This window comes from Gossypium hirsutum, chromosome A04 (genome assembly GCF_007990345.1).
Source record: "Gossypium hirsutum isolate 1008001.06 chromosome A04, Gossypium_hirsutum_v2.1, whole genome shotgun sequence".
NCBI lineage: Eukaryota > Viridiplantae > Streptophyta > Magnoliopsida > Malvales > Malvaceae > Gossypium > Gossypium hirsutum.
The window spans coordinates 24,498,179-24,570,267 of NC_053427.1; the positions used below are offsets into that span (position 1 = coordinate 24,498,179).

Consider the following 72,089-nt stretch of genomic DNA (forward strand, 5'->3'; position numbering starts at 1 on the left):
AGGTAATATGACGGTTACAGAATATGAAAGAGAGTTTGTTCGATTAAGTAAGTATGCCAGAGAGTATGTTCCTACAGAGGCCAAGATGTGCCGACGATTTGAAGACGGGCTTAACGAAGATATCAAGGTATTTGTTGGAATTCTTGAATTAAAAGAAATGGTAGTATTGGTTGATCGAGCTTGTGAGGCCGAAGAATTACTTAAAGAAAAGAAAAAGGTAGAGGCTGAGACTAGAAATTGGAAGAAAAGACCGATGAGCGGTTCATTTTCACAGCAACCTGGAAAGTCAAGGAATATGAATCCTCGTTCCCAAGCTTCAGCTGGGCAATCATATGGGAATTATAGGAAGCAAAATGTGGGTCCTAAATCCCAGACTACTTCGGCAGCCAGTGTAGGGAACTCGAGATTTGTTAAACCTGAGTGCCAGCGGTGTGGTAGAAATCATTTTGGTCCGTGTAGAGCAAATGAATGTTTTCGATGTGGTTCTCCGGATCATTTTATTAGAGACTGCCCAAAGAGAGCTGAAAAAGAAAAATTTCAGAATACAAAAACAAGTGGGGCGGATTCGAGAGGAAGATATCCAAGAAAAGCTGGGAGCGAAGCAAGCAGTAAGAATGAAGCCAGGGATGCACCAGTTAGACCTGAAGGAAGGGCTCCGGCTAGAACTTATGCTATTAAAGCATGTGAAGATGCTTCCTCACCTGATGTGATTACCGGTACATTTTCCCTCTATAATGTTAATGTTTTTGCTTTGATTGATCCCGGTTCTACTCATTCATATGTATGCATGAAACTGGTGTCTAGTATGAATATACCTATTGAGAACACAGAATTTATGATTAGAGTGTCGAACCCGTTAGGCAAATGCGTGATAGTTGATAAAGTAAGCAAGAAATGCCCTTTAATGATTCGGGGTCATTACTTTCTGGCCGACTTGATGTTGTTACCGTTTGATGAATTTGATGTTATTTTGGGTATGGATTGGTTGATATTGCATGATGCTAAAATAAATTGCAAAGAAAATGTTATAGAATTAAAGTGTGAAAATGGTGAAACTCTGCGGGTTGAATCAGATAAATCAGAGGCATTGCCTAGTGTGATTTCTTCAATGTCGGCTCAAAGATATCTGAGAAAGGGTTATGAAGCTTATTTGGCGTATGTAATTAATACAAAAGAAGTTGAAAAGAAAGTTGATTCAGTGTCGGTTGTGTGTGAATTTGCAGACGTATTTCCAGAAGAATTACCGGGTTTGCCTCCAATCAGGGAAGTAGAATTTGGTATTGATTTGATACCGGGAACAGCTCCGATTTCGATTGCTCCGTATAGAATGGCACCAGCAAAGTTGAAGGAATTAAAGTCGCAGTTGCAAGAGTTGACTAATAAAGGTTTTGTGAGACCGAGTTTTTCACCTTGGGGTGCTCCCGTGTTATTTGTGAAAAAGAATGATGGTTCTATGAGGTTGTGTGTTGATTATCGGTAGTTAAACAAGGTGACAATCAAAAACAGGTATCCGTTGCCAAGAATTGATGATTTGTTTGATCAGCTAAAAGGAGGGACATGGTTTTCAAAGATTGACTTGAGATCTGGGTATTACCAACTGCGGGTAAAGGAGTCGGATGTGCCTAAAACTGCTTTTAGAACAAGGTACGGTCATTATGAATTTTTAGTTATGCCATTCGGGTTAACAAATGCTCCTGCTGTGTTTATGGATTTAATGAATCGCATATTTCGGCCATACTTGGACAAATTTGTTGTGGTGTTTATAGATGATATTTTAATTTATTCAAAAGATGAGACAGAGCATGCTGAGCATTTGAGGATAGTTATGCAAACTTTGAGAAATAAGCAGCTGTATGCTAAGTTTAGTAAAAGTGAATTTTGGCTCCGGGAAGTTGGATTTTTGGGTCATATTGTTTCAGGTGATGGTATACGGGTTGATCCTAGTAAAATTTCAGCCATTGTTGATTGGAAACCACCGAAAAATGTAACTAAAGTGAGAAGTTTCTTGGGGCTAGTTGGGTATTATCGGCGGTTTGTAAATGGATTTTCTATAATTGCTGCTCCTATGACTAGACTACTCCGAAAGGATGTTAAATTTGAATGGACGGAAGAATGTCAACAGAGTTTTGAAGAATTGAAAAAGTTATTAACTGAAGCACCAGTGTTGGTACAACCCGAATTAGGTAAAGAATTTGTGGTGTATAGTGATGCTTCTCTAAATGGTTTGGGGTGTGTGCTCATGCAAGAAGGAAAAGTGGTGGCATATGCTTCGAGGCAGTTAAAACCTCATGAGAGGAATTATCCTACTCACGATTTGGAATTGGCTGCGGTGGTGTTTGCTTTGAAAATTTGGCGACATTATTTGTATGGTGAAAAATGTCGGGTATATACCGACCACAAAAGTCTTAAGTACTTGATGTCACAAAAAAGACTTGAATTTGAGACAACGAAGGTGGTTGGAGTTGTTGAAAGATTACGAGCTTGTTATTGATTATCATCTGGGAAAAGCGAATGTGGTTGCTGATGCTTTGAGCAGAAAGTTGTTGTTTGCTTTGAGAGTTATGAGCACTCAGTTGAACGTGTCAGATGATAGCTCGATTCTAGCAGAGTTAAGAGCAAAACCAATGTTTTTACAAGAGATTTCTGAAACTCAGAAAGATGATCAAGATTTGCAAGCCAAGAGAAAACAGTGTGAAGTAGATACAGAGTCAGATTTCAAAATTGGTTCTGATGGGTGCTTAATGTTTAAAGATCGGATTTGTGTACGGAAGAATGAGGAATTGATTCAAAAGATCCTACAGGAAGCACATAGTGGATATTTCTCGATTCATCCGGGTAGCACGAAAATGTATAATGACTTGAAGAAAATGTATTGGTGGAATGGAATGAAAAGAGATATATCAGAGTTTGTGTCCAAATGATTAATTTGTCAACAAGTGAAAGCTGAACACCAAGTGCCTTCGGGATTACTTCAGCCTATTATGGTTCCTGAATGGAAATGGGATCGGATTACTATGGATTTTGTTTCAGGATTGCCATTGACTCCAGGAAAGAAAGATGCCATCTGGGTAATAGTTGACAGATTAACTAAGTCGGCTCATTTTATCCCGGTACGTACGGATTATTCTCTTAACAAGTTGGCTGAACTGTATATTAGAGAAATTGTTAGATTACACGGAATATCATTGTCGATTATTTCAGATAGAGATACAAGGTTTACCTCGCGGTTTTGGCAAAAGTTGCAAGACGCGTTAGGTACAAAGTTAAATTTCAGTACTACCTTTCATCCACAAACTGATGGACAATCAGAGAGAGTAATTCAGATGCTTGAAGACATGCTCAGATGTTGTGTATTGGAATTTCAAGGAAGTTGGGAAAGATATTTGCCGTTGGTAGAATTTGCTTACAACAATAGTTATCAGACGAGCTTGAAAATGGCACCTTATGAAGCATTATATGGTCGTAAGTGTCGAACGCCATTGTATTGGACTGAACTCAAGAAAAATCAGATTTATAGAGTTGATCTAATAAAAGAAACTGAAGAAAAAGTGAAGATAATTCGAGATTGTTTGAAAGCTGCTTCAGATAGACAGAAATCTTATGCAGACCTAAAGCGAAAGGAAATTGAATTTCAAGTTGGTGATAAAGTATTTTTAAAGGTGACTCCGTGGAAGAAAGTCCTTAGATTTGGACGGAAGGGCAAATTAAGTCCGCGTTTTGTTGGGCCGTATGAAGTAATTGAAAAAGTTGGACCGGTAGCATATCGGCTAGCATTACCACCTGAATTAGAGAAGATTCATGATGTGTTCCACGTATCTATGTTACGTCGGTATCGTTCGGATCCTTCACATGTAGTTTCACCGACAGAAATTGAACTACAATCAGATATGACCTACGAAGAAGAACCGATTAAGATTTTAGCTCGAGAGGTCAAACAACTAAGGAATAAAAATGTTGCACTTGTGAAGGTGTTGTGGCAAAGGCATGGAGTGATTTTAACTTATACAATTTCTAGTGATTTTCCAAAGTTGAGATAGGGGAGTCTGGAATCACTCCGACTTTGTCTCACAAGAATTCAAATATCTCATGATACAAAATTCTTTTGCTTTCACCGTTTCCTTTATGTGAAACTAGTCTCATTAAGATTTAATTTCATATTTTATTAAGCTTCTAACTCAACTTCTACTATTTTTAGTGGATTTTCAAAGTCAGACCAATGCTGCTGTACCAAATCTGTCCTGGTGCAACAAGGTAATAACCATCACAAATTTGTCATAGAAATTATTCTCTTAAATATCATTCATTCATTTGCACCATTGACATAAGTCCATTTCATTTCATATGTCAAACACATGCTCATGGGTTTTGAATACTTACCTGTGCTATCATTTAGCACTGCACTTGTCCAAACATGACAACTCACATGCATCATAATATTATCATATAACATACATTATGTATCATGGCAAGAGCCTTTTATTTCTTTTCTCATATTAATCTCGTTGAATTTCTCGGAATCTCGGTGGATATCCCATTCACCGTCAATTCATACAAGTGATCATTTCATATGTGCACTCTCGCGAATCTCACATTTTATGGCAGGATTACAGTCCAGGCTAAATCCCCCGAAATATAAACTCATGGAGCAGTGTCGGGATTACCAGTCCAGGCTAAATCCCTTGTAAACAACAAGCACTCTCAATGAGCTCGGATCTGAATTACCAGTCCAGGCTAAATTCAGACCCTAATCGGATTACCCGTCTAGGCTAAATCCTTAATGTACACATATTCTTTGAGAGGCTCGATCACTTAAGGAACACCCATCCGGGCTAGATCCTTTTCATAATTGAAATCAACGGATTACCCGTCCGGGCTAAATCCTTTTCTGCAACACATGCAGGATCTCAAGTCATGTAAGTCATGGTTTATCCATCGAATTTCCCTTTTTATTCAACCGAGATTTTTCTCTTTTTATCAAGTATCTTATTATGCATAGCCGCTCATGCAATGTACGTCCAATTCAACATACTTCCATGATTATTCAGACATTAGTCCATAAGATAAACATGGTATTGCATATAATTATAATTTGGCATTTGTTACAATATATAATCTTCATATCAACTAAATAAATATCCATCACACAATGTTAACAAATCAATTTAAGTTCAAGTATGAACAATAATAATATCATTGCATTATCATTGACATATGAACTTACCTCGGTTTCGAGTATGTCTATTTATTTCGAGTTTGTGCTTAACCTTGTTCAACCTCGTTCTAAGCCCGAATCTTGTTTTCCTTGATCTATAATATCACATTTAGCCTACTAATTAGTCAAACTATTCATATGGGTCTAAAAATCATACTTTTACAAATTTACATTTTGACCCAACTTTGGCATAGTTGCACTTTTTCCCCAAGGCTCAGAAATTGAAATTCATCCTATTTTCTTATGTTTTATGACATGCTGATCATTTTTCCCTTCTATGGCAACATCAAATTCTCACTCTAACATGTACTTATGAACATTAGGTATTTTTACCGATTATATCGTTTTACTCGTTTTCACGTAAAATCGCTTAGAAAAAGTTGTTTAACACAATTTCGAGCTTCATATTCTACCATTAAACATCAAAATACATGCATATCATTCATGGGTAAATTTTTAAACATAAACCCTAGCTCAAAATAACGGTAGAAATAGCTAGAACATGTTATTGAGATTTAAAAAATGTAAAGAACTTTAAAAACGGGGCTTGGGATCACTTAAAAATGAGCTTGGAAGCTTGGCCAAACCCTAAACATTGCTGCTCTAGGTAATTTCGGCTAAAGCAAGAAGAAAGGGACACATTTGGGTTTTAAAATTTGTCTTTTAATGTATTTTACCCCTAAATGACCAAAATGCCCTTTTTGCCTTTCTTTGAAATTTTATCCATCCAAGGCCATTTTTGTCCAACAAGTTATACAATGGTCTAATTACCATTTAATTACCTCCCATTTAAAATTTCATAACAATTTGATACCTCTAACATGTAGAACTCAACTTTTGCACTTTTTACAATTTAGTCCTTTTGACCAAATTGAGTGCTCAAATGTCGAAATTTTCGAACGAAATTTTTACGAAATCATTCCGTGAAATCGTATACCATAAAAATATAATAAAAATAAATTTTCTTACGTCGAATTTGTGGTCCCGTAACCCCTGTTTCGACTAGGCCCTAATTCGGGATGTTACAATATTTGTTGATTATTTACGCCAAATCTTTGTTTAATAGTAATGTTTAACTGTTGTAATACCTTATATCTTGGGTTAGTAACCAAATCGGGTATAGGGTGCTACAAATTAACTTTTTTTTAACAACAATGATCAATATAAATTTTAGTTTTCTTATCAATGTTAGTTTGTTTTACACCCCTAAGTAAAGTTTAAAATTCTTAAAAAACAAATTGAAGCAAAGAAGAATATAAAAGCGAAAAGTAAGGATTTTGTCATTCAATTAATATAAGAAAGCATTAAGTACCGAGTGACCTATATACCAGCTTTTGCTATTTCCCAAAAAATGGAGTTGTTAACCTAAAGCCACCATTGTATAACTAATTGTCATATAATTGAAGTGACCTATATACCTTATGACAAACAAAAAAGATGACCCCATGTAAACATACCTTATACATTGGGGCTAAAAACCTTGACATTAGTACCAGTGAACAAAATAGTAGCTAATGCTTCTTACAAAATTTCAAAAGACAAAAAATGAAAACTATAGTATTAATTCCTTTATGGTTCTTTTTGTGGCCCTTTCCTCCTCTATTCCAAAATCAATAATAGTGTCTTCATCAAGAAATTAAACTACCACTCTACCAGACTCAATTATCCTTGGTATCCATTTAGCATTGTTGAGATGTGTAGTTATGCCCTCTCGAGTGTTGTTGTAACACCGCGTACCCGAGACCGTTGCCGGAGTCGGACACGAGGGGTTCACAGACTAAATTCGCTTACTATAGCAGTCCATTTTAAAATTTTCCAGGCAGTTGGCTAACTGCGACACTGTCACCTTAAAAATCATATCTTGAGTTTCACAACTCGAAAATCAGTTTCGTAATTTTTCCCTGAAACTAGACTCATATGCCCATCTACATATTTGTTTCTAGAATTTTTGGTCGGGCCAATTAGTACAGTTTATTAGTCAAAGTCTCCCATGTTACAGGGATCGACTACACTGACCTTTGCGCATTACGACTTGGATATCTCCCTGCACACAGCTTCAATACTGATGCCGTTTGTTTCTATAGAAACTAGACTCAGAGAGGAATCTATACATATATGGCATGACTCCTAATTATCTCTGGTTAATTTATAATTAATTTCCAAAGTCGGAACAGGGAATCCAGAAACCGTTCTGGCCCTGTCTCACGAGAACCTGAATATCTCTTAACATACTGTCTATATGATCATTTCGTTACTTTCCTATGAAAATAGATTCATCAAGGTTCGTTTACATAATTTATTCATTATTTAATTCCAATCCTACTATTTTTAGTGATTTTCCAAATCTACATCACTGCTGCTGCCAGCATCTGCCTTTAAGGTAGACTTTACCTATTTCATAGTTTCCATGATTCAACTAGCCCTTTTAGCATAAATAGCACAAATTATGATAGTGATTAACCATTCCATACCAAATGATTATAACATTATGCTCAAACATATATAAGCCATTTTCGCATGCTTATATACATTAACCAAAATATTCTTCCGCCACTAGTCTATTTTATACATGCCATAAGATAATCCAAAACATAGCAGTACCAAACAGTGGATAGTGATAGTGTGACTAGTTGCTGACGATCCCCGAGCCTGTAGCTTCGCAATGAGATCTATAAAACAGAGGAAACAGAGTAAACGGAGTAAGCATTACAATGCTTAGTAAGTTTTAAGCAGTGTCAACAGATAACAATCAAATTATAACATAGTTGTTCGTATTTTTATTTCACTCTTCCTTCGGGCATACCATCCCTTTACCGAATATGCACATCTCATCATATACAATAGGCAGATAAACTTTCACATAAAAGTGAGCTCATGTGACATAGATATATCGTATGATTTCACATCACCTCTCACACTGATCCGATGTCACATAATCATAGGAATAGTCTCATAGATTGCTCTCGTATGCATCACATAACTACCTTATGATTTAGTGCAAATCAAGCTCACATATAAACTTGGAGTACATACCTGTTTAACCTTTCGCATTGAATATATTTATAAGCAATTCTTATTACGAAGTCTTACCCGGACATAATCTCCACACGAAGTTATCGGGTCTTACCCGGACAAAATTCCCACACGTAGTCATCGGGTCTTTAGAGCTCGGATATAGTACGAGCACGAAGCTTACGGACATTAATCAGTGATAATATTCTCGCATAAAGCCTGCGGGGTTTTAACCCGGATATAGTACTGACACAAATACCCTTCGGGACTTATCACATTTATGCACTTTCACATCCATCACGTTGGCCACTCGGCCCTGTCACATATATACTCTTTCACATTCATCACATCGGCCATTAGGCCTTATCACATATATACACTTTCACATTCATCACATCGGCCATTAGGCCTTATCACTTATATACACTTTCACATTCATCACATCGACTATTAGGCCTTATCACATATATACACTTTCACATTCATCACATCGGCTATTAGGCCTTATCACATATATACACTTTCACATTCATCACATCGGCTATTAGGCCTTATCACATATATACACTTTCACATTCATCACATCGGCCATTAGGCCTTATCACATATATACACTTTCACATTCATCACATCGGCCATTAGGCCTTATCACATATATACACTTTCACATTCATCACATCGGCTATTAGGCCTTATCACATATATACACTTTCACATTCATCACATCGGCTATTAGGCCTTATCACATATATACACTTTCACATTCATCACATCGGCCATTAGGCCTTATCACATATATACACTGTCTTGGCTGAATCTACATCTATCATTTTCCAATATCACAATTTAGAATTCACGTATGGGTTTAATCAATAGCTTATGAGCAACTAGAACAAGTTTATCAAGGTTTACAACACAATCTCAAATTCAGCACAAGCTGTTTTTCCTGAGCAATAGTCACTAAATCATTTATAACTGGAGCTACAAAACTCCAAATCACTTTCCGTTAATTTTTCCTGAATATAGACTCGTATATCTTCCATCCATAAAATTTCCAGAATTTTAGGTTTGGCCAATCAATACCAGATTTTTCTTAAAGTTTCCCCTGTTTCACTATTTGACTAATCTGACCACTCTTCACTACGAATCAGATTTCTCATTTTACAGAATTCAAAATGTGTTGTATTTGATTTCATTTGAAACTAGACTCATTAAGGAGTCTAAGCATATAAATTTTATCTTATAACCATTTTTGTACAATTTATAATGATTATCTAAAAACAGAACAGAGGATTACAGTGTCATTCTGCACTGTCTCACACAACTTTAAATATCTCATTATCGGAAATAAATTTTCTTACACGGTTTCTTTTATAAGAAACTAGACTCATTAAGCTTTAATTTCATAATTTATTCAGCCTCCCATTCAACTCCAACAATTTATGGTGATTTTCTAAATTCATGTTACTGCTGCTGTCCTGAGTAGGTTTATCACAATTTTACTCTTCTGACATATCCTTTTAGCACTTCATAATATCATATCCATTTGGCAACATATCATATCAATAATTTACCTATACTTCATAATAGCCATTAGGCTATATGCATAAAAATTTGCAATAGAGTTATGATTCTTTTAATATGTGCTTAACATATCATACTCAATCACATTATAGGCTTTAATACTTAAAACTTACCTCGATCGCTAATGTACGTCAATTCCGACTATTCGACCAATTTCCATTTTTCCACGATCCGACTTTGTTTCCATAAGCTCTTGATGCTCAATCAACAATTTTTAACTTCAAATTTGCAAACAGCAATGTCATCACTTTACATAACAGAAATTAAATTTCATTACTTAAACTATCCACGACAATCACCTTCCGAGCACCTTAATTTTCTTTAAGCTAAACCACTTCATAGTATACATATACACATTCGGCTAATTATAAAACAAATTAGCACTCATAACCGAATCATTGACTAAAATCACATTCGGTAATATGCTTTTAAATAATTTCAATATTTATTAACATATAAAACTAATTTGCTTGGGGTGCCATGAATTATTCAAATCGGCCGAATATCATTGAATCTCTAAAATCATGCTTATAACCACTTGGCCGAGTTTCACATTTCAAAGCCACTTATATATATTATTCAAAGTATTTAACAACACTTAAAAATCCAAAACCATAAAACTCAATTCATATAACACCAAACTCAATGCTAAATCACCCTAGGCACATTCGGCACTAGCACAAGCACACACACATTTAACTTTTCTAAAATTCAACTTTAACAAGCTTCCTATGCTTCCATGATAAAAACCGAATGCTCATCTTACCACCAACATGCATATTTAATTATCTCAAGCCTCTCTTAATCAATTTTATTCATAATAGCATGAACTCAACAATCCATTACTCATACAAAACAACATAACTGAAAACCTTACTCATTCCAAAAATTCAAATCTCAACTTGGTCACAAAAATAACTTGATATCTCACCAACACAACATCAACACCAAGCAAGAATGATGCATCCATGGCCGAGTGTCATTTCCATCACATAGCAAGATTTAGACCATGGGCTAGGTAGAACTCAAGCTAACAACTAAAATATGCATGCATCTCATGGAACATCATCAAAGGATGAACACTTTTTTTTGTTTTTCTTTCCTTCAACTCACGGCAAGGGGGGGACAATCACACATAACCTTTCTTTTTTTTTGTTTCTCATCCTACTAACACTAATATTTTATTGCCCATGCTCTTTATTTTATTGTTTCCTCCCATGATGCACCAACACAACATGTCTATGACATGTTTTGCCCATCACCCTTTGTCCATCCTAATGTCATGGCCGGCCACTACTAGATGGGGGGGGGGGAAATTAACATGCAAGTCCCCCCTTTTTCAACATGCACTAATAGGTCCTTATGTTTTGATCTATCACATTTCAAAAATGTCACACATAAGTCCTATTGACTAAATTCACATGAAATTTACTAAATCGAAGCTTAAAATTTTCACACATTTATTTTAGACAATAAATATCATGTTCAAATAATTTGGTGACTCGGTTTAGCGGTCCCGAAACTGCTTTCCGATTAGGGTCAAATTAGGGGTGTCACAACTCTCCCCCCTTTAGGGATTTTCGTCCCCGAAAATTTCCACCGATGCATAGTTTAGGATAACGTCCTCTTATTGAATTATATTCATATAAACATTATCTCATCGATAGCAATTGTAATTCATTATTGATTTCGCATCGATCTATAAAATCATTTTCTTATCTTAAAACAAATACTTTCTACAAGTATGCACAAATATCTCATTTTCTTGATTTCATAAGCAATAATCACTTAACTTAATTCACAAATGCATTTCAAACACATATTAAGCACATATTAACATGTATAATTCACATCATCAACCCACATTTTCATTCATGAATAAGCTGTAACCTAACCGAAAGTACACATATACTCAAACATCCCAATAAATATCCTTTATAACTTTATCACATCTCAATATTCAACTTAACTCATTTCCAAAAGAAAAGTCAACTTCCACGTACCTGAACATTTAGTTCATTTAGCACATTCAATCATAGTTAACGTTACCCGTATACAGTCGAATAGGCATAAAGCCTAATATAATACACTGGCATGAGATTTATTCTAGCGCATAACTCGTATATCCAAAATTATCAACATTCATCAAAAATTCTTTCAAACTTTCGAATGTCGAAACTTAATCAAAATAATTTCTTGAACAAGATTAACAAAATAGTGTCCATTCAGCAATAGCACATATAGCTCTTACAATGCCATATCCTAGATATGGTCTTACATATTCTCACATATCAAGCCGATGCCATGTCCCAGACATGGTCTTACACACTATCTCAAATCAATGCCTTCGTCCCAAACGAGGTCTTACATGAATTCCACTTCACACACTTAGTGCCCACTGACCGATCTCGCACTCATAGTGCTCGGTTAAAGGAATTCACACACACACAGTGCCTCTAATTATTCACATACATAGCGCTCTTATTCATTCGTTAATACACATTGATATGACTTAACCAAGTCTATAAACATCATGTATGTACACTTTTAAACATATCATCTCATTTAAATTTGAATTTGTATAGTAATGAGCACTTAAACTTTGCTCAAATTACCGGCACGAAGCCTACTAGGCACGAAGGCCCGAATACACGTCACCAGCATGATTACTCTTCGAGGTTTAGCACGGATATATTACTAGCACGAATGCTCTTCGGAACTTAGCCCGGATACATCACTAGCACGAATGCTCCTCGGGACTTAGCCCGGATATATCACTAGCACGAATGCTCCTCGGGACTTAGCCCGGATACATCACTAGCACAAATGCTCCTCGGGACTTAGCCCGGATATATCACTAGCACGAATGCTCCTCGGGACTTAGCCCGGATATATCACTAGCACGAATGCTCCTCGGGACTTAGCCCGGATACATCACTAGCACGAATGCTCCTCGGGACTTAGCCCGGATATATCACTAGCACGAATGCTCCTCGGGGCTTAGCCCGGATATATCACTCTCAATTCTCATGTACATATACACATATAGCAATACACATTAGTATATCATTTACATTACTTGAATGCAAACACAACATGCTTATCGACCATTCAACTTCCAGTTCCATAGCCACATACAAAAATCACATTTATAGTCATAACACTCTTTCAAAATTGCATCACTTATACCCTTATAATTCAATCCAAATCGAAATTCAAATACGAGTACATGATACGTACCTGATCAACTTAATAATTTAGGCATATCTAAGTGAAGTTATATCGCAAATTCTCATAGTCAGAAGCTTGCTACAGCTCGATCGGGATCAAGATTCATTGCAATACAGCAAACACATTTTAATAGCCAAAAATCATCACACTATCATTTTATCACTTTATGGCATGTATAAATAGACTCACGCGTGCTACGTTAGTCCTAGAATCGACTAAACCGTAGCTCTGATACCAATAAAATTGTAACACCCCGTACCCGAGACCGTTGCCGGAGTCGGACACGAGGGGTTCACAGACTAAATTCGCTTACTATCGCAGTCCATTTTAAAATTTTCCAGGCAGTTGGCTAACTGCGACACTGTCACCTTAAAAATCATATCTTGAGTTTCACAACTCGAAAATCAGTTTCGTAATTTTTCCCTGAAACTAGACTCATATGTCCATCTACATATTGTTTTCTAGAATTTTTGGTCAGGCCAATTAGTACAGTTTATTAGTCAAAGTCTCCCATGTTACAGGGATCGACTACACTGACCTTTGCGCATTACGACTTGGATATCTCCCTGCACACAGCTTCAATACTGATGCCGTTTGTTTCTATAGAAACAAGACTCAGAGAGGAATCTATACATATATGGAATGACTCCTAATTATCTCTGGTTAATTTATAATGAATTTCCAAAGTCGGAACAGGGAATCCAGAAACCGTTCTGGCCCTGTCTCACGAGAACCTGAATATCTCTTAACATACTGTCCATATGATCGTTTCGTTACTTTCCTATGAAAATAGATTCATCAAGGTTCGTTTACATAATTTATTCATTATTTAATTCCAATCCTACTATTTTTAGTGATTTTCCAAATCTACATCACTGCTGCTGCCAGCATCTGCCTTTAAGGTAGACTTTACCTATTTCATAGTTTCCATGATTCAACTAGCCCTTTTAGCATAAATAGCACAAATTATGATAGTGATTAACCATTCCATACCAAATGATTATAACATTATGCTCAAACATATATAAGCCATTTTCGCATGGCTATATACATTAACCAAAATATTCTTCCGCCACTAGTCTATTTTATACATGCCATAAGATAATCCAAAACATAGCAGTACCAAACAGTGGATAGTGATAGTGTGACTAGTTGCTGACAATCCCCGAGCCTGTAGCTTCGCAATGAGATCTATAAAATAGAGGAAACAGAGTAAACGGAGTAAGCATTACAATGCTTAGTAAGTTTTAAGCAGTGTCAACAGATAACAATCAAATTATAACATAGTTGTTCGTATTTTTATTTCACTCTTCCTTCGGGCATACCATCCCTTTACCGAATATGCACATCTCATCATATACAATAGGCAGATAAACTTTCACATAAAAGTGAGCTCATGTGACATAGATATATCGTATGATTTCACATCACCTCTCACACTGATCCGATGTCACATAATCATAGGAATAGTCTCATAGATTGCTCTCGTATGCATCACATAACTACCTTATGATTTAGTGCAAATCAAGCTCACATATAAACTTGGAGTACATACCTGTTTAACCTTTCGCATTGAATATATTTATAAGCAATTCTTATTACGAAGTCTTACCCGGACATAATCTCCACACGAAGTTATCGGGTCTTACCCGGACAAAATTCCCACACGCAGTCATCGGGTCTTTAGAGCTCGGATATAGTACGAGCACGAAGCTTACGGACATTAATCAGTGATAATATTCTGCATAAAGCCTGCGGGGTTTTAACCCGGATATAGTACTAACACAAATGCCCTTCGGGACTTATCACATTTATGCACTTTCACATCCATCACGTTGGCCACTCGGCCCTGTCACATATATACTCTTTCACATTCATCACATCGGCCATTAGGCCTTATCACATATATACACTTTCACATTCATCACATCGGCCATTAGGCCTTATCACATATATACACTTTCACATTCATCACATCGGCTATTAGGCCTTATCACATATATACACTTTCACATTCATCACATCGGCTATTAGGCCTTATCACATATATACACTTTCACATTCATCACATCGGCTATTAGGCCTTATCACATATATACACTTTCACATTCATCATATCGGCCATTAGGCCTTATCACATATATATACACTTTCACATTCATCACATCGGCCATTAGGCCTTATCACATATATACACTTTCACATTCATCACATCGGCTATTAGGCCTTATCACATATATACACTTTCACATTCATCACATCGGCTATTAGGCCTTATCACATATATACACTTTCACATTCATCACATCGGCCATTAGGCCTTATCACATATATACACTGTCTTGGCTGAATCTACATCTATCATTTTCCAATATCACAATTTAGAATTCACGTATGGGTTTAATCAATAGCTTATGAGCAACTAGAACAAGTTTATCAAGGTTTACAACACAATCTCAAATTCAGCACAAGCTGTTTTTCCTGAGCAATAGTCACTAAATCATTTATAACTGGAGCTACAAAACTCCAAATCACTTTCCGTTAATTTTTCCTGAATATAGACTCGTATATCTTCCATCCATAAAATTTCCAGAATTTTAGGTTTGGCCAATCAATACCAGATTTTTCTTAAAGTTTCCCCTGTTTCACTGTTTGACTAATCTGACCACTCTTCACTACGAATCAGATTTCTCATTTTACAGAATTCAAAATGTGTTGTATTTGATTTCATTTGAAACTAGACTCATTAAGGAGTCTAAGCATATAAATTTTATCTTATAACCATTTTTGTACAATTTATAATGATTATCTAAAAACAGAACAGAGGATTACAGTGTCATTCTGCACTGTCTCACACAACTTTAAATATCTCATTATCGGAAATAAATTTTCTTACACGGTTTCTTTTATAAGAAACTAGACTCATTAAGCTTTAATTTCATAATTTATTCAGCCTCCCATTCAACTCCAACAATTTATGGTGATTTTCTAAATTCATGTTACTGCTACTGTCCTGAGTAGGTTTATCACAATTTTACTCTTCTGACATATCCTTTTAGCACTTCATAATATCATATCCATTTGGCAACATATCATATCAATAATTTACCTATACTTCATAATAGCCATTAGGCTATATGCATAAAAATTTGCAATAGAGTTATGATTCTTTTAATATGTGCTTAACATATCATACTCAATCACATTATAGGCTTTAATACTTAAAACTTACCTCGATCGCTAATGTACGTCAATTCCGACTATTCGGCCAATTTCCATTTTTCCACGATCCGACTTTGTTTCCATAAGCTCTTGATGCTCAATCAACAATTTTTAACTTCAAATTTGCAAACAGCAATGTCATCACTTTACATAACAGAAATTAAATTTCATTACTTAAACTATCCACGACAATCACCTTCCGAGCACCTTAATTTTCTTTAAGCTAAACCACCTCATAGTATACATATACACATTCGGCTAATTATAAAACAAATCAGCACTCATTACCGAATCATTGACTAAAATCGCATTCGGTAATATGCTTTTAAATAATTTCAACATTTATTAACATCTAAAACTAATTTGCTTGGGGTGCCATGAATTATTCAAATCGGCCGAATATCATTGAATCTCTAAAATCATGCTTATAACCACTTGGCCGAGTTTCACATTTCAAAGCCACTTATATATATTATTCAAAGTATTTAACAACACTTAAAAATCCAAAACCATAAAACTCAATTCATATAACACCAAACTCAATGCTAAATCACCCTAGGCACATTCGGCACTAGCACAAGCACACACACATTTAACTTTTCTAAAATTCAACTTTACCAAGCTTCTTATGCTTCCATGATAAAAACCGAATGCTCATCTTACCACCAACATGCATATTTAATTATCTGAAGCCTCTCTTAATCAATTTTATTCATAATAGCATGAACTCAACAATCCATTACTCATACAAAACAACATAACCGAAAACCTTACTCATTCCAAAAATTCAAATCTCAACTTGGTCACTAAAATAACTTGATATCTCACCAACACAACATCAACACCAAGAAAGAATGATGTATCCATGGCCGGGTGTCATTTCCATCACATAGCAAGATTTAGACCATGGGCTAGGTAGAACTCAAGCTAACAACTAAAATATGCATGCATCTCATGGAACATCATCAAACATACCTTAGCCTAGTTACATGCATGGCCGAACCTCTTCAATCTTTCTTCTTCCTTCCTCCTTAAAATTTTCGGCCAAGGATGAACCAAAGGATGAACACTTTTTTTTTTGTTTTTCTTTCCTTCAACTCACGGCAAGGGGGGGACAATCACACATAACCTTTCTTTTTTTTTTTGTTTCTCATCCTACTAACACTAATATTTTATTGCCCATGCTCTTTATTTTATTGTTTCCTCCCATGATGTACCAACACAACATGTCTATGACATGTTTTGCCCATCACCCTTTGTCCATCCTAATGTCATGGCCGGCCACTACTAGATGGGGGGGGGGAAATTGACATGCAAGTCCCCCCTTTTTCAACATGCACTAATAGGTCCTTATGTTTTGATCTATCACATTTCAAAAATGTCACACATAAGTCCTATTGACTAAATTCACATGAAATTTACTAAATCGAGGCTTAAAATTTTCACACATTTATTTTAGACAATAAATATCATGTTCAAATAATTTGGTGACTCGGTTTAGCGGTCCCGAAACCGCTTTCCGACTAGGGTCAAATTAGGGGTGTCACAGTTGTTATGCTAATCCCCAAGAAACCTCGGCCTAATCTACAATTAAATACTCTAAGAAATCATTCGTGTTTTCCCTTTCACATTTTATTTGCACATTTTTCTTCTTTTGCACACTCAGTTCCTGAAACAAAATAAAACAATTAACTTATATAGAGGGAATACACAAAAAGCACATTATCAACAAACAAACTTAACAAACTATTGGCAAGCACGACAATGATCACCCTAAAATAATTACTAGCTTAATGTAAACTTTGGAAAACTAACATGACAAAGATCAATATAAACATTCCTAGTAGTCAACATGATAGTATAAATTCGATTGTGAAAACATGATTATGGCTAGACTTAGGCAATATCAAATACAAGGAAAAAGTAACCAACACCATAACACAAAATGACACAAATATATGAGTTGTTAGGTCTAAATGATGCTGTAGCCCTCTAAAAACTAGATATACAATCAAGATGAAAGAATTTAACCACTACTCAATGAATAAACCAGAACTTAAATACCTGATAGTAATTTTAGAAGCAAGAAAATCTAGAATTAATTTCCTCAAAGATGCCATTACCTAAGAATACTTCATATAATCATATCAAGCCTTATTTCACTGATATCAAAATCTAAAATTCTTACTTCCACCATATCAGATAACTTCGCTTGCAGTTTCTTAATATACTTCAAAGCCTTTGGTGACAAATTCTCAAAAACCCATATCCTAATCTTCATTCTGTAAGCCATCATTTTGACTCACTATATCCTCCCTTTTCTCTTTAAACACCTTTTACTGTCACTATCTAATAGCTTTTTTTGTGTCCTTCGTCGACGCTACTCTTTCTAGATTCCTCATCAATGAAATCCTATACTTTGCATTCCACATCGTATACTGATTTTCTTAATCTTAATTTAATCTTTATACTTTTTTTTATCTTCTTAGAAAAAATTCTTTAAGTAATTTCTCTAGATCAATTGAACTGATTTAAGATTTTTTTACCATTCCAAAAAATCCCAATTCCCCTTCAAAACTTAACTTAAAAACTTAACCTAAGTTTTTATTTTTAGGGGTTAAAACAACATAATTCTATGCTAATGATTTAAATTTTTAAGAAAACAAATTTAATTATATGTAAAATGAAATACCTACGTAATGATTTATTCAACATTCCGTTTAAAATTTAACGAAAAAGTGATCGAAACGATCAAAGTTTTTAATGGCAACATTTAAATTGACAATTTTTTTTTAAATGATGAAAATAAAACGCCATAATGCTAAAATGAGTATTTGGGTAATTTAGTCTAAATTCTTTTGAGCTAATAACATAATAATTAATTAAGGTAAATAATTAGATCCTCTCCATTAATGTTAAGCCCATTGAAATCCTGCCACGTAAAGAGTTCCTCTGCACCCAACCCCTCAGTCTCTCCTCTCGGCTCTCGCACTACCCACTTCAAACATCATTCCTTCCATTATCGAGGATCTGCAAAACCAAAACTTTCCATTTTCTGTCTTTTGAAAAGAAAATAAAAAGAACGAAAGAAATCCCCTCCTCTCTCAACTAAAGCGATGACCGACTCCATTGAACCATCAACTTCAACGAGCGACCCCAATTCGAATTCGACTCCAACCCCGACCATTCTCCTCCACCCGCGACGCGAGCCTTTTGAGCACGGCCTCCTACCCATCCAGAAGCTCATATTCACAGACCCAGTTCAAGCCCTAACCCAGCTCAAGGAAAAACTCTCATCGTCCTTAGCTCTCCGAGTCGGCTCGGCGGCCCTCGCTGACGCGCTTCAGATCTCATCGGACCATGCGCGTCTCATCCTCGACACTCTCTCCTCGGTTCTCCACTCCGAATCCGACCCACTCGTTACCGCCCGGCCCGAGGATGTCGACTCTATTGGAGCTGATTTGCGTGATCTGGTCCTGTTTTTGTACATTCAATCGTATAAGAGACTTTTGCCGCGGTCGCACAAGGACTCTGCTGCAGTTGCGGATGTTTGGCCTTCCACGTCAGCTTTCGACGGTTACTTGTCGGCTCTTTCGCCTTTGCAGGTAAGGAATTTAATCAACTCGTCTTTCTTTTTGATGAAATGTGGGTTTTCTAATTTGGATTTGTGGTTGTTGAAAATTAGGTGGTTGTTGATATAATTTCAATGTCATTTTAACAATAGCATCAGATTCATGCAACTTTTATGAAAATGAACATCTTCGTTTCGGGGCTGATAAAAGTCACGAAATATTGACTCTTGATTGCCATTTGGGAAACAATCATATGCTTCTTTTTATGTTTTGGCAAATTGAAAGATATCTCTAAGGATTATGTTGCTCCTTTCGATAATTGAGGCTATGTTTGGTGTTAATCTTATCAGTGGTTTTTTTTTTTGGTTTTGGAAAAGAAGCGAAAATGTCTTTGATGATACAAAAGCTAATAATGTTTTTGAAGAATTAAAAGTTTAATATTTAACTTTCCCATACCTAAAATGCATGATTATACATCAGGATTTTCTAACATGATTTGTTGTTTGTCCCACCTCTTTATTCTGCTAATTATCTCAGTAATGCAGATTTCACTGTCTGAACGTTTGCTATAATTATGGTTCTATTTGCTGTTAGAAGTCACTGACCAGAGTCTTTTAGTTCATGTGAGCACTTGGACTTAACCTTGGTGGTTCCTCTTATCACAGCTTGTCCGCAGCAACACTCGTCGGTTTATGCCATCACTGGCTGATGAAGAGGCCCATCAATTGTCCTATCTACAAAAGCACTTGGCTAACATTCTCTCTCTTTTATCAGAGCCTGTGGAGGGGGAAGGCGAAGAGTCTATGGTTTGTAACACTGCTTCTTGCTATTTGAACTCTGAATTTTGATGTTCTCTTCCTGTTTTGGGTTTTTATTTATTTATTTATTTATTTTTTCATTTCAAGAAAAACTCAAATATTTGAGATATGCAAGGATTGCATTTTTTTTCTCAGTAATTTTTTATTTGTTTTATTTGGACTATTCATTTGTCTTTGTAGTTCATTTATGAAAATAACTGTCATTTTAAAAGGTGAAGAACAGATGAATCTTTTCAGTGGTTGCACTTTGTAGAGCCAAATATTGATGCCAAATACTAATGAGCTGGGATGTAGATCATGCTGCCTATAAAATGTCTTGACATGATTTATTTTTTGTATTTGAAGGAATAATCTGGCTCATCTTACTAGAAAACTCAATAAGTCTATCTGTTATGAAACAATGGAATCCTCATTGTGCACTTTTTCTCCTTACATGTTGCCTTTGCTTTAGATTGGTTTGCAACCTAAAACTGGTTTGTTTTAGTGCTAAACCTGGTTTTATGATGGATGGAAAAATTGGAGTTGTCATTTGCATGGATAAAATAATAAATATAAGCAGTTAATCGCTGATTTTGAGCTGAAACTTTATCTGTAAGTGTTCAGAATATAAACTGGAGATTTTATGAATATTTTGTTATTTTTTGTCCGTACCTTCTTCCTCTCACATGACTTTCCATATTTTGATTTGTTTTCTTCTCTTTATCCTTCCTCCTTTTTATCAGCTAGACTGTCATAACTCTCTTATTATGTTTCTTGATTGTTCTTTCTTGTTGCTATTTGTTTGTGCTTTTTATTAGCTTCTATGGCTTGGTTTGCTCATTGAAATACCATTCCTTCAGATTTTAACCATGAAAGGATTTGAGCACCTTGGATTTCTGATTCATTTTGGTGATAAGGGATCTGAAGGAGTTCCTTTAAGCCAAGCTGCTCCCTTTTTTGCTAATTCTGATCCAGACATGCCTGCTGTTCCTGTGCTGGCATCACAAGTTCATGATTGGCTTCTAGAGATCATAGCTGCTTCTTTGGAGCATGTTTCTGAAAAAAATTCTGCAAAAGAAAGTGGTTCTCCAAGCAGCTCTGATCAGGATATTGCTATGTCTGATGCTAGTCCAGGTTCTGCCAAAGCCTCACAAAGTGCGAGCAGTTCTTTTTTCATCGAGGGCGTCTCTAAATCATCTTATGTAAAGCAGGCATCAGATCTTAAAAATTCTTCTGTGAAGGTTAGCTTATATTTGCATTGGGATTTAGTGAAACCTGGAAATATACGAGTTATTGCTGTGTAATGTTTTTCTTGATTCTCATTTAAATGCAGTAGCCTACACCTCTGAAGGTACTTTATGATCTAGATTTTTTATTGATCTCCATGTTATTGTCATTTAACTACTGTATAGAATCTGCTGGAGAAAAAAGAAAATAGAAACTCATATTAGGTTATTATATATATGCAACCATCTTATAGGTATTGGGATGGTTGTCTGTTTGGTGCATATTTCATGGATGAGATAAGATTTAGATGCCAGTATAGGCGGGGATATTTTCTTTTGTGTTACTTATAATCAAATAATGTGGTTTAAGGGAGAAAACAACAACAATAGAAAGAAGTAGGCTGATCAAACAAGTAGGAAAGAAGATGGAACTCTAGAAAACTTAGGTTTAAAAAAAACCTCTAGTTTTCCGTTAATTCAAAGAACATAATTAGAATAACAGTAATGGCTGTAAAGCCTACAACTTATTTATATAGGCTTTCTTGCAAATAAAGTTTTATTTCTAGCCCTAGGTTTAAACCCTAAAGATAGCTAATACCCTAGCCATCTATAATATATGTCTAATACTTAAAATAAATATTATAAAGTAAAATTAAAATAATAAAATATTATAATATAAATAAAGCTCTTGCATCAATAAAGATGCTATACTTTGTAAATATAATTGTTGTCGATTCTGTATTCTGTATTCCTTTTTTCCATGTATCTTTATTTGTGGAATGATGTACACGTGGAGAGAAAAAGATTGATTACGTACAAGGCTTGAATGGTAGCTGTCTTACAGTATATTGCTTTGACTCTCTTATTTTCCTTGAAGTACCCATCTCTGGCATGTATTTGAACATGGATATGAACATATGATCCTTCAAATATATGAACAAAGCTAGAAAAATTTAAACATACCCGTGCAGGAAATGTACCCTTATCTGACACTTGCTGTCGAGTTTGAACAAATATAAGTCTTGCGTAATATGTCTTACTTGAAACAAGAAGCACGAAGGTGGAGCACTTTTTACATATGGTGCAATTAGTCCTACCTTTTTAGTGTTAGTGATTTTTGGATTTTTCATATCGCAATATTTTCAAGTTTTATGATAAATTCTTCCTATATCAATATGGTTTAATGATTTCTTTAGATGTCTGTAGTAGTGCTTGAATGCCAAACATCAACTGCAATCTGTTGAATTTTGGCACTTTGATGAACTTTCTGATTTCTTGTAACCCATTAAGTAGGATAAGAACCTTTCCTTGCTTGAGGCTAAACACTTTTATTCCTTCATGTTTTGGCATTTTTTGCTCTTGGTAAAGGTTTTCTTCAACCCATTATTTTGCGAATGCTTAGCTTGCTTTTATACCAAAAATAATTGACATAGGGATATGCTGACAACTTCTGTCAATCCTTGATTATTGTTTGATATTTATGTATTTTGTCTTAAAACACCTCTAACTTTACATGATTATAATTTCAGGTCATTAATTGCCATGACTCAGTCATTTACGTTTTAGCACCTTTAAGATATGCCACCATATATGGATGCTCTGATGCTACTATAGTTCTTGGAGCCGTTGGCAAGGTATTTTGCCTTTGTGGTGTACTAATTATGGACTAGTGGAACTACTGTAATGTGGAATTTGGATGCAGATAGTTTTTCCTCATTTAATTTAGTTTTGGTGCATGGCATTACTGACAATATTTTTATGGGATTTAGAACTGTATCCTGGAAGAACATTTATTCTGATACTTCTTATTCACTATTATATTGACTGGAAAATGTACGTCACTATTAAATATTTTATTAAGTTGTTTCTTTGTTTCCAAAGGCACCCTATTGAAAGGCGATCTGGCATGTTACTGTTTTATTCCTTATGTTCTGACTTACGATACGGCTATTTGTATATCTCTGATTTCATTTGTCTAGCACCTAGTAGTAATCTATGAATTCACTTTCAGAGTGTCTCTGGATCTAATGTAAAGACATTGTATCCTCCGTTTGAAAATCTATCATCTAAGGTTGCTTGGTCTGTTTTTATTTGAATACATAGAATAGTCCTTTTCATCTTTGCTCCATTACCTGGCAATGCCAAAATTAGTAAAATGAATTTGTATGAACTGAAATATGGCCATTCACATGTGCAAAAATCAGTTTCTATTGCTAAGATCGTTGAATCAACAACAAATGATTTCCGGTCCTACATGCTATATGCCTATGCCTTCTTTGTGTTAAGTCTGTTAAAATTTGAATTTGATGTTGGTTTCACTTAATGTTTTCCCTCTTGTAATCTTGTTTGCAGTAGTTATTTTCTTATGGAAATGATTTATGTTCCACCACACAATTTTTTTCCATGTTTTAATAGTACTTTCTTGTAAAACAATCAATGTAATGTTTATACCCTTTAATGAACAACCCATTTTCTAGTTCAATTATGACTTGCTCTCAGTTCACAAATAGATATGTTATTTTTCTTTTATTGCAGGCAGTAAGAGTTGAGCACTGTGAACGAGTTCATGTTATTTTAGCTTCAAAACGAGTTTGCATTGTCAATTGTCGCGAGTGTATATTCTTTTTGGGAGTGAACCAGCGACCCCTAATTGTTGGTGATAACCACAAGCTACAGGTAAGTGATCCACAAGCATCCTCTTTTGTCAATGCAACAGGAATTTAATGTGATCACATAGTTCAACTTGAGTTTTGGGATGAGAATTTGTAGAGAACCTATTTCTATTTAAATGCCAACTAGTCTTATTATAGGGGATTGACCCGGGGGGGGGGCAGAATTCAAATTTTTATTCAAGCTTAGCTTGGGTAAGTTAACCAAGCTCCAAGCTGAAAATGAGCTTTTTGCTCATAAGTCATAGATTCCATAGAAGCTTCAATTGTAAGGCATGATGTGCTTAAAAAATAGATGGCAAAATCCACTAAGATTTATAAAATAGGCCATGTTATCTCAATGGTTGTTAACTTGGGTCTTCTATGTGCTAATGTGCATAATTGGTTGCAAAATGAGACAACTTAAGAGCGGTATAGATCGACCATTTCCCTTCCCTTCCTTATTTAAGTGATACGGGATTTTATTAAAACAACAAAAGGTTTCCCCTTCCCCAACTCCTTACCTTGTTTGTTTTCCTCTTTTGGGCTCATAAAAATCCGTCTACCTAAAATTTTCAAAACTTTATGTAAGATTTTTAGCACATGTAGTGTACTTTCTCAATAATATCAAGAATGCTATAGAGAAGAAAAAATTATTTCTGAATAGTCACTCAAGTAGTATGTTAGGTAAACACGTGTGATGAGGTTTAGGGAAATGACACTGGAGTTTTATATTATTGTGTTGTTTTATTTATTAATTATTAGGCATATGGTACACGGCCAGGGCCTAGAATTATTGGCATTCTTTAGGGTTTAGATCTAGGGCTAGGAACAAAACTTTACTCGCAAGAAAGCCTATATAAATAAGATGTAAGCTTTACAGCCAACATTATTATTCTGAATATTTTCTTTGAAGTAATAGAGAGAAACTAGAGGTCTTTTATAACCCTACGTTTTCAAGAATTCCAACTTGTTACTAACTCGTTTTACAGGCCTAATTCTATTGATCTACTGTTGTTTTCCCTAAACCACACTAATTTTGGCATTAAAACCTAATTAGACTGTAGGGTTTATATTAGGGTTTGATATTAAGCCATGGTTGGATGTGTTAGAGGTTGAGGAGGAAATCAGCATCAAGAAACAGGAGTGGCTGTGATACTTGTGATTGAAGAATTTTTGCATTCAATTTTGCTTGGCTGCCACAAGAACATGTGGGAACCAAATGGAGATTCTGGAAAGTGCCCACAACCAGTTGCATATTCCTGAAGGTAGTCCTGCTGATGAATCTTGATCAATACAAGACCCTTCTAGAGAATGTAGGAGATGTAACTGGAGTTTGAATTAGCCAGAAAAGTGGAGTTGGTGTCACTACAAGAATTCGGTGGCAAATTGATCCTTTTGGACCTGCTGCTGTACCGGCTTACTTATTGTGTGCAGAGATTTGAGTTCGGCTCATTGTTCTTTGACTGCATAGACTATGAAGACTGGATTAAGCAAAAAAAAAAAAAAAAAAACAAAGAAAAAGAGAAAAGTCTTGAACTTATTTGGCTAGGTTCTAACTTCTAACAGCCCTGGCTCATCTGCTCAGATATTTGCTGTAGCATTTCCGGAAAATTATGAACCTCCACCAGACTGTGCAAATGCTTACTGGACAGGGTACTTTACAAGCTGATCAGCTTTAAAATTCTCTTTAGAGTAATAAGCAGCTACTATCTGGCAACAAGGCAACTTGAATTTTTCAAAGGGGTGAATGATAGATGTTGTGGCTATTGCTTAACATCATGATGCTGTTACAGGTACTGAGAAGCAGCACTTGGCCAGTGATTATGCAAAATAGCCATCAATGCTAGACAAGGAGCTGATCAAATAAGTTTTTCTAGCCAAGGAGAGTGATGCAGGAGTTTTATATTATTATGTTAGTTTTATGTATTATTAGACATATGATAGATCTCTTGGGCCTAGGATTATAAATTCTCTTTAGGTTTTAAATCTGTGGCTAGGAACAAAGTGTTATTTGCAAGAAAACCTGGTAACTTAACTTGCAAGGAAGCCTATACAAAAATGGTGTAAGCTTTACAGCCAACATTATTATTCTGATTATTTTTCTTTGAATTAACAGAAAGAAATTATATAACATTACAACTTTTTTTGAGTTCCTACTTGTTTTAACTTGTTTTACTGCCCTAGTTCTATTGATTTACTGCTGTTTTCCCCTAAAGCAAACCTTTTATAGAGGAAACAGTAGTAATTCAATAGAATTAAGGGTGAAAAACAAGTTAGAAGTTGGAACTGTAGTTAATATTTTTTTTAGAAAAATAGGGCTATAAAAACCTCTAGTTTTTTAAGTCTATTTATTAAGAGAACAATGAAGTTATTTGTAAATCTATTTTACAGCTTATCTGTTTGAGGGTTTGGGGGATTTTTTTTCTTGCCATTTTTTAATGCAAATTGCTGATATCACTATGTTAGACAGTATGTAGAATATTAGGGTTTTCAATGGATATGTAATTCCGCTGGGGTCTATTTAGCATATTCCATAGCTAATTAAGCTGCAAAATAGAATATGGGCTCTTGCAGACCATTGGTTGACAGCACTTCCAAGAGAGCATTCCTTGATCTTTTCCCAGCTGGTAGATGGGACTTTCAGATCATTGATTAATCTCTAATGGGTTTTTATGTTTTAGACTCATCTTTCTATTGTCTTGAGTTGGTTTTGTGGTGTTACACTGTTATGAAGTTATAGTTATGAAATTCTTGTGTTGGTTTTGGTTGTTATCACTCTTATGGACTTAATCACTCAGCAAGACTTAACAGTTGGGAAATTCTTAACATCAGGTGGCACCCTATAACACGTTCTATTCACAGCTGGGGGAACACATGACTGAAGTTGGCATTGATGCAACTATCAATAGATGGCATGAGCCTTTGGCCCTTGGAGTGATCGATCCGCACGATTCATTATCTCATCCTGCAGGAGTTGCTGATGCTCAAACCGAGTCTGCTGCATGCCTAGATCCTGATCAGTTTACAAATTTTCTGGTATGCTTTTATGTATTTCATGGCATAGCTTGGGAAATCTTCATATCCTTCTTTTCTGTTACCTTTTTATGATTTGATCTTGTTGACAGATTTTCTTTAATCTGCAGATTCCGAACTGGTTTGAAGGTGAACCCATTAAGTCAACAAGGAATAATCCATTCCCCTTACCTGATCTGTACTTCACATCTCAACAGAGAAATGTAATTGCACTAAAGCCCAACCAAGGATGACAAAATTTTGACTTTATAGTTTGAGTTGGTTTTATCTGCATGATAGAAGAAATGTTGTGTATTTAGAATTAATGGTTGTTTTTATTGATTTTCCAATATTTAATTGACTGAATTTTTGTTTTCTTCCTATTGTCATTGGCAGAAAAAGAATTTAGGTGAGATTCAGCAAATATTGAGAGAAGCTCCCCTCGAAGAAAATCGAAAAAGAGAGTTATCATGTGCTCTTCATATATACTTCAAAGACTGGTTATATGGTAATCCATCATCTCTATCCTTTTTGTTATGCACTTTTTAGTTCTATATGTGGTGGTGTTCATTATTGTTTTAGGTATATTCATGGTTGTAGTTTTATTTTTGTATTTTCGTAGTCCAGATTTCTTTTTGATGATGTGGTAAAAATTATATGGTCCCTTCTTACTGAATTCATGATTTTGTGAACGAAGATTTTATTGTTTCAAATGAATAATGGTTAAATTCCTGTTGGTTTTGAGTATGTTCCCACACATTGTCATTAATCCTTGCCATTTGATTATGTGATGGTTTTGCCCTTATTCAATGTCTTTTTTCCTTGTGAGGTTTTAAGTAAAATTAGATCAATAAATTGTGGGATTGAACTGTCAACATTCTATACAGTCTATGGAATTCTTAGTTCATCTGACCTGGTTTTAAACCAAACTTTATATTGTATGCGACGAACTTAAGAGATTCTTTTAGCAAATGAGCTGAAAAGGACGAGTTCATTTACCTAAATTTTGTTTCTTCTGTAATATAATTTGCAGCTTCAGGAAATATTCGCCAGCTGTACTGCCTACTAGGTGATTGATACCTCAAGGTAAATCTGCATATGATTAGATGAGTTATAGAAGAATGGTTTATGGCTTTCTTTTAGTTTCAATCATTTGCCGATTGGCTCAGGTCATTTCTATTGGTACAACAGGCTTTTGAGAATCACCTTGTAATTTGGAACGGCACAAAATTTTATGGATTGGCAATGCAATTAGATAATATGCATTTGCTAATCTCAATGTATTATTTTTTTGGATGAGTAGGAAAATAATGTTATTGTAATATTTGTTACCCTAGGTCTTCGGTTTTTGTGAATTTAAATACTTGATTTGTTGGAATTCCTAAAATTAAGGACAAAAAACTTACCTTATTACTAGGAGTTCTCTTGTAAATAGAAACTAATCTTAGTCACTGATTCTTAGGAAGTTACTGATTTTTAGGGATGTTTTTTCCTTGTTTATGTGAATTCCTCTCTTTATAGGTGTAAACTAATTAGCAGAAAAATAAGGATCTATTTTCTAAGTTTCTTCATGGTATCAAGAGCTTCAGGATTCATTCGATCCTGCTCATTCGTCCCTAATCTCACTTCCTAAAAAAAATCCCTCCGGTTTAGTCTTCCTCTCATGGGTGACGTCAATGAAACTCTGTCTGAAACTGAGACTTCACAAATAACTCAGAATGTCAATCAGGGAATCATTCAAGGTGAACTTAATTCCTCCCTTATAATCACCAATCATCGGCTAAATGGGAAGAACTTCTTACAATGGTCTCTATCGGTCCTTATGGTGATTCGTGGTCGTGGCAAATTAGGATACATCAATGGAGAAATTCCTCAACCAACCACAGCTGATCCGACTTATGCCACTTGGGAACTCAACAACTCGATTGTAATGGCTTGGCTAATTAATTCGATGGAAGGCCATATAAGCCGCACTTATCTTTTCTTCAAAACTGCAAAAGACATGTGGGATGCAGTCAAAGAAAACTACTCGGATCTTGGAAACGCCTCCCAAGTATTTGAGATCAAGCTTAAGTTAAAGGATATCCGACAAGGGACACTCGAAGTAACTCACTACTACAACAATCTAAAAATTTTGTGGCAGGAACTGGATATGTACTATGAGGCAGATTGGAGTGAAGGATTGGAACACACCAAGTTCATGACTCACCTCAACAATGAACGTCTTTATGAGTTTCTAGCAGGACTGAATCGTGAGTTAGATAAGGTCCGTGGCCGAATTCTGGGCAGATCACCTCTACCAACCATCGGTGAAGCATTTGCAGAAGTTAGAAGAGAAGAAAAGCGCCGTCTTGTCATGATAGGAGACTCAAAGGAACCTAAACATGTGACAACTATTGGCAACCAGTCTACTGAGACCTCTGCCTTCATCTCCAGAGGTCCACAGCCACAAAAACCACGTGCTGGAAATGATTCTGGATCAACCAGGCCATGGTGTAACCACTGCAACCGTGTTGGTCATACAGAGGAAAAGTGCTTCAAACTCTGGCTATTCTGAAAAAAACAGAAGGATAATAAGATTGCCCTGTTATCCTCCACTGCTGCAGATGATGTTCTCGATGTTTGCCTAACCAAAACCCAACTTGAGACTCTCCATAAGATACTTGGTACTTCCACTACTCATGGATCTCTAGCCACCCAAGGTACTGCCCTCAATATTGCCTTTGAATCAAATAATCAATCCTCTTGGATACTCGATTTGGGTGCATCCGATCACATGAAAGGTAACTCCACTTTGTTTCACACCTATACCCCTTGTCACGACAAGTCCCGAATCCGCATAGCTAATGGTTCTTACTTACCTGTGGCTGGAGTAGGAGAAGTACAAATAACAGAGAATTTGTTTCTCAATAAAGTCCTACATGTCCCAAACTTGTTCTGCAATTTACTTTCAATCAGTAAACTTACTAAGGATGAAAAACTTCTTGCTGAATTTTCTGCAATTGGTTGTGTGATACAGGAACAGAAATCGGGGAGGATGATTGGCACTGCTAAAGTTGATGATAGACTATATGTTTGGAATAAAGACAGCACACAAGGAGGATTGGCTCTATCCACTTCAAAAGAGGACACAATTATGTTATGGCACTGTAGGTTAGGGCATCCAAATTTTTTGTATTTGAAGAAACATCTTCCGCTGTTATTTCAAAATAAAAGTATTAATTCCTTGAAGTGTGAAATTTGCCAATTATCCAAACATACCCGTGTGCCATACCCATTAAAACCATATATCCAGTCCCAACCATTTTCATTAATCCACAATGACCTATGGGGAGCCAGCCGAGTGAAAAATATTACTGGGGCTAGGTGGTTTATAACATTCATTGATGATCACACTAGGGTATGTTGGGTCTATCTCTTCAAAAAAAAATCTGAAACACCTAAAGTATTCCAACATTTTAACTCAATGGTTCGAACCCAGTTCAACTCCACCATACATACTCTTCACACTGATAATGGGAGAGAATACTTTAACTCTGTCCTAAGCCCATACCTTTTTGACCAAGGCATCATACACCAAAGCTCTTGTCCTAACACTCCTCAACAAAACGGGATCTCTGAGAGAAAAAATCGTTATCTCCTTGCTGTAGCTCGAGCCATAATGTTCACCATGAATGTTCCAAAATACTTGTGGGGAGAGGCTGTCCTCACTGCTGCTATCTCATAAACCGAATGCCATCAAAGGTCCTCAATTTCCAAACACCTCTAAATACCCTTCTAAAGTCCTTTTCTCTATTTCGTATTCCTAATCTTCCAGCCAAAATATTCGGTTGCAAAGTTTTGTCCATAACCATCAACCAAATCAATCCAAACTTGATCCTCGAGCCCACACCTGCATCTTCATTGGATATTCCCCCACACAAAAAGGTTATAAGTGTTACTCACCAACCTTGCGCCGAATGTTTCTCTCGGGATGTTACCTTTTTTGAACATGAATCATACTTTGCAGCATCTCATCTTCAGGGGGAGATTTTTAATGAAGATAAGACCTTTAATACTCTCCTCATTATACCTCATGATCCTACAACTACTATCACAAACAAGCCTAACAACTAAGGTGCTGTGGTAATCCTAGATTTAGGGACTGTTTCCCCTGTGCAGGAGCAAGAAATTAGCCTGATCCTTCCAAATAATAATACCACCACCGAAGTACAGCCCCCTGATCAAGGAAAACAGCAAAAACAGGTTCCCGAAGTACAGGTTTAATCTTGACGAAATCGTTCTCCTAAAACTGATACAGCAGTGCCAATTGCATCCCCAACCGAGGACTGTTCTGAAACAGAAGTCTCACCTCTGTCACCATCTATTTATCTTTCAATTGTAGTTCGAAAGGGCACAAGGAGCTGCACTCAACACCCTATTTCTCGGTTTGTATCCTATGGAAATTTATCTAAGTCTTACAAAACTTTTGTGACTAATGTTGATTCTGTAAAAACTCCAAAAAATATAGAAGAGGCTCTTGAATCAGTTGAGTGGAGACAAGCTGTGATGGAAGAAATGAAGGCTCTCAAAAATAATGAAACATGGGAAGTCTCGGATCTACCTAAGGAAAAAAAAATAGTAGGATGCAAATGGATCTTCACTACGAAATTTAAACCCGATGGCCGTATTGACCGATACAAGGCTCGACTTGTGGCTAAGGGCTTCACCCAAACTTATGGTCTTGACTACGACGAGACGTTTGCACCAGTTGCCAAGCTAAACACCATTCGCGTCCTCCTAACTCTTGCTGCCAATCTTGATTGGCACTTGACTCAATTGGATGTAAAAAATGCTTTCCTCAATGGAGAATTAAGTGAGGAAGTGTAAATGGATTTCCCACCCTGATTTGAAGAAAGCAAGGGCCAAGTGTGTAAGTTGAAGAAGTCCTTGTATGGGCTAAAACAATCTCCACAGGCGTGGTTCAGCCGATTTGCAAAAGCTATGACCAGCAAAAATTACATTCAAGGGCAGGTAGACCACACCATATTCTACAAGCACTCGGAAAAGGGAAAATGCTGCATCCTTATCGTTTATGTGGACGATATAATATTAACAGGAGATGACTTAAGCGAAATTGTGAGGTTGAAAGAATTTTTTGGTACAGAGTTCGAGCTTAAAGACTTGGGGAATCTTAAATACTTTCTTGGTATGGAGGTAGCAAGGTCCCAAACAGGTATTTCCATCTCCTAAAGGAAATATGTACTTGATCTACTATCAGAAGTTGGTTTGATGGGCTGCAAACTAGCCGAAACTCCTATGGAATTTAACCTTAAATTGGGCACTAATGAGGATGGAGAAGAAATCGATAAAGGGAGATATCAACGACTAATAGGAAGACTCATCTACCTATCTCACACCCGTCCAGACATAGCCTTTAGTGTAAGTGTTATCAATCAGTACATGCATGCCCCGAGGGAGAAGCACCTGGAAGTTGCATATAGAATATTAAGGTATCTGAAAGGAACTCCTGGTAAAGGCCTGCATTTCAAGAAAACTGCAAACCAGAATGTGGAAGTCTACACTGATGCAGACTGGGCAGGTTCTGTTAACGATAGACGCTCTACAAGTGGTTATTGTAGTTATGTTTGGGGTAACCTCGTGACGTGGAGAAGCAAAAAACAGTCTGTTGTATCACGCAGCAGTGCAGAGGCAGAGTATCGAGCACTATCTCATGGTATATGCGAAGGAATTTGGATACAAAGACTTATAGGGGAACTAAAAGTGCCTTACACCAGGCCTATGAAGATGTACTGTGACAACCAGACAGCTGTCAGCATAGCACATAATCCTGTGCATCATGATCGCACCAAACAGGTGGAAATAGATCGCCACTTTATAAAAGAAAAGATACACTCAGGAGAAGTGTGCATCACCTACCTACTTACTAGACAACAAGTTGTAGACGTATTAACTAAAAGTTTGAACAGAAACATGTTTGAAGAAGTTATTGGCAAGCTGGGTTTGATAAACATCTACACTCCAGCTCGAGGGGGAGTGTTGGAATTCCTAAAATTAAGGACAGAAAACTTACCTTATTACTAAGAGTTCTCTTGTAAATAGAAACTAATCTCAGTCACTGATTCTTAGGAAGTTACTGATTTTTAGGGATGTTTTTTCCTTGTTTGTGTGAATTCATCTCTTTATAGGTGTAAACTAATTAGCAGAAAAATAAAGATCTATTTTCTAAGTTTCTTCATGATTAAATCTGTTCTTTCCTTCCATGGTCTTTCGGTTCCTTTTTGTTTTGAGTTCTTGGCTCTTTCTTCAACGTTTGTTGCCTCTCTATGTTGGTCAATTAGATAAGGTTAATTACACAGTTCAAAGCTTTGTAAATTAGGGTGAGCTCGAGTACAAAGCCTATTTTCCATAAATGTCATCTTGGAGATATGTTAGGATTTGAATTTCAGAATTAAATGTCACTTTTTTAGAAGAGTTTGTGTAAATGGGAAAATAATTTTTGAAAAAATAGATTGATCTCTTAGAAAAGTATATATTTTTTGAAGTTTGAATGATTGTGTAATTTTTTTTATCTTTTTGTTATGTGGCAATTTTTCTTGAAATCATCTTTTAAAAGTTTGATCTTAGTGAAAAATATTTTCTTTTAATAATGGAAATTTATTTCATAATAAGATAAAATTCTATAATATGAAATGTCTTTTAATATTCTTAAAAATTGAAATAAAAAGTTTTATTTTTAATATTATAATATTAGGTTTGATTAATGTTAATTTTATATAAAAATAAAATTGTTCACAAATAAGTTTTTTTTTTTCGAAAAATGATTTGTGCTTTTCAAAAAGGTAAGTTAATTTATAGAAAAAAAATATTTTTTATTGATATGTAAATCATTTTTCATTGATCAAGTTATTTTTCACAAAATAAACATAAAAAAATACAAAAAATATTTCTCGTTAATTATTTTACGTGAAACAAACGCACCTAAATTCCTTATTCCCATTGAACAAAACATACAATATAGATACTAAAATATATTTATATAGATACTAAAATATATTTATGCTACGTTTGCGATTAAAAACATGATTTGAATGTTTAAGTCAATTGCAACTTAAAATATTTAATTAAGTTTATGTCAAATTCAATTGAAAAATGTTTGATCTTATATTTTATATAGAATGTGTAAAAACAATTTAAATCTAAAGAAAATTTATAAATCTAGAATATATAAATATTCAAAGTTTAAATTTGGTCATTGCAATAAGAGTTTCAATTGTTTTTATATGATTTTTAATTTTTTTTACATAAATGTTTATCTATATTTCGAGTGTGATATAATTTAGTATAAATTGTGATAATAAAATTTTCGCTTATTTGGTACATTGATAATGCACTTTAGTTTATTTGTCACATGTTCCATTTTTTATATATATATATTTTAAAATTTATTACTATACCATTTATATATATACTTGTCATCAGCCCAACCCTACTTGTGGAATTTTAGTGTACTAAATATTTTCCTTAAAATTTGTATATTATATACATTAGTTACCATTAAATATTAAAGGCTTAATCCACAAATTGATACTTATAAGATCCAATCGCATAATAGGAATTAAAAAAAAAAACTATACCATTTTTCTCATCTTGGCACCTAATTTTTTTGGTCAAGTAGTACTTAAACTACGTTTTTTCCCAAGTTTGTACCTTCATTAGTACTGTTAGTCAAACCATTAAATCTATTTTAAAAAAGTGCTTAACCCACAAATTTGTACTTAAACTATATAATTTTTCTCAAGTTGGTACCTAAGTTTTATTTTGTCACAAATAGTACCTATACTATTTGTATGTTACCCAATTTACACCAAAATGCTATATTTGTAAAAAAGTTCTAGCCAATAATAAACTACCACATCATATAAACTTAAACTATACCAACACGATGCTTATGTTCCCTTTTACAGTATTTATCTTTCTTTTTTTTTCCTTTTTTTTCTTTTTCCTTTATAATGTTTAGAAATACCAATAATGCTTGAAATTTGCCCTCATAAGGTTGAGACACTAGCAATTAATTCTATTTTTGAACTTCACTACTTGCTTGCTCTACTTGATGGGATCAAACAAGTTATTTCATCAATCAAAATCAATGTTTTTAGAACTAGAACAAGAATCGATCGGGGTACTGATTCAGAGATAAAGACTGAATCAATTGACTTGCAAATTGATTTAGATCGATTGAACCAAGCTAAAAAAACTCAGTTAAATTAACTTTGTCTATTTTTAATTATTTTTATTTTTGTGAATTTTTTAATAAGTTATTTGATTAAACAGGAAGAATTGATCAAATTGGGAATTTGCGGCTGACTAGTTCGACCATGGGACCTTGTTTTGAAGAAAGATGAAAAGAAAAAGAATATATATAAGAAAAAAATGTTTCCTTTTTTTTTCTCCTTTTTTTGGCACATGTCAAATTTTAAATGGTTACTTTTTCTAAATAGACTTAACGGTTTAACTAACAATTGAACTAACAGAGGTACCAACTTAGAAAACAAATGGTTTAGATACCATTTGTGACAAAATAAAATGTTTAGGTACCAAAAATGGGACAAAGGCATAGTTTAGGTACCAATTTGTGGGTTAGGCCTATTTTAAAATACAGTTAACGGTTTAACTAACAAATGTACAAACTTGGGGAAAAAAGAGTAGTTTAGGTACCATTTGAGACAAAAAAAAAGTTTAGTTACCAAGATAGGAAAAAACATATAGTTTAGGTGGGTTAAATCAACGTGAAAGCATGAACTTCATGAAGATAAATGAATTGAAAGAATACCATGATATGATATTTATGTGTTGGTTTTGTCCTAAATTATTTTATTTTTTCTATTTTAGTATTTATTTCTTTTTTGGTCACGAGTGGTACTTAAACTTTTTTTTTTCAAATTGGTACCTCTATTAGTTCAACCGTTAGTCAAAGAGTCAAATCTATTTTAGGAAAAAAGACGACCAATTAAAAATTGGCATGTGACAAAAAATATTATTTTCTCTTTATTTGTTTATATATATTTTTACTTATATATATTTTTTGTAACATTCTATACTTGACCGGTCGTCGGGTCCGAACTATAGGATATCGCAACCCAATTCATGATCTAAGTATTACTTTCATTATTATTATCTGCAATTATAAAAGAATAAAGATAAAGAATACAATTGATATTGCTGTTAAGTAAATTAAAATTTCCAAGAATCTATGTCGATAAAACTTAAATTTTATATACAACAAATTCACTAATAGGCTTCAATTTATGTTAACAATCGCCTAATATTTTGACCCTTTAGTTTCATATACAATAGAGACTCTACCTCTAGGTCGCCTTGTGACAAATTCTGGATTCAAGCGACACCTGTTAAGTTCTAATAAGTGAAGACTGGTTATATATATATATATATGGGTGAGAAAGGTTTGTGAGGAAGTTTTATTCTTCCTTCAATATTACTCTCTACTTCTTTTTTCTTAAATTTAAATGTTATCTTTTCTCCTTGAGCTAGAAGCTAAGATTTTTTTTACTTAACTAGTGGTTGTTTCATCTCTTGGTAAGTATTATAATTTTGCATGATAAATTTTTGAAGGAGTAAAGATGTTAAAAATTATATGAACAGTAAGTTATGAATACAAGGTATTGCATGGGGGTTATCTACGATTGAGATGTTAGCAAATTGTATGAGAATGGGTTTTAATGATGATTCTGTGTTCTTTGAGTAGCTGTTGTTGCTGGGTTGAGATGGATGTCTATGAGTCTGGAGTTTCGAGCTACAATTATGGTAAGTATAAAGTGAGTTTCTATCCTGAATCTTGCATGTAAATTGTTCAAGTAAAAGTATATATAAAAATGATAATGATATCTTTGATGATTGATAAGTATACGAAGAATAGTAAATATGATATGTGTGTATGATGATATTATTATGAATTACTATATCAATAGAAAATGAATGGAAAGTATGAAGCTAAAGTTTGATGAAGGAATATATGAATCGATCAGCTATGTACAAACAAATTTGGATAAGTAAATTTGAGTTAAAACATCCCTTGTAATGCCTCTGGTAGGGCAGTATATTGCTAACTAGACTAGCAGATCATGATATGAAAATAAGTGTAAGACCATGTGGTTGAGTCCCATGACAATGTATAACATGAAAACACTCATGGTGTAGCCTTTAGTAAAATGAAGTCTGGACTAGTAGATCATGACATGAGAATGTGTAAGTCCATGTGGCTGAGACCTATAGCAAGATATGTTTGATTGAATATTTGTGGTGTAGCCTTCGATAACGTGTGGATTGAACTGGAGATCACGACATGAATTTTTTGATAAGTCCATGAGGGAGAAACCCATGGCACCTTTTAAGAAAGTCCGTCGGGACAGTAAACACGTGTCTTTGTATGTTGCCTTTTTGGCGTATTCTACTTGGCCCTTGTAGCGTACTTTGCTAAGTCTGTATGGTAGAATGTGATTATCAGCCTTTGTGGTAAGTTCTGGATAAATTCTGAGAATCCTTTGATAGGTAAGTCTATGATAAGGTTATGATATGTTTAAAGTTAATTTTGTTGAATTAGTTCTATGATGTAATCAAATAAGTTTAAGGGAAGTTCTTGAAAAGAAGTGTGTATCTGTATGTTCAAAAGGGTATTCACCATGGTAATATGTTAGTTCAGAATATAAGCATATTGATAACTATTGAAAATAGTTATATTTCATGCCTTTAGACCTAGCTAATTGCTTGTATTTAGGTACATTTAGTTGCATTTTAGGACATTTCATTAGCATTTTCATCATTTCATTAGGAGCTTGGACTGTGTTTAAATATCAGGTACTTTTAATTGCTTGTGGTAGGAGTGTGTTTGGTGGTTTGGTAGGTGCAGGTTTAGGACGAGAAATAAAAGAATGAAGGTTTTTCAGGGCAAAACGTTGGACATTTTGTCAGCATGAATGCCGTGGAAATTCTAGGAGGACTGAGTCAACACTCAACACGTACTAGTTTTAGCCTAACTATACTTGGCAGTGCTCCTTGTGGCCTCAAATTTGAAGCATTCGTTATTTTCTCCACTTGATTCTCAAGAGCTCAGAGTGAAGTAACTTGACTTTGAATTACAACATCATTATTAGTCATATAAGTCTTCAATAGATGATGATGCCTGACCTTGTTGGACATTTTGCCTCGGCATAGGTTGATTATAACCAGGTAGTGCACTGATGGCATTCTGTCTTGCAACATTGTTAAAGTTCTTCGTACCATGATTATTCCAACCAAAGTTCGGATGTTGCTTCCATCCTATATTGTAGGTGTTGGAATAAGGGTTATTATTCCAATTAACACATGATAACTGGATTGTACACTGACCCTGGGTTTGATGGGAATTCGTCAAACACATGATTTTCACCGCAATAAACTACTTTCATCTCATGGACCGCAGTTGAATTTTCATTATTTTAATTATTCTAGATAGAGAAGATACTTGGGCTATCAACGAATGATTGCATCAAGCTCTATAGTACCATCAACTCTCTTACCTGCCCCAACTATCGTTGTCGGATATTGATAATCATTGTTGGCAATATTTTCCAAAATCTCATATGCTTCATTATAAGATTTATCCAACAAAGCACGATTGGTCGAAGCATCAACTACTATCCTCGTATGCCCATTCAACCCATTATAGAATATTTCTATCTGAGTCTAGTGTTGAAACCCATGCATCAGACATTTCCGAATTAAGTCTTTAAATTGCTCCCAAACTTCATTTAACTTTTGATCCTCTAATTACTGAAAAGATATAATGTCATTTCTAATATTGGCATTCACATTTGGGGGATTATATCGTAACAAAAACCTCTAACAAAGATCATTCCATGATGCTATTGTTCCCGATAGCAAAGCATTCAGCCATGCTCTCGCATAATCTCTTAAAGAATATAGAAACAATTTAAGTTACAGAGCGTCTTCAGAACACCCTATTGCCTGACAAGTCACAAACCTCTAGAAAAAGTCTTAAAAGCAGTCTTATAACTTTAGTAGGTAATCCACTAAACTATCCTACTATAGCACTTGAAAGAACATAGGTCTTCCACCTTATTTATTGGTTAAATTGTTCCCATTTAATTATCCTTAGCATATATTTTAGCATTTTCACTTTAGTAAATTGCATTTTATAACTCAGTGAATCCTAGCCTATTTTATCCTTAATTTTTCTATCTTTTTGAATTAATGTCGTTGCATGTGTAACACCCCTCACCTGTACTTGTCATCAAAATAGGGTTAAGGAGCATTACTAGACTTATTATACAATCAAACAACATTTCTGATGCAATTATCAAATTCATTTACAAATCATTCATAGTCATTCATCAAGTCCCTAATACAAGTCTACGAGGCCCAAAACATGCTTTAGAAGTGGTTTGGGACAAAATTGATAACTTAAGAAAATTTCGAAAAACTTAAAAATTTTTTCAAAATGCAGGGGACACACGCCCGTGTGTCTCACACCTCCAAAGACACGCCTATGTCATAAGCCGTATGGACATTCAAAATGGAATCACATGGCCGTGTCCCAGCCCGTATCCGACCCCGTGTAACTCTTTGACTTGGGTCACACGGCCAACCACATGCCGGTGTGACTAGCCCATGTGCCCTTCAAAATAGCCTCACACGCCCTGTGCCATGCCATGTGCTAGGCCGTACCAAACCTGTAAGGTATACTGAATTATGCCACACAGCCAAGTCACACACCCGTGTGTTAGACTGTGTGGAGCATATTGACTTGATTTCTAATTAAACACCAAGGGACACATGATCGTGTCACCTGACCGTGTGTCACACACAGCAAGACACACGCCCGTGTCTCTGTCCGTGTGGACAAAAATAGGCTATTTACTAAGCCATCTTTCTCACCCAAATTTGCGTACACTTATACAATCGAAATGGAACATAATATGACATAAATAGGCATTCAACCAACCTCAACCAAGCATAATTCATACCATTTCCATACCAAAAACAACAAGGCACACAAGTACCACGTTAGGCTATTCAATTTTTTTACCAAATTTACATTCTCAATTCATTTAACTAGTTAACTTCATATATGCCCTTTAACTAAATCACAAACATACCAATTCTCAATTATCAACTACATTATACTCAAATTACCAATTCACAACAACCATTCATCACAAGTATTTATATATTAATTACCAATTGCATAACAAAGGCCATTGCATATATATACATCACTAATATATACCAAAATAAGCCAACTCCCATGGCTATACACAAAACCAAACACTTAACATTTACAACCCAATTGAAATAGCTAAATTCATTACCAAACCATAAACCAAAATGACCTTATTTCCTATACATGCCATATAACCAAAACATAAGTTTAAAAGTACCAAAGTGATAGCTTGATAGTGTGACGAGATTTCAGACGATTCCCAAATCTGAGCTAGCTTCGATATTCACTATAAAACACGAAAAAATAAACAAAGTAAGCTATAAAGCTTAGTAAGCTCGTATGCTAAGTAAGTAAAATTTACCAACCAACAATTCGATAACATAAACATCATATAATGCAATTCAAAATTTTGAAGCATAACTTAACACATGTATTCAATCCAAAATCTTAAACACAATTTCCATCAACTTCTTCGATTCAATAATTGTGTAGTTCATGTACATACCTGTACAAGCACGTATCAATCTCATACTCATCCATAACCTTAATATACCTGTTGAACCATTTGGAATACTATCGGATACTGGGGAATCTCGCACCCTAAGTGCCATTTCATAGCCAAAGCTATCTCAATCTCATATCACATATAACGCTCACTCTCAAGCTATCAACGGGTTTACTCACACAAGCTGATGGTCATGATGTAGCTACACGGTGCTGCTCACACAAGCTGACGAGAATCTGCAACACATGCCGAATAACTCGGCCATCGGTAGGACGTACAGACCAGCACCCAAATCATATAACCCCTAATGACATGTCATTTGTATCATAATCTATTCCTAAGGCTCAACCGAGATTTCACATGTAACACCCCTAACCCGTATTCGTCGCTGGAGTAAGGTTACGAGGTATTATCGATCAATTCACAACGTAAGGCATACATTTATCAACCGTAAAATATTCATTCTCATAAATCATTCCATACAATCACATTGTCCCTTATAAGGGCCTACGAGGCCTTAAACATGCTTTAGAAGTGGTTCGGGACTAAATCATATCACACGAGAATTTTGGAAAATTAATAAAATTTCAACCATACAGGGGTCACACACCCGTGTGAACAGGCCGTGTACCTCACACAGCTCCAGATCAGGCCGTGTGGAAACAGAGCATACGTACTAACTTGCATCACATGGTCGATGACACGTCCGTGTGCCAGACCGTGTGAAAACTAGAGAGTATACTGACTAATGCAACACGACTAAGTCACACGCCCGTGTGCTAGGCCGTGTGCCAATTAGGGGGTATGCTGACTTGTACCACACTGTTCGCCACACTCCCGTGTGTGAGGCCATATGGAGCATACTGAATTCATTTTAATAACAACACCAGGGGACACACGGCCGTATAACATGACCGTGTGTCTATAATAGCCTGGTTTTAGCTAAATCGAAACAGTGGTTCCGGAACCACAAATCTAATTTTGGAAAATTATTTTAATATTATTTTTGGTGTTTACAGCATGTTATTTGATATGTGTGAAAATTTTGTGAGCTAATTTTATTGTTTAATTGCTCATTTTGAGAAAAAAGACTTAATCGAGTAAAATGCAAAAGTTGCATTCTATTTGTTAAAGGTGTTTAGTTGTTATGATTTATTAAAAAAAAGGTCCTTATGATGATATTAGACCATCGATAGTGTTAATGGACATTAATGGACATGGTTTATGTGTTTCTAAAGTTGATTAACTAAGGTTGAAATAGTAAATTGGTTATTAATGAATAAATAAACAAAACAAAGTTAATTATCATCTTTTTCTCTTCATTTATCAACCGAATACTCAAGGGAGGAAGCCATTTTTATGCATTTAGGGTTTGACACTTGCAAGGCTTGATTGGTAAGTTTTTTGAGCTCGATTTTTGATGATTTCTATGTTTTTGTGATCGTTACTTCGTATTCTAGCTAGCCCGTACCTTAGATTTTGAAACTGTTAAAGATTTTGAGAGTTGCCATTGTTGAATCTATGAGTTATTTGATGTTTAATGTTGAAATATGAAAGCTTGATGATAGATTTTAATGTTTTGTAAAGTGATCTTTGACAAAAATGTCAAATAGGGATTAAATTGTGAAATGTGCAAATTAAGGGGTTGAAATATGAAATAAATAAAAGTTTTGGGTTGCTAGGGACCTATAGGTAATTCGGCTTGAGTATAATGAAATTATGTGAATTTTGTGTATTTGTGAAATAGGGACTAAATTGTTAAAAATGTAAAAGTTAGGGGCTAATATGCAAAAATGCCCAAATGTGTATTTTTGGATTAAATTGAATGAGTGGTGATTAAATGAGTTAATTTTGAATACATATAGATCAAGAACGAAATAATTCGGATTTAGATCAGGAAAAAAGCAAGGTTATCGAGTAGCTGACCCGATATGTCAATTCCGAATACGAGGTAAGTTCGTATAATTGAACTTGAATGTGTATCTATTTATTTGATGGATGAAATTGAGATAGTATTTATTCTATTGGATACATATTGAGATGCTAAACGAAAAGTACGAATTGAGTACGACAAGTTGTTGAATAAGACTATAGCTGGGCTATGGAACTCGAATCATAAGACCATAATTGGGTTATGGCATGTGAACGAAAGACCACAGCAGGGCCTTGGTAATGTATGTGTAAGACCATAGTGGGACTATGGCATCAGAAAAATCGATGAATTTGTATCGTAAGCACTTATAAATAGGAGCGTTTGATAAGAGTATTGATGAGAAATAGAAATGTATCGGTACAGGTATGCACGAAAAACTATTCAAGTATCGAGATAGATGAAGTTGAGAACTCATGAATGAGGACATGAATAAATTTTATGTTAGATCATGAATTAATGCTTTAAATGTTGATGATATTATCTATTTTGAATTTTTATATGAATGTTGTGATTATTTCATGTTCACATATGAACTTACTAAACTGGAAAGCTTAATTTGTTTAATTTCAATGTTTTATAGTTCTACAAAGCTAGCTCGGATCTGGGAATCATTAGAGACTTCATCGCACTATTGATCATCTATTTTGGTACTTTTGAAGTTATGTATATATAGTATATGGCATGTATAGGCTTGTGTTATTTTGGTATGTTTGATAAATATGTATTTGTGGCCAATTGAGTTGACTTGTGATAGTGAACTTGATGATGTTTCTAAATATGCAAATGGTATTATTTGAGTTGGTAATTGATCTATATTGAATGATTAAAGTTTAATGGAAGATGTATGTTTGGAATGGATTGGTTTAGTTAGATGAATTATACATGTGAATTATGCCTAGTAAAGCAATTTAAATTTTTTGGTATTTGAATAGGTAGATGACATTGAATTGAGTATTGAAATGATTGAAATGGATTTGGTATGATTGTGTATTGGTTGATGACTTTTAGCTGCATATTTGTGTTTCAAAATGGTAACAATTGAGGTTACTTAGGTATGTGCAAAAAAGGTGGCAAATTGGCTTTACAAATGACCTATTTTTGTTCACACGGGCAGAGACACAGACATGTGTCTTGGCCGTGTGCGACACATGGTTAGGTTATATGGCCGTGTGTACCCTGGTGTTAAAATTGAATTGAAGTTAGTATGCTCCACACGGTCTCACACACGGGTGTGTGACTGGCGGTGGGGTATAAGTTAGTATACCCCCTAAATGGCACACAGCCTAGCACACGAGTGTGTGTGGCCATTTTGAAGGGTACACGAGCTAGACACACAGACGTATGGTTGGCTGTGTGACCCAAGTCAGTATACTCTCCTGTTTTCATACGGCCTGGAACACAGGCATGTCCTTGGTCGTGTGATACAAGTTAGTATGTATGCCCTGTTTTCATATGGCTTAAGACACGGGCATGTCTGCTAGCCGTGTGAGGCACACGGCTTGTTCACATGGGCGTGTGACCCTTGTATGTTTGAAAAAATTTGAAGTTTCCAAAATTATTACATGCTATAGGTTTAGTCCCAAACCACTTCTAAAGAATGTTAAAGGCCTCGTAGGCCCTTATAAAAGACAATGTGAATATGATTGAATGGTATTTGAGTATGAATGCATAAATGTATGGGTTATGTATGTGGAACGGTGTGTATTGATCGAAAATACCTCATAACCCTATTCTGACTATGAATACAAGTGAGGGGTGTTACAGTGTCACATACGGATGAGACACACACCCGTGTCTCTACCCTTATGTACAAAAATAGGCCATTTGCAAGGCCAATTTGCCACCCTTATTCATGCACACCTAAACAATTGAAATGGTACCATTTTAACATACATTTAGGTAGCCAAAATCATCAACCAAATGCACAATTCATACAATATCTATTTCAACCAATTTTCAATACTCAATTCCATGCCATTTATGTAATAAAATACTTATAAATTCATCTTCTAAAATCATACCGAAAAATAAAATAATTAAAGATATTCCGGCGATCCAAACCATGGATCCATGTGTAAGGAACATATAGGGGTGATAAAAGGTTTTGAAATTACTGAAACTTCAATATGAGGAGACAGCGACGCCTAGGCAACGGGAATCCTGAACCACAATCGAACCAAGCCGCAACCTTTCCGATGTCAGCCTCTACGTAGTCCACCCAGTTGACAATGAACGGTTGAAAAATCTCAAAAACTATTTCAGTGATTTTTATGCTTGACGGCTGCTAGACCCTTTAGCATAGTTTCGGGCTTATTTATATATTATCTCTTCAGGGTTTTTACTCTTGCCATATATAACACCCTTTTAATGGGTATATCTTTTTAATGAATATTAATTCATTAAAATTAATCTGAACATAATAGTCATCATTAAAATAAACATAATAGTGTTTAACCGAGAATTATAATTACATTAATTATAATAAAGATTTCGGTAAACTATATTTATTTAAACTTATATACGAACCAAATTCATATACTAATGAAATTATGTTTTAATTATGTGTACAACATCCTTGTACGTATAGTATGTTCAACAATTTGATTGCCCAATTAAATTAATTCTATAATTAATTTAATTCATCTGACAATCAGAATACAATACCAACTATGTTTTACTCCGTTCATTTCAACCATAGGGTGTGACCCTATAGGTTCTTGTAACGTTAGCAGTAATATTAGAATGATTCTAATGTTACAATCAATGAGTGGCATCTAGCAATGTATCATTGCTACCTAAGTTACGAGAAGTCATGATTTGACATAACCTTTTGTGATTAACCTTTCATGCATTAATCCTTAAGTCCTATATCTTTGGGATGGACACAAGTCATGGAATAGTCACACTTGCATAGTCCATCCCATGTTTCTTGATACCTGAAGTGAACTATGATACACAAATAAGTATAACATCTCATATCAATTTATTTGAGCTTGGCCATGCATTTCTAGTCCCACTCAATCAAGTGGCCTAAGATATTACTCCCATTATGTAGGAGGGACTTATCCTATATTGATCAACCATATCCCTCTACATAGATTGCGGTATATCCAACATCAGTCTTTATAGAACAACCAGTTACGATGTTCGTTTGACTATATCAAAATATACAACTCACGATGTTCGGATAATGATGATCTCAAGTATGAGGATCATATACATATTAATCACTATGAGTAATGTTGTGATAATTACATAATAATCCAAGAAACATACTCATAGCAGGTCAGTCCAATATGTTGTTCTCTAACACACATATTCATGCATTAATTTTGACACTTCATATCAATGACAACTCTTTATCATCAATCAACTACATGTTAGTCTTAATGCATTATTGTTGTCCTAGCCAACAATAATACTTGACTAAGGATCTTTTAAGAATAATCATATTATTCTCAGGACATTATTCTAAAACAATTTATTTATGTACACAGAAAAGAAACTGAAATAGTAATGGCAACGCCTTATATCAATAAACATGATAAATCAAGTATGTTATTACAACCATCTCGTGATTGATCTTTGGGCATACTCTTAGAATCTCCCACTGGCACTAAGACCAATCACTCATATATCTAATACCAAGTGACTAGTGTGATGATCATGCTTCTGCTGTGTTAGAGGCTTGGTCAAGGGATCAGCAATGTTATCATCTGTAGGTACTTTGCATATCTCTACATCCCCTCGATCGATAATCTCTCGAATAAGATGGTAGTGCCTAAGTATATGTTTAGATCTCTGGTGAGATCTGGGTTCTTTAGCTTGTGCAATAGCTCCATTGTTATCACATTGAAGTTCTATAGCATCTGATATGCTAGGCACAACCCCTAGTTCAGTAATGAACTTCTTGATCCAAACAGCTTCTTTCGCTGCCTAACTAGCTGCAATATACTCGGCCTCTATTGTAGAATAGACTACTGTACTTTGCTTTGAACTCTTCTAGCTCACAACACCACCATTAAGGCAAATCACAAAACCTGATTGCGATCGAGAATCATCCTTGTCGGTTTGGAAGCTGGCATCAGTGTAACCTTTTACACTTAACTCTTCCTCACCTCTATATATTAAGAATGTATCCTTAGTTCTTCTCAAGTACTTAAGGATATTCTTGACTGTGGTCCAGTGACCTTCACCGGGATCTACTTGGTACCTGCTCGTCATACTTAAGGCATATGAGACATCTAGACGGGTACATAACATGGTATACATGATAGATCCAATAGCAGAAGCATATGGAATTTTACTCATGCGTTCTCTCTCTTGTGGAGTTGAAGGACACATTTCCTTCGAGAGTGAAATACCATGTCTCATAGGTAGGAATCCTTTCTTAGATTCTTCCATATTAAACCTTTTTAATACTTTATCTATATATGTACCTTGACTTAGACCTAGTAGTCGTCTTGATCTATCTCTATAGATCTTAACTCCTAAGATGTAAGTGGCTTCGCCCAAGTCCTTCATAGAAAAACAACTTCCTAACCAAGTCTTAATAGGCTGTAAGGTAGGTATGTCATTGCCTATGATAAGTATGTCATCCACATACAGTACCAAGAATGTGATTGTGCTCCCACTAACTTTCTTGTAAACACATGGCTCATCTTCATTTTTGATAAAATCAAACTCTTTGATTGCATCGTTAAAACGAAGATTCCAAGTTCGAGAAGCTTGCTTTAATCCATAAATGGATCTTTGTAACTTACATATCTTTCCAGCATCCTTTGGATTGACAAAACCTTTAGGTTGTGTCATATACATATCCTCTTCAAGTTTCCTGTTAAGGAAAGCTGTTTTGACATCCATCTGCCAGATTTCATAATCATGAAATGCAGTTATGGCGAGCAAGATCTTGATGGATTTAAAAATAGCTACAGGAGAAAAAGTTTCATCATAGTCAACACCATGAATTTGACGAAAACCTTTAACGACTAATTGCCCCTTGTATGTTTGTACATTACCATCCATGTCCGTTTTCTTTTTGAAAACCCACTTGCACCCTATAGGTTTAACCCCTTCAGATGGGTCAACCAAAGTCTATACTTGGTTTTCATACATGGAATCCATCTCAGATCTCATGGTCTCGAGCCATTTCTCAGAGTCTGGGCTCGCCACCGCTTCTTGATAAGTGCTAGGCTCATCTTGATCTATAAGAAGAATGTCACCATGCATTGTAATGAGAAATCCATATCTCTCAGGTGCATGGCATTCTCTTAAAGATCTACGCGGTGATTGTGTTTCTATAGCAGTTACTTGTTTCTCAATTTCTTGTGGAATTTGCTGTTGTTCTATCTCTGGTTCAGTGGTATCTTGTGATTCTCGAATTTCTTCAAGTTCAATCTTTCTCCCACTTCCTTTTCTAGAAACAAATTCTCTCTCTAGGAAGACACCAGTCCAAGCAACAAACACTTTGTTCTCAGTGGGATTAAAGAAATAATATCCTTTGGTTTCTTTCAAATACCCCACAAAGATACACCTTTCAGATTTGGGTTCAAGCTTAGTAGACGTCTGACGTTTAACATAAGCTTCGCAACCCCAAATTTTCATAAAAGACATACTGGGACGTTTCCCAGTCCACATCTCATATAGCGTCTTTTGAATCGATTTAGATGGAACACGATTTAGCGTGAAAATAGCTGTTTCAAGTGCATGTCCCCAAAAGGAAGTCGGTAGATCAGCATGACTCATCATGGATCGAACCATGTCTAATAGAGTTCGATTTCTTCTCTCAGAAACTCCATTCCATTGAGGAGTACCAAGAGGAGTAAGTTGCGAGACAATCCCATATTCCTTCAAAAGATCATCAAACTCTAGGCTCAAATACTCTCCACCTCGATCAGATCGAAGTGTCTTAATAGTTTTGCCTAGTTGATTTTGTACTTCATTTTTGAATTCCTTGAACTTTTCAAGGGCCTCAGACTTATGGCGCATGAGATAAACATACCCATATCTACTGAAATCATCAGTGAAAGTAATGAAGTAGTGAAATCCACCTCTGGCTTGTGTATTTATTAGTCCACATACATCTGAATGTATTAAGCCTAATAAATCAGTAGCTCGTTCACTTTTTCCAGTAAAAGGAGATTTAGTCATTTTTCCTAATAAGCAAGATTCACATACTTCAAATTGTTAAAAAATAAATGAATCCAAGAGACCATCTTTATGGAGTTTGGATATGTGTTTCTCACTTATGTGGCCCAAACGACAATGCCAAAGATAAGTTTGATTTGAGTCATTTATTTTAGATCTTTTAGTATTTATGTTGTAAATGGGATTCATTTGATCTAAAATATAGAGGCCATTAATCAATTGTGCCGAACCATAGAAAACATTATTGAGATAAAAGGAACAACAATTATTCTTAATTATTATCTCAAAACCAATTTTGTCTAAACAAGAAATTGAAATAATGTTTTTAGTCAAACTGGGCACAAAATAACAATCCTCTAAAATTAAACCAAGTCCACTAGGCAAAGATAAAGTACATGTTCCCACAGCTAATGCAGCAACTCTTGCTCTATTTCCAACTTGCAGGTCCACAACTCCTCTAGCCAAAGTCCTACTCCTTTGTAGTCCCTATACAGAAGTACAAATATGAGAACCACAACCAATATCTAATACCCAAGAAGTAGTAGTTGATAAATTAATATCAATAACATAAATACCTAAAGCAGACGTTCCGCTTGCTTTGGCCTTCTTGATTTCCTCAAGATAGACAGGGCAGTTCTGCTTCGAATGTCCAATCACACCAAAATGAAAACAGTTTCCTTCCTTAGACACCCCACCTTTAGGTTTCAGTACAGCCTTTCCTTTTCCAAGATTAGGCTTAACTTTGCCCTAAGGCTTTGTCGGGACTTTGGCCTTTCCCTTGCCCTTATTGTTACGGACCATCAGTATGGGCTTGGGTCCAACCTTTTTCATGTTGCCTTCAACAGTTCGTAACATGCTAATCAATTGTGGTAGAGTCTTGTCAATTTCATTCATATTGAAATTGAAGACAAACTGGCTGTAGCTATCCGGCAACAATTGCAGAATAACATCAGTGGCCAACTCTTGGCCCAATGGAAACCCAAGCTTAGAAAGGTTTTCAATATAACCAATCATCTTAAGTACATGAGGCCCTATTGGGCTTTCTTCAGCCAACTTACATTAGAATAGGGCTTTAGAGATATCGAACCTCTCTCGCCTTGCTTGCCCTTGATATAGTTCTTTCAAGTGCTCGATCATATCATAAGCAACCATATCCTCATGTTGCTTTTGAAGCTCAGGATTCATAGTGGCAAGAATAAGACATCCAACGTCTACCATATCATCGAGATGCTTCTTGTAAGCATCTTTATCAGCCCTCGAGGAATTAGCAGGTGGTTCATCAGGAAGTGATTTTTCAATGACATATAATTTTCGTTCTAGTTTGAGGACAATCCTCAAGTTACGGAACTAGTTAAGAAAGTTCAAACCATTCAATTTTTCCTTCTCAAGGACCGATCGCAATGAGAGTGTATTAGTGCTTATAGCCATAATATATCTACAACAATAAAATATGCGTGTGAATAAATTTACCAAGTTTATATCAATCATTCAAAGGACTTTATTATATGATGTTTCCCACTATTCTATTTCAAAATTAATAACCCTCATATTAATTTCCAAAAGACTTTCTTGAAAGTATTTCTAGTCGGTCAAGGATCTGTAACGTCCCCACGCCCGAAACCGTCGCCGGAGTCGAGCTTAAGGGGTTACCGAACCTAATTTATCAAATTAAGAACTTCAAATCATTTGTTTCTACATTCACAGCTTTCTAGCTACCCGTGTCACAGTTACAAGAAAAATCATATCTCGAGTTAAAAAAGTAGAAATCAAGATCCGTAAATTTTACCTAAATCTAGACTCATATATCTATTTACTAATTTTTTTCTAGAATTTTTTTTTGGGCCAATTAGGACAATTTATTAGTTAAAGTCTCCCCTATTTCAGGGTTCGACTGCTCTGACATCTGTGTATTACGAATCAGATATCTATCTATACACAATTGCAATGACTACAAGGTTTGTTTCTCTTAAAACTAGACTCAATAAGGAATCTGTAAATATAAATAATCACTTCTAATTATGTTTTTACAATTTATTATGAATTTTTAAAGTCAGAATAGAGGATCCAGAAATCACTCTAGCCCTATTTCACAAGGTTTCAAATATCTCATAAAGTATACTTTATATGCCTGTTTTTTTATCCATATGAAAATAGACTCATTAAGCTTAAATTTCATAACTTGATTATCATTTAATTCCATTTATACTATTTTTAGTGATTTTTCAAATTCATGTCATTGCTACAGCAATATTCTGTTTTAAGGCAAATTTCATCTTTTCATGAGTTATTATGAACTAGAAAACCTATTAAACTTCCATGATATCAAACATGATCTAAATTTAACCATCACCATGACTTATCAATATCAAACATTTTCTCAACCAATCATGGCCATATCATAAAATTATTTACACAAAATAATTATATTGCTATACATGCCATACTTAAGTTTTACAAGCCATTTACCCAGATGAAAGTCCTTTGGATAGTGTGATCGAACCTTCGACCCGTCCCGATTCCCGAGCTGGCTTGTTCAAAACTCTAGTAAATAAAGAGGAGGGAGTAAGCATAAATGCTTAGTAAGTTCATATGTAAATAACAAGTAAAATAACAATACAAATATACCAAACAACTTTAGCATGGTATCACCAAAACATATATCACATTTCTAAACATCATTCATCATCTTACCACCTTATCGTTGTTGTATCTATTTTCAACCCGAGCGTTAAGAACATACCTGTCCAAAGTGTCCATTTCACAACACTTACTAAAACGTCGCTTGCACCTTAAGTGTTCTTCCATTTCAGAAGAAATTTCACCCGTTGAACACATCGGAATACAACTCGGATACACGGATAATTTGCACATAAGTGCCTCATATGTAATCAAGAAATCATGTAACCCGCCCCTAAGTGAACTCAGACTTAACTCAACAAGCTCGGGCGTTCGCATCCATAAGTGAACTCGGACTCAACTCAACGAGTTCGGATGCCTAGTTACATTTCACGAACTCGGACTCAACTCAACGAGTTCGGACATTCGCATCCATAAGTGAACTCGGACTCAACTCAACGAGTTCGGATGCTCAACGATCCTAGTGACATGTCACTTGTATCCTAATCTATTCCAAGGTTCAAACGGGATTTTCCTCGAACACATATCCTTGCCATCTTTCGTAAAATACCAAAACCAATACTCGGTAGTACTTTATGTTTAACAATTAATACACATAATTTGCATTTTATTCGAAAATAACCACAAAGCATATATTTCATAATAAAAATCAGCATATCATATAATTAACATCAATAACTTAAAAATAACAATTATGCTACATTATTTACACATGAACTTACCTTGGTACCAAAATATAAAGATTTTGCAATTTAGTCCACAATCTTTTCTTTTCCTCGATCGCGACTTGAATCTCGTTTCTCTTGATCTGTAATGCCAAATTAATCTTATTTAATACATACATTCATCAAAACAGCATTTAATACGAAATTTGGAAAAATTACACTCTTGCTCCTAAACTTTTGCATAATTACACTTTTTCCCTAGGCTCGGGAATTAAAATTTATTCCTTATTCTTATGTTTTATAACATGCTGATCATTTTTCCTTTATATGGCAACATCAAATTCTTACTCTAACATATACTTGTGACTATTAGGTATTTTTGCCGATTAAGCGCTTTTACTCGTTTTCACTCAAAACCGAGTAGCACAAGTTGTCTAACATAATTTAAAACCCCATATTCTATCATAAAACATCAAAATACACAAATTTCACCTATGGCTATTTTTCCAAATATAAACCCTAGGTTGAATTATTGCTAATATAAGTTTAATCGAGCTACCGGGATTCCAAAAACGTAAAGAACATTAAAAACGGGGCTTGGAATCACTTACTATGGAGCTTGGAAGCTTGAAACAAACCCTAACTATGGAGAACCCTTGAAATTTCTGCCTAATGAAGAAGATGGACAAAAATTGGCTTTTAATTTTGTTTTTAATTCATTTTAATAACTAAATGACCAAAATGCCCTTACTACTAAACTTTCCAAAAATTCCATCCATGTCCAATTTTTGTGCATAGACTTAGAAATTGGTGAAATTGTTATTTAAGACCACCTAATTAATATTTCAATGCAATTTCATACTAAAAACTTATAGAATGCAAATTTTGCAACTTATTCGATTTAGTCCCTACTTTCAATTTAAGCACTTTAGGCATAGAATTTCATCACGAAATTTTCACACAATCATGCAATCATATCATATTCATCAAAATAATTATAAAATAATTATTTCTATCTTGGATTTGTGGTCACGAAACCACTATTCCGATTAAGCCCTAATTCAGGATATTACAACTCTCCCCCCTTTTAAGGATTTTCGTCCTCGAAAATCTTACCGGTAAACAGGTGTGGGTATTGGTTTTTCATAGTTTCTTCAGGTTCCCATGTAGTCTCTTATACCCCATGCTTTTGCCACAACACTTTCACAAGTGCAACACTTTTATTTCTTAGTTGTTTGACTTCTCGAGCTAAAATCTTAATCGGTTCTTCTTCATAAGTCATATCCGGTCGTAGTTCAACTTCTGTCGGTGAAATTATATGTGAAGGATCTGAACAATACCGACGTAACATAGATACGTGAAACACATCATGAATTTTCTCTAATTCAGGTGGTGGCGCTAGCCGATATGCTACCGGTCCAACTTTTTCAATTATTTCATACGGTCCAATAAAACGCGGACTTAACTTGCCCTTTCGTCCAAATCTAAGGACTTTCTTCCATGGAGACACTTTCAAAAGTACCTTATCACCAACTTGAAACTCCATTTCATTTCGTTTCAAATCCGCATAAGATTTCTGTCTATCTGAAGCAGCTTTCCAACAATCTCAAATCACTTTCACCTTTTCTTCGGTTTCTTTTATTAAATCAACTCCATAAATCTGATTTTCCTTGAGTTCAGTCCAAAACAATGGCGTCTGACATTTACGACCATATAATGCTTCATAAGGTGCCATCTTCAAACTCGTCTGATAACTATTATTATAAGCAAATTCTACCAATGGTAAGTACCTTTCCCAACTATCTTGAAATTCCAATACGCAACATCTGAGCATGTCTTCAAGAATCTGAATTACTCTCTCTGATTGTCCATCAGTTTGTGGATGAAAGGCAGTGCTGAAATTTAACTTTGTACCTAATGCCTCTTGCAACTTTTGCCAAAACCGTGAGGTAAACCTCGGATCTCTATCCGAAATGATTGACAAAGGTATCCCATGAAGTCTAACAATCTCTCGGATATACAATTCAGCCAATTTATTAAGAGAATAATCTGTATGTACCAGAATAAAATGAGCCGATTTAGTTAGTCTTTCAACTATTGCCCAGATGGCATTTTTCTTCCCTGGAGTTAACGGCAACCCCGATATAAAATCCATAGTAATCCGATCCCATTTCCATTCAGGAACCATAATAGGATGAAGTAATCCCGAAGGTACTTGGTGTTCAGCTTTCACTTGTTGACAAACTAAGCACTTTGATACAAACTCAGAAATATCTCTTTTCATTCCACTCTACCAGTACATTTTCTTTAAGTCATTATACATCTTCGTACTGCCCGGATGAACCGCCAAACAACCATTATGTGCTTCATGCAAAATCTTTTGACTCAACTCATCATTTTTTGGTACACAAATCCGATTTTTAAACATCAAACAACCATCAGAACCGATTCTGAAATCTGATCCCGTATCAGCTTCACACTGTTTCTCTTGGCTAGCAAATCTTGATCATTTTTCTGAGCTTCAAAAATCTCTTGTAAAAACATCGGTCTTGCTCTTAACTCTGCTAGAATCGAACCGTCATCTGACATTTTCAACTGAGTGTTCATAACTCTCAAAGCAAACAACAACTTCCTGCTTAAAGCATCGACAACCACATTCGCTTTTCCCGGATGATAATCAATAACAAGCTCGTAATCTTTCAATAACTCTAACCATCTTCGCTGTCTCAAATTCAAGTCTTTTTGTGACATCAAGTATTTAAGACTTTTGTGATCGGTATATACTCAGCACTTTTCACCATACAAATAATGTTGCCAAATCTTCAAAGCAAACACTACTGCAGCCAATTCCAAATCGTGCGTAGGATAATTCCTCTCATGAGGTTTTAACTGCCTCGAAGCATAAGCCACCACTTTTCCTTCTTGCATGAGTACACACCCCAAACCATTTAGAGAAGCATCACTATACACCACAAATTCTTTACCTGATTCGGGTTGTATCAACACTGGTGCTTCAGTTAATAACTTTTTCAATTCTTCGAAACTCTGTTGACATTCTTCCGTCCATTCAAATTTAACATCTTTTCGGAGTAGTCTAGTCATAGGAGTCGCAATTATAGAAAATCCATTTACAAATCGCCGATAATACCCAGCTAGCCCCAAGAAACTCCTAACTTTAGTTACATTTTTCGGTGGTTTCCAATCAACAATGGCTGAAATTTTACTAGGATCAACCCGTATACCATCACCTGAAACAATATGACCCAAAAATCCAACTTCCTAGAGCCAAAATTCACTTTTACTAAACTTAGCATACAGCTGCTTATCTCTCTAAGTTTGCAAAACTATCCTCAAATGCTCAGCACGCTCTGTCTCATCCTTTGAATAAATTAAAATATCATCTATAAACACCATGTGATAGCCCTAAATTGACCCTAGTCGAAAAGTGGTTTCGGGACCACGAAACCAAGTCATAAAAAAATAATTTACAGTCATGTTTGATGCTTATTATATATGAATATGCATGTGTGAAAAATTCATGCTTAAATTATGTATATATATTGTGCGAAATTTATTAAATAGGACTTGTGTGAGAAAATTTAGAAATGTGCTAGGCAAATGTTAAAGTGGCCTATTAATGCATGTTAGAAAATGCTTGTACTTGCATGTCAAATTAGCCAAATTCTAGATGGTGGCCGGCCATGTTATGGACTAAAACATATTATAATTATTTTATGTTAATATTTTATGTTAAAAATAAAATATGGATAATAAAATAATAGTGGTTAGGGGAGAAAAAAAGTTAGCTTATGTTACTCCTCTATTGCCGTAACTAGAGGAAGAGGAAGAAGAAAAATTCGGCCAAGGTGGTTCTCTAGATTAAGGTATGTTCAATGTTGCTTTTGGAAGTTTATACATCCTTTGGATGATTAGTCTAAATTCTATCTATCTCATGGATGGATTTGGGGTTGTTGGAGAGTTAGGATTCGGCCAAGAGGCTTCAAAATTTTAGTTGATGCCTTGATACTATTAGCATGTTAGCTATATGGATGTGTTAAGTTGCTTGAAATGTTAGATAAATTTGAACTCATCACCAAGTTGTTTAGGTAACCCATGTTAGAAATTTCGGTATTGAGATGTCTAGAACTTTCGACCATAGTAGCTATAGAGAAATAAGGTTTTTGTTTCTTGTTAAATTGGATGAATCTTGTTGTATGAGTGCTTGAAAAAACTATGATTAAATAGATGCATAGATTCAAAGTGGGAAGAATTGGCTATTATGTTTGATGCTAATGCCGAATATGAAGATGTTGTGCTTGAGTAATGTATGTGGTTTGAGTTAATAAAATGAAAAGAATGCTTAAATGTGTTATAATCGATTAGGTGCTAAATTAAAAATTTCTAAAAATTTCCATGTTTCTAGCCAAATATGCGTTTGATTAAGAAGGAATTTGTTGAAAAATGTAGGTGAACATGACAAGTGTATTCGGCTTAGGGCATAAAGGATATGAAAATTTTGGTATTTATTTTTGATCGTGTGTGTGTATGACCATGGATAATTGGCTGCATGAATATTATAAACACATGATGTATATTATAATTATTAAGCTACAAAACATTGTACATGTTCGGCCAAGGTAAATTATTTGAGTAAAGTATATCTTGATGGTACATTTCGGCTAGTATAAAATGTATTAAAGCTATATGTATAATTGTTTAATGTGACTTACCAAATATACAAATTTGAAAATGAAATGATGAGAGACTTAAGTGGGCAATTAACTCAAGTGAATTGGTTCTAAAATGTATATGGATGCCGAATGACTATGTTTGATTTGGGAAGTCAATTGTTTGATTTAGCTCAAGAGCTTAGAGGATCAAAGTTGGATAGGGGAAAGGAAAACGTGATCGAATAGCCGTTGAAATCGTTCGACAACATCCGAGGTAAGTCTTTGAGTAATGGAACTTAGTTTATGATTTGATTAAATCACGACATATAAGCATAACAAATAAACGGTGATATAATGATTCTACTTGAATTATGTATCGAGGTAATTAGTTTATACTTATGACTGGTAGCCGAATGTGTATAGAGATCATGTTATAAAGCAAATCGAAATCATGCTCTTTGTAGGCGGCTATTGAGCCGAAAATGGGAATGGTTGATAAGTGTCGTGTGCTTGAGTTCTAGTAATGAAAAGGAAATACAGATGTGTTATGATATATTGATATATGTGTATGATTATTCGGATGATATCCGGACTAAGATCCGAAGGCATTTGTGCTAGTCACTATATCCGGACTAAGATCCGAAGGCAATTGTGCTAGCTATTATAACCGGGTTAAGTCCCGAAGGCATTCGTGCGGGTTATTATAACCGAGTTAAGTCCCGAAGGCATTCGTGCGGGTTATTATAATCGGGCTAAGTCCCGAAGGCATTCGTGCTGGTTGTTACATCCGAACCAAGTTCCAAAAGTAGTCATGTCTGGAAAGGTACGATTCTGTCGTAATAATTCCGATTAATGTGCTCATAGTCCCTAATATGACCAGGTATGGATCCTATATACATTGGAAAAATTGTGTACAGTATAAGTTGTGATTATGTGATCGAATAATGCTCTCCCGGCCATTTCCTAAGGTTATAAGAAGTCTATAGCTCACTCGAGTTACATGAAATTGATTCAAATGAAACTTAGTTAAGTTGGGCTTCGAATGGGTAAACATATTGATAGAAGTGTAAATTAAAATGAATATGTGATCGTGTGCATAGACATTTATTTATCCTTATGAATGCTATTTCTTTTGTGTTTTAATTTCAAATGATTTCATTACTTATAAGCTTACTAAGCATCGAAATGCTTACTCTGTTGCTTAAACTCTCTGTATTATAGATTTTGTTCGTCAGCTATCGGACTCGAAGGTGTCAAAGTTAAAGTCATTCACACTATCTAAGCCACTTTTTGGTACTCTTCAGTTGATCTTGATAATGGCATGTATAGGGCTGATCCTTGTTGTTAATTAAGTATCTTTTGGTAATGTATATTCGTATAGCCATGCGAAAATGGCTTGTATATTTTGAGTATAACATTATGATCATTTTATATATATATGGTTATTAAGTGGTGTGGAAATGTTTGGTAATGATTAGCCATTGGAATGGCCAATCATGGTCCTATTGGTGCTACGTACGTCATGGCTAATCGTGATTATACTTGGAAATAATGTATGACAAATTACTAGTTGATTCATGGAAAACTATGAAATAGGTAAAATTTACCTTAAAATAGATGCTAACAGCAGCAGTGATGTGAATTTGAAAAATCACTAAAAATAGTAGAAATGGAATTAAACAATGAATAAATTATGTAATTGAATCTTGATGAGTCTATTTTCCTATGAAAAAACGAAATGACCATATGAGCCGTATTTTATGAGATGTTTAAGCTTTTGTGAAAGAGGGCCAGGGCGATTTCTGGATCCTCTGTTCTGACTTTGGAAATTTACCATAAATTAACCAGAGATAATTAGAAGTCATGCTTTATATGTACAGATTCCTTTTTGAGTCTAGCATCATTAGAAACAAACAACATAAGTATTGAAGCTTTGTACAGGGATATATCTAAGCCGTAATGCATGAAGGTCAGAGTAGTCGAACCCTGAAATAGGGGAGACTTTAACTAATAAACTGTACTAATTGGCCCGACCAAAAATTTTACAAAAAAATTAGTAAATATATGTATGAGTCTAGTTTCAGGAAAAATTTACGGAATTGGATTTTGAGTTTTGTAACTCGAGATATGATTTTTAGAGTGACCGTGATGCAGTTTAGCTAGCTCGTCTGGAATTTAAAAAAAAATTGCATGAGCTGTTTAATTAAGTAATTAAGTCCGTTAGCACCTTGTGTTCGACTCCAGCAACGGTCTCGGGTACGGGGTGTTACACACCACAACAAATCTATCCAGGTATGGCCGAAATATGCGATTCATTAAGTCCATAAACACAGCAGGAGCATTTGTCAACCCCAATGGCATAACTAAAAATTCATAATGACCGTACCTTATTCTAAAAGCAGTTTTAGGCACATCTGACTCTTTCACTCGCAGCTAATAATACCCAGATCTCAAATCAATCTTTGAAAACCATGCCACTCCTTTTAGCTGATCAAACAAATCATCAATTCTCGGCAATGGATACTTATTTTTGATTGTCACCTTGTTTAACTGCCGATAATCAACACATAATCTCATAGAACCTTCCTTCTTTTTCACAAATAACACGGGAGCACCCCACGGTGAAAAAATTGGTCTCACAAAGCCTTTATCAATCGACTCTTGCAACTACGACTTTAATTCTTTCAACTCTGTTGGTGCCATTCTATATGGAGCAATCGAGATTGGAGCTGTTCCCGGTATCAAATCTATACCAAATTCTACTTCCCTGACTGGAGGCAAACCCGACAATTCTTCTGGAAATACATCCGCAAATTCACACACAACCGGCACTGATTCAACTTTCTTTTCAAATTCTTTTGTATTAATTACATATGCCAAATAAGCTTCATAACCCTTTCTCAAATATCTCTGAGCCGACATCGAAGAAATCATACTAAATATTGCCTCTGATTTGTCTGGTCCAACCCGTAAGATTTTACCACTTTCACATTTTAATTCTATAACCTTTTCTTTGCAATTTACTATAGCATCATGCAATGTCAACCAATCCATACCCAAAATAACATCAAATTCATCAAATGGCAACAACATCAAGTCGACTGGAAAGTAATGACCCCGAATCATTAAAGGGCATTTCTTGCATACTTTATCAACTATCACTCATTTGCCTAGTGGATTCGACACTCTAATCATAAATTCTGTGTTCTCAACAGGTATATTCATACTAGACACCAGTTTCATGCATACACATGAATGAGTAGAACCGGGATCAATCAAAGCAATAACATTAGTATCATAAAGAGAAAATGTACCGGTAATCACATCGGGTGAGGAAGCATATTCACGCGCTTTAATAGCATAAGTTCTAGCCAGAGCTCTTCCTTCAGATCTAACTGCTGCATCTCTGGCTACATTCTTACTGCTTGTTTCACTTCCAGCTTTTCTCGGATACCTTCCCCTCGAGTCTGCACCACTAGCTTTTACATTCTGAAATTTTTCTTTCTCAGCTCTCTCTGGGCAGTCTCTAATAAAATGATCCGGAGAACCACATCGAAAACATTCATTTGCTCTGCACGGACCAAAATGATTTCTACCATACCGCTGGCACTCGGGTTTAACAAATCTTGTATTTCCCACGCTAGCCGCAGAAGTAGTATGAGATTTAGGACCCACATTTCGCTTCTTAAAATTTCGATATGATTGCCCAGCTGAAACTTGGGAATGAGGATTCATATTTCTTGACTTTCCGGTTTGCTGTGAGGGTGCATTACTCATTGGTCTTTTCTTCCAATTTCATGTTTCAGATTCTACCTTTTTCTTTTCCTTCAGTAATTCTTTAGCCTTGCAAGCTCGATCGACAAGTACCACCATTTCTTTTAGTTCAAGGATCCCAACAAATACCTTAATGTCTTCGTTAAGCCCGTCTTCAAATCGTCGGCACATCTTGGCTTCTGTAGGAACATATTCCCTAGCATACTTACTCAATCGAACAAACTCTCTTTCATATTCTGAGACTGTCATATTACCTTGCTTCAGCTCAAGAAACTCTTTACATTTCTGATAAATAAATCTTTCACTAATATATTTCTTCCGAAACTCTTCTTGAAAGAATTCCCAGGTTACCTTCTCTTTCGGTACCACCGAAATCAAAGTCTTCCACCAATTATATGTTGAATCTCTCAACAAAGATGTAGCACATTTCAAACAATCTTCAGGTCTACAAGATAATTCATCAAATACCCAGATAGAATTTTCAAGCCAGAACTCTGCTTTCTCTGCATCATCATCAATATTTGCTCTAAATTCTTCAGCCCCTTGTTTACGAATTCTGTCAACGGGGGTTCTGTGAAATTTTATCATATCCACTCCCTGAGGCATCGGAGGCATAGGTTGAGGAATTGGGGGAGGTGGGGGAGGTCGTACATTTGGGTTCGTACGAACGAACTCAGTGTACCATGCACTCATCATTTGGAGAAAGGCTTCCCGATCCCTTTCTCCTCCTCCCTGACCAATAGTAGGGGGTGGGTTTTGAGTCGGCGCTGCCCCTTCAGCTGGAGCTGGCGCATTACTCTCTACTTCATCTGCCACAGCTGGATCGGGATCCATTTACTATATAAAAATCATTTAAAAAGTTCAGAAGTCGTCACACTATCACAATTCATACATATGGCATGTATAGCAAAATCCGTACATACAAAATGTAGTCCGAGAATCGAATAAACCTGCTCTGATACCACCAAATGTAACACCCCCGCGCCTGAAACCGTCGCCGGAGTCGAGCTTGAGGGGTTACCGAACATAATTTATCAAAGTAAGAACTTCAAATCATTTGTTTCTACATTCACAGCTTTCTAGCTACCCACATCACAGTTACAAGAAAAATCATATCTCGAGTTACGAAAGTCAAAATCAAGATTCGTAAATTTTCCCTAAATCTAGACTCATATATCTATTTACTAATTTTTTTTCTAGAATTTTTGGTTGGGAAAATTAGTACAGTTTGTTAGTTAAAGTCTCCCCTGTTTCAGGGTTTGACTACTCTGACATCTGTGTATTACGAATCAGATATCTCTCTATACAGAATTTAAATGACTACGAGGTTTGTTTCTATTACAACTAGACTCAATAAGAAATCTGTACATATAAATAATTACTTATAATTATTTTTTTACAATTTGTTATGAATTTTTAAAGTCAGAATAGAGGATCCAAAAATTACTCTGGCCCTATTTCACAAGGTTTCAAATATCTCATAAAGTATAATTTATATGCCTGTTTTTTTTATCCATATGAAAATAGAATAATTAAGCTTCAATTTCATAACTTGATCATCATTTAATTACATTTATACTATTTTTAGTGATTTTTCAAATTCATGTCATTGTTGCAGCAATATTCTGTTTTAAGGCAAATTTCATCTTTTCATGAGTTGTTATGAACTAGATAACCTATTAAAATTCCATGATATCAAACATGATCTAAATTTAACCATCACCATGACTTATCAATATCAAACATTTTCTCAACCAATCATGGTCATATCATAAAATTATTTACACAAAATAAGTATATTGCTATACATGCCATACTTAAGTTTTACAAGCCATTTACCCAAATGAAAGTCCTTTAGATAGTGTGATCGAACGTTCGACCCATCCCGATTCCCGAGCTGGCTTGTTCAAAACTACAATAAATAAAGGGGAGGGAGTAAGCATAAATGCTTAGTAAGTTCATATGTAAATAACAAGTAACATAACAATACAAATATACCAAACAACTTTAGCATGGTATCACCAAAACATATATCACATTTCTAAACATCATTCATCATCTTACCACCTTATCATTGTTGTATCTATTTTCAACCCGAGGGTTAAGAACATACCTGTCCAAAGTGTCCATTTCACAATACTTACCAAAACGTCGCTTGCACCTTAAGTGTTCTTCCATTTCACTAGAAATTTCACCCGTTGAACACATTGGAATACAACTCGGATACACGGATAATTTGCACATAAGTGCCTCATATGTAATCAAGAAATCATGTAACCCGCCCCTAAGTGAACTCGGTCTCAACTCAACGAGCTCGGGCGTTCGCATCCATAAGTGAACTCGGACTCAACTCAACGAGTTCGGATGCCTAGTTACATTTCACGAACTCGGACTCAACTCAACGAGTTCGGACATTCGCATCCATAAGTGAACTCGGACTCAACTCAACGAGTTCGGATGCTCAACGATCCTAGTGACATGTCACTTGTATCCTAATCTATTCCTAAGGTTCAAACGGGATTTTCCTCGAACACATATCCTTGCCATCTTTCGTAAAATACCAAAACCAATACTCGGTAGTACTATATATTTAACAATTAATACACATAATTTGCATTTTATTCGAAAATAACCACAAAGCATATATTTCATAATAAAAATCAGCATATCATATAATTAACATCAATAACTTAAGAATAACAATTATGCTACATTATTTACACATGAACTTACCTTGGTACCAAAATATAAAGATTTTGCAATTTAGTCCACAATCTTTTCTTTTCCTCGATCGCGACTTGAATCTCGTTTCTCTTGATCTATAATGCCAAATTAATCTTATTTAATACATACATTCATCAAAACAGCATTTAATACGAAATTTGGAAAAATTAAACTTTTGCCCCTAGGCTCAGGAATTAAACTTTATTCCTTATTCTTATGTTTTATAACACGCTGATCATTTTTCCCTTATATGGCAACATCAAATTATTACTCTAACATATACTTGTGACTATTAGGTGTTTTTGCCGATTAAGCCCTTTTACTCGTTTTCACTCAAAACCGAGTAGCACAAGTTGTCTAACATAATTTAAAACCCCATATTCTATCATAAAACATCAAAATACACAAATTTCACCTATGGCTATTTTTCCAAATATAAACCCTAGGTTGAATTATTACTAACATAAGCTTAATCGAGCTACCGGGATTCCAAAAACGTAAAGAACATTAAAAACGGGGCTTGGAATCACTTACTATGGAGCTTGGAAGCTTGAAACAAACCCTAACTATGGAGAACCCTTGAAATTTCGGCCTAATGAAGAAGATGGACAAAATTGGCTTTTAATTTTGTTTTTAATTCATTTTAATAACTAAATGACTAAAATGCCCTTACTACTAAACTTTCCAAAAATTCCATCCATGTCCAATTTTTGTGCATAGACTTAGAAATTGGTCAAATTGTTATTTAAGACCTCCTAATTAACATTTCAATGCAATTTCATACTAAAAACTTCTAGAATGCAAATTTTGCAACTTATTCAATTTAGTCCCTACTTTCAATTTAACCGCTTTAGGCATAGAATTTCATCACGAAATTTTCACACAATCATGCAATCATATCATATTCATCAAAATAATTATAAAATAATTATTTCTATCTCGGATTTGTGGTCACGAAACCACTATTCCGATTAAGCCCTAATTCAGGATATTACAGGATCCATATTTCACCTCCTCTTAAGTCAGGTTTGGCTTTAATCTGAAGATTATGGTTATTTAGGTAAGCAACACTTGCTAATTACATCATATGTAACTCCTACAATTTGGTGAACAACTCTTGCTCTAATCAGCTTATGATTTATCCAAATTACTTGCCTCTAGGTTTCTAATCCTATTAGAGTAACCTAGTTAAGTCATTAACCAATTTTTAACCAGCGAATAACACTTGTTTATTCTTTGCATTTAACCAAGATAAATACTAGTACTTCGCTTTGGCAAAACCTACATAGTATTGATCGAGGCCTTAACGAGGGCATATATTGGAAGGCCATGTTGACTTAATATTTTAATAGAAGGATTTTATCAGAGTGTTACATCTCACCAATTATGGTCTACTTTAGTCCATTTAATCTTTTAATTGACCTCATCAATTAATGGGGTTTATTATTACCAAATTTGCATGCTTTAGACATCCATAGCATCTCATACATGAATAAGTAAAGCAATAAATAAATGAAATAGTTATAGCCCATAAACTATGGTGGTTCAACCCAAGCCAATGGGAGAACCAAAAGGGAACCTAAAGGTGTAAGCCGTTTCACAAGCTGTCGATCCACACTAGTCGACCCATCTTCCTTCTCGTCTAGTCCACAACAACTTTTACAAATTACAAAATTCAAAAAATCGTTTTACATACGAGGGAGTAAGATGAGAAGAGAAATACAAAAGAATAGTAGTAAGGCACGACATGCAGGCCGTATTTATAAAATTACAACCTTTTATCAAATGGGTCATCGGGCTATAACTATGCATTTCAAAAATAGCATATATCATTCAACGTTTAGATCCCCATCCCTGGGGGTGCGGGGGCGGAGGCCCCGCGGTATGGACTAGGGGTGAGGGGGCAAAGCCCTCGCGGCATGAACCACATACCCTAGTCGAATGAAACCTTATGATTTTATAACTTTTATCAACAGAATCGTGTTTTTAGGATTTTAATCCTTGAGGTTTCATATCAGAACAACCCTTTGTTCAACTGGCCAGTAAACTCTTAGTGGAAATTGTAAAATCACCGCTACATCATAACAGATTTATTAAGGTTTACAGCAATAACATAAAACCGAATAGGCCATAACACCATGATTAACATTTAATCACTTATTGAAAGGAATAGCTATCAGATTCTGCTTAAACGATTTAAACAGAAAAACATAATAAAATTAAAACATGCATCTAATACAATTGCATCACCCAAGTATTTAAACCCGAGTCCGTATCACACAAGTGGCTCTGATACCACTGTAGGAACGCTGGTTCCTCCAAGGCGCAGCGGAAAAATAAAGTAATTAAAGATATTCTGGCGATCCAAACCATGGATCCATGTGTAAGGAATGTATCGGGGTGATAAAAAGTTTCGTAATTACAGAAACTTCAATCTGAGTAGACAGCGACGCCTAGGCAACGGGAATCTTGAACCACTATTGAACCGAGCCACAACCTTTCTAATGTCGGCCTCTACGTAGTCCACTCAGTTGACAATGAACGTTTGAAAAATCTCAGAAACTATTTCAGTGATTTTTATGCTTGACGGCTGCTAGACCCTTTAGCATAGTTTCGGGCTTATTTATATATTATCTCTTTAGGGTTTTTACCTTTGCCATATATAGCACCCTTTTAATTGGTATATCTTTTTAATGAATATCAATTCATTAAAATTAATCTGAACATAATAGTCATCATTAAAATTAATATAATAATGTTTAACCGAAAATTATAATTACATTAATTATAATAAAGATTTCGGTAAACTATATTTATTTAAACTTATATACGAACCAAATTCATATACTAGTAAAATTATGTTCTGATTATATGTACAACATCCTTGTACATATAGTATGTTCAACAATTTGATTGCCCAATTAAATTAATTCTATAATTAATTTAATTCATCTGACAATCAGAATACAATACCAACTATGTTTTACTCTGTTCATTTCAACCATAGGGTGTTACCCTATAGGTTCTTGTAACGTTAGCAGTAATATTAGAACGATTCTAATGTTACAAAAAATGAGTGGCATCTAGCAATGCATCATTGCTACCTAAGTTACGAGAAGTCATGATTCAACATAACCTTTTGTGATTAACCTTTCATGCATTAATCCTTAAGTCCTATATCTTTGGAATGGACACAAGTCATGGAATAGTCACACTTGCATAGTCCATCCCATGTTTCTTGATACCTTAAGTGAACTATGATACACAAATAAGTATGACATCTCATATCAACTTATTTGAGCATGGCCATGCATTTCTAGTCTCACTCAATCAAGTGGCCTAAGATATTACCCCCATTATGTAGGAGGGACTTATCCTATATTGATCAACCATATCCCTCTACATAGATTGTGGTATATCCAACATCAGTCTTTATAGAACAACCAGTTACGATGTTCGTTTGACTATATCAAAATATACAACTCTCGATGTTTGGATAATGAAGATCTCAAGTATGAGGATCATATACATATTAATCACTATGAGTAATGTTGTGACAATTACATAATAATCCAAGAAACATACTAAGAGCAGGTCAGTCCAATATGTTGTTCTCTAACACACATATTCATGCATTAATTTTGACACTCCATATCAATGACAACTCTTTATGATCAATCAACTACATGTTAGTCTTAATGCATTATTGTTGTCCTAACCAACAATAATACTTGACTAAGGATCTTTTAAGAATAATCATATTATTCTCAGGACATTATTATAAAACAGTTTATTTATGTACACAAAAGAAACTAAAATAATAATGGCAACGCCTTATATATATAAACATGATAAATCAAGTATGTTATTACAACCATCTTGTGATTGATCTTTGGGCATACTCTTACAACCTCATCAAAGGATTTCTCAAGCATTTAAACTCCACAATTCAATTTAACATGTTCATACCATACATGTCAAAATAAACCATTTCTATTAGCCAAACACACATCAACATTAACATCATTTACAAGCCAACTTTCATGGCTATAAACACAACCAAAATATCACACCTAGCCTATACATACCATATACGATATATACACAACTCAAAAGTATCGATAGATGTCTAATAGTGTGATGATGTTCTTGACGACTTTCGAATCCGAGCTAGCCTTGATTCACTATAAAACATAGAAAAATAACACGAAGTAAGCTTCACAGCTCAGTAAGCTCATATGTAAATAACTTAGTTCATCGATTAAATGCAAATAAACCAATTACACATAATAATTCCATATAACATTAACAACAAACCTTTCTAATGTCTCAAAACATGATCAAATACAATCTCATCGAACTTTCATGATTTAATACTTGAATAGGTTCTGTACATACATGTAATGTAACACCCTAATTTTTGGGCCTGGAAGTATTGGGCCCTAAGTCTGGGTTCGGGTGGAAAATGGCCCGAATGATTTGGATGTTAATATTATTTCGTATGTTTAGTTTAGTAATTAAATAAATTACGAAAGGTTTATGGTGTGGGAAAAAAAGGCCCAAGAGTAAATTTAATTTGAGGCAATTCCTGAATTTTAATTTTGGGAGAGAGGGTTCTAGCGATATGGGCTTTTAAAGTTGAGGTGGTAAAATAGGACACAAATAAGGCCTTGGTAAAGTGGCACGGTGGCGCCACTAAGTTCCTAAAAAAATGGCGTCTGGGAAGGAATTAAAGGTCCAGGGTTCAAGTTGCAAGGTAGGCATATTGTTATTTTTTTTAGGCATGTGTCGGGCATGTGATCACTTAAGTGAATTTTGGCAAGGGCCTTAGGGAGGTTGGGCCGATTGTTTTAGTTGATATTAGGTTTAGGTTCTTTTGTTTTTCTGTCTTGGAGAATTAGGGTTAGCCACCTGAAAGATTTCACTGTCATTCATCCTTTCTGAGTTCTAACAAAAGTCAAAAACACAAATTCCTTCTCATTGGTGCCGATTTCTTTTTCCTCTCTTTTTTCTCCATTTTCTTTCTTCCTTTTTGCTTTTTCTTCTAGCTGAAAACTTCTGATCACCTTACTCACCTCCTCTATCGATCCCATCCTCTACAAAACCCCCATAGCCGATTGCCACAAAAGCCGAAATCCTGAAAACTCACTTCTTATGCCGATTTCTCCAAGCCAAAATCCTTCAGTTATTTTTGTTCTTTTTGATCAACTTTACTCTTCTCTAAACCCTTAGTATCTTTCGGCAACATTGCTTCAAAGTTATAGCCTCAAATCATCATCTTCTTCGTCACTTAAAAAGCCGAAATACCATAGATTTAGGGACTTATAGCCGAAACTTCAGATCTCCTGGATTCGAGTTATACTATCATTTAGATGATAGATCTGTAGCAGATCTACGTAGAAATCAAAGAGGAATAAGTGGTAAGTGCTCATCACCTCAGATCTAGTCTTATTTTACAATTTAGAAAAGCCGAAGTCCCTAAAATCTAGGGAGGCTGTCGATTTGGGCATAGGGCTTTTAGGGTCTTTAACCGACAATTTCTTTTGGTGATTAGTGTCTTCTAGAGGTTTGATCGAAGGCTTGGATCTTTGGAGCAACTAGAATTGGACCTAGTCATTGGTTTTCGGCAAAAAGAAAGATTCTAAAGGCTTTAGGGGCATGGTTCGAATATGGGTAGGTGAATATTGGGATTGGTTGTTGTGGGTTGCAATCTAAGAACTGTGGTAATCAATTGTAGGACATCGTAAGGAATCTCAGTAGCATTCATCGCGAAACAGGTGTGTATCGAACACCCACTCATAGTTCAATTCGACAAAAGCCGAAATGTCGAAATTCTGACATTTCGTGGGCTTGTGAGTGTGCAAGTGCTCACAAGACGTTTAGAAATATTTAGATTTGAAATTAAAAAGTGGTAAGTTAGTCGTGTGTGAAATTTCGTGCACTTCGGTAATTGGGTCTCGATAGGCTAAAATTGGGCCCAATGGGCTTACGGGCCCATACGGGTAACAATAATAACAAAAGTATAATATAAAAAATAGGCAATAAGTATGTTCTGTTAGACTGTGAAATCAAAACTGCTTAAACCGGTAAACTGGTCATAAAACTTGAATTAAATGGGCTTAAATTGCTAATAGACATTGTAGGGCCCATTAGGGGTTTTAGGGCCCACTAGCTAAAATTGTGAAATTGAGATAAATAAATTATTGCGATGTCAAATGGGCTAGTAAGGACAGTAACATTCATGAGAACCCTTAAAACTGATAAAATTACTGAAATACCCTTATAGGTGGAAAGTTTACAGTTTTACTCCAAGGAGCAAAATTACTGATATACCCCTAGGGTTAAGGTTGACCTGAATGCATGTTTGACTATTACTATTTACTGCATGCCATGTTATTATTATTTGATGCATGGGACTGGGTTGTTGATGGAGGAAGTACTGAAAGTGGCTTGACTACGTACTGGAGGCTTTGCCTCAACTTACTGTTATCTGAGCAGCTATGCTGCAACTGTGAAGTGTAGGGCTGGGTGGGTTGAGCTATTCCCCACATAGAGTGTAGGGCTGGTAGGGGTGGAGTGTAGCGGTTGGTTATAGGCTGGGTTGGTCTTGCATGCACGAATATGTCTGTTCTATTCTGGAATGGGCTTGTGGGCCATACTGTTATCTGAAAAGGGGCTAACGCCTAGTTATCGTATTTTGAAAAGGGCTTCGGCCCAGTACCCACTGTTATCTGAATAGGGCTTGAGCTGGCTTGGGCTTTGGATGGGTTTTCCATACACACTGAGTTTTCCAAACTCACCCCCTTTCTCTTCCATCCTTGCAGGTGAGCCCTAGTTGGTGGACTTGGAGCTGGGCGGGATTCAGAGTGGCCACGAAGATTAAATTTCTAGTTTTTAAATAAGTTTCAATTAGATTCCTTGTAATGCCCCCATGCCCGAAACCGTCACCGGAGTCAAGCTTGAGGTGTTACTAAGCTTATCTTACCTTTTAAACAACTCAAAACGACTTATTTTAATTTTTGGAATAAACTATTTTTCAGCGTCATGGTTTCTTAAAAATTCATTTCTCGAGTTTGAAAACTAGAAATTAAGATCCGTAAATTTTTCCTGAAACTAGACTCATATATATATATCTACTAATTTGTTTCTAGAATTTTTTACTTATCCAATTAGTATAGTTTATTATTTAAAGTTACCCCTGTTTTAGAATTCGACTGCACTAACCTCTACTTACTACGAACCACTTTTCTCCCTGTAAAAAATTCATATGACTATACTGTTTGTTTCTATTAAAACTAGATTCAAAAAGGATTATAACCATATAAATTACACCACCTAATTATTTTTGTAAAATTTATGGTGAATTTCAAAAGTTGGAATAGGGGATCCAGAAATCGCTCTGGCCCTATTTCACTAAAACTCAGATATCTTATAAAATACAAAACCTTTACCTGTTTTGCTTATTCCATATGAAAATAGACAGAATGAGATTTAATTTCATATATTATTCATCATCAAACCATGTCTCTAAAATTTTTTTTGTGAATTTTCAAAGTCACGTTATTTATGATACTTGAATCCGTTTTTAAGTTACTTTCACATTTTTCATAATTTTCATGTGATAGTTACTACTTAATCATACATACTATTAAACATGTGTATCATCAGCCATTCTATTAGCTAATCACTAGCAAGTATTTACACATCATTCATTGATCATATCATATCAAAAGAAACCAAGTTCCTATACATGCCATACACATAACGAAACGTCTAACTATACCAATGTGATTTCTTCGATAGCGTGATCGGGTCTCCGACGTTTCCTTCGAGCCCTGAGTGGCTTGATAAAAACTATAAGAAAAAGAAAATAAAGAGAGTAAGCACTAGGCTTAGTAAGCTTACAAGCAAATAAATTACATAAACTTTCTTTACTTCTCATTTTCTACCTTATTCTTTACTCACTTACCTTCTTTCTTACCTGACCTTTCATTATTCATAAATATAATCTACCTTCCCTTTTGCTGATAATTCACTGTAATTTAACATGTACAATGACCCGTTGAACCACTCGGAATACTAAGGATACTAGGGTCGTTCATGTCTATCAATATCCTGCCAATTCCATGTCTTCGACATGGACTTACATGAATTATTCCTGTCTCCAATGCCATATATTTATCTAATATGGGCTTACATGGCTCATTCCTGTCTCCAAAGCCATATATCTGATATGGACTTACATGGCTCATTTCTGTCCTGTCCTGTCCTGTCA

The 72,089-nt window shown here is 35.2% G+C and overlaps 1 protein-coding gene across 6 annotated transcripts; it reads left to right on the forward strand.

Annotated features, from left to right (window-relative positions):
* The first annotated feature begins 19,187 nt into the window (after nt 1-19,187).
* On the forward strand, nt 19,188-30,750 carry LOC107948219 (TBCC domain-containing protein 1). Of its 6 annotated transcripts, none has more exons than XM_041111041.1 (10): nt 19,188-19,866; nt 20,499-20,639; nt 21,491-21,871; nt 23,386-23,490; nt 24,392-24,532; nt 27,340-27,543; nt 27,651-27,743; nt 27,916-28,027; nt 28,553-28,605; nt 30,539-30,750. In XM_041111041.1, the coding sequence occupies exons 1-9, from the start codon at nt 19,378-19,380 to the stop codon at nt 28,594-28,596; spliced, it is 1,710 nt and encodes a 569-aa protein (XP_040966975.1). In that variant the 5' UTR covers nt 19,188-19,377; the 3' UTR covers nt 28,597-28,605; nt 30,539-30,750. The 6 variants fall into 6 exon arrangements, with proteins under 6 accessions (XP_040966975.1, XP_016738175.1, XP_016738176.1 ...); XM_016882685.2 differs by having other exon boundaries at nt 19,197-19,866; nt 21,449-21,871; XM_016882686.2 differs by lacking the exon at nt 30,539-30,750 and having other exon boundaries at nt 28,553-28,929.
* Nucleotides 30,751-72,089: the final 41,339 nt, after the last annotated feature.

Coding starts and splice junctions, on each gene's coding strand:
- LOC107948219 (XM_016882685.2), top strand. CDS start 19,378: ATGACCGACTCCATTGAACCATCAACTTCAACGAGCGACCCCAATTCG. Junction 20,640..21,448: donor GGGAAGGCGAAGAGTCTATG/GTTTGTAACACT, acceptor GCTTTTTATTAG/CTTCTATGGCTTGGTTTGCT. Junction 27,744..27,915: donor TCACATCTCAACAGAGAAAT/GTAATTGCACTA, acceptor TGTCATTGGCAG/AAAAAGAATTTAGGTGAGAT.